The 72,089-nt window shown below is 43.1% G+C and overlaps 2 protein-coding genes and 1 pseudogene across 2 annotated transcripts; 2 read left to right on the forward strand and 1 right to left on the reverse strand.

Moving 5' to 3' along the window:
- Nucleotides 1-2,215: 2,215 nt before the first annotated feature.
- LOC115692666 (uncharacterized) lies at nucleotides 2,216-2,563 on the reverse strand. Its single transcript, XM_030619599.1, has one exon. The coding sequence runs from the start codon at nucleotides 2,561-2,563 to the stop codon at nucleotides 2,216-2,218; it is 348 nt and encodes a 115-aa protein (XP_030475459.1).
- Nucleotides 2,564-23,958: 21,395 nt separating this feature from the next.
- Nucleotides 23,959-25,719, forward strand: LOC115663041 (uncharacterized). The gene has a single exon (XM_030585094.2). The coding sequence runs from the start codon at nucleotides 24,389-24,391 to the stop codon at nucleotides 25,712-25,714; it is 1,326 nt and encodes a 441-aa protein (XP_030440954.1). The 5' UTR covers nucleotides 23,959-24,388; the 3' UTR covers nucleotides 25,715-25,719.
- A 3,018-nt stretch (nucleotides 25,720-28,737) lies between these two features.
- Nucleotides 28,738-44,438, forward strand: LOC115663043 (uncharacterized; annotated as a pseudogene).
- Nucleotides 44,439-72,089: the final 27,651 nt, after the last annotated feature.

Below are 72,089 nucleotides of genomic sequence, written 5' to 3' on the forward strand. Positions count from 1 at the left end.
TCACCCTGCTACTACAATCCATTACGGCCCTCTGTTTAACCAACCAATCAATGCCCACAATCACATCAAAGTCAAACATAGCTAGAATTGCCAGGTCTATCCTTTCTTCCCTATCACCAATCATAATTTGACAATCCGGGCATCCTAACGAGACTAACCCTTATCATTCAGTGGGGTAACAACATGCAGTACAACATCAAGCAGTCACGGTTCTATTCCAGTTAGTCTAACAAATTGTTCAGACACAATTAAATGTGACACCCCCGGATCAAACAACGCACATGCAGCATGATCACAAAGAGAGACCGTACCTGTGACCACGCCTGGTGCGTCTTCAGCGTCCCTTCTCGCCATTGCATATACTCTTCCTTGGGCTGGCGGCCTATTCTGATTAACCGGCGGGGCAGCTCCAACTTGGTTTCCATTCTGGGGCGGTGGCGATAGCGTAGGCGACCTAACCTGTCTGTTGTTGGGGCAATTCCTTACCTGATGGCCTACTCCGCCACATCTGGAACATGCTCCGCCCCTATTCGGGCAGAGTCCACTTCCATGCCTTTCCCCACACAATTGACATGGCCATTATGAAAGCGGTTTGGCTTCCCGATATTTCTCTTAATGGGAGGGACAAAGCGCTGATTTCTCACCATCGGTTTCTTCCTGAAGTAGCGGTTGTCCCTAGCCGGGGCATACCTTGATCCAGAAGCAGCAGCCCTATCCGCTAGATCACACTCAATAGCTTGGGCTCGCTCATAAATGTCATTATAGTCCCTCAGATTCAGCGATATCATCTGGCTACGGAGGTCCGGCTTCAATCTATCTCGGAACCTCCAGGCTTTATCCAACGGTCCTCCACCATCCTCGGGGCAAACTTGGACAATCTTGCAAATTCTTCCTCATACTGGTCTACTGTCATATGTCCCTGACGAAGCCTCATGAACTCAGCCAACTTCTGCTCCCGTTCATTCTCAAAAAGGTACTTGCGATTGAAGACTTCAACGAACACAACCCAAGTCTGAGCAGTACTAGCAGGGAACACTCTTCCTCTGGTGGCCTTCCACCAATCACTCACATTTCCTTGGAGCTGGTACACCGCCAAGGTTACTTTCTCTTCCTCGGTACACCCTAGTACCTCAAAAGCCTTTTCCAAATCCTCTACCCACAGTGATGCAGCCTCAGGGTCGCCTTTACCATCAAACTTAGGGGGCTTTAACTTCAAGAACTGCTCAACTAACTAATGCATTTGCCTATTCGTATTCACTTGCCCTTGACCATAATTTCCATTATTACTGTTAGTAGTAGCAGCTGTAGCAGCCTCAGTAGCCTGGGCTATAGTGGCATCATGTTCCTGAGCCTGTCTCCCCATGAGATTCCCAACTTCTTCCAGCGCCCTTATGACCCCATCAACTCTTAGATCCATCGCTACTTGGCCCTGAGAACTCGATTGATCTCTTGACTGCCCACCTCTCAAGCTCATCCTCTCGGGTTTCTATCACTCACCTACCTCCTATAATTCCACTCAGGTTTTATAGACCTAGGCCAACTACACCAGTCTGTGGTCCTAGGCAGTGAATTATCTTGATAATTCACTTAACAAGCAATCAATCACAATCAACACAAGCTCACAATCAGCAGGGTTCGTGTACTTACCTCAGGTCCAGACGCACCTGCAACTCAATTGTTAGGACATTTAATTCACCCAACAATCACAACAAACAATCTAGAGGCACGCGTAGCGCTTTCACACCTATGACTCGCTAAGGTCTCCCTAGTCAACTACCCCAAAGGTCATCGTTCCTTATCACTCTAGGTTTCGACCAACTTGGATCGAGCTGACCTTGCTCTGATACCAAATCAACAGGGGATATCACGACCCAAACCCCAACGAGCGGGCGACACCCCTAAGTAGGTCGAATTGAATGCGACGTCCTAGGCTCGTCGCCGACCCAACCCCAAATCATCAGAGATCAAACACAAGCGTAAACAAGTATAACACCCGGACAAGAATTAGAAGAGGGGTAACAGGGAGAACAACCACATAACCAAACGAACAACTTTCAATAACACGAAACATACATATGATATCCATTCTTACAAAACAGACTAGGCTTACAAGGTTAGCAACCACTATCATTAAAAAGGGGTAAGTGGTTTGGGTAGGTTAACTTCTATACCAAAAAGGGAGCATTCTCAAAATGGTTCTAACAACTAGCCCTTACTAACCCCTACGAGACGTAGAAGGTGTCCACTCGAGGTCAGTCCCCCTAGAATCGGTGTCAGGCTCCCCCGGATCCATCCATTCATCAACTGACTCGGAGTCAGCCTCAATCTCAATTGGGTTATCCTCGGATCCCGACTCTGATGGGACCTCAATCGACGGTTCTTCTTCGGGTTCTTCTTCTTCAGGCTCCTCTTCAAACTCTTCTTTAGGTTCCTCGTACTCTCCTTCAGGGTCTTCAAACTCTTCAGTCAGCTCATGCTCAACCTCCGGCGCCATAAGGACTGCCCCCTGGTGTGACTCCTCGAGCTCCAGGTCGGGCTCGACCTCCATAGGCTCAGGGTCCATAGGTGCAAGTGCAGGGCCTGACTTCACAGGACCCGTCTCAGCACTAGTCAGCTCACCGTCAAGAGGAGGAACGGCCGACGAATCCTAATCACCGACTCCATCATGCGGGACATCTAAACTCCGAACGGGTCCAAACTCATTAAAACCATCTCGGAAACACCATGCTGCAAACTTATTGGGTTGCAACTGAGGTTCATCTACATCTACCCAAACCAACATAGTACGCTTAATCCAAGCCTGATTCTCACCTACCGGGTGTTCGATTACCGAGTGCTCAGAGTGCACTAGTATCCCAAAACGTTACGAGGAAGTGTTCATGGTCCAGGTCGGGAGTCTGAAATGGTTTGGTTAAACAACCATGAGAATACTTCTCAATAAGCGAACACCCTAAACCCCACCTAAGCTAACACGTACCTCCAGACTAATTCAAGCACTAAAATCATTCAATCAACAAGCTATAACAACTATGGCATACTTACCTTGCCTCGACTCATGCACAAACCCTGCACGTTAGTCCAATCATAACAATATGCCAATCATCACAAGCATACAATCAATCCCAAGACATAGTCAATACATGCTCATGCACTTATGATAATCCGAACATTTTCAATCTCAAGCTCAACACCTCGCATTTAATAATGCACTCAAGCACACGTGTCCAGATTATTCACAACCCGCGTAAACATGCCTCAGGTCCAACTTTCATTCCACGGCTCGCGTCAAAACGCCTCAAGCTCAACAACACTTCTACAGCCCGCGTAACACGCCTCAGGCTTCATGTCTCTTGCTTGTGTAAAATGCCTCAGGCTCAACATCTCCTCCTACGGCACAACCCACGTAAAATGCATCAGGTTGGCGGTCTTCCGGAATAACCGAGAAACATCCCACGTAACACGCCTCAAGACAGGATCAACTCCCCACGTGAAATACCTCAGGGATTAAGTGATCACACGAGCACACTAGGACACCATATTTTATCTTGACCCCGCGTAAAATGCCTCAGGGCTTTTTAGTGATCATGCGCACATCGTGTACACATCAATTCCTCATGCATATCACATGTTCAAACGTCATACAACATGCTCAATCTCCAGCTAATTCAAATCAGCTCATGCTCACGCTAATGGGATCCAAATGTCAACCATTCATATCACATTTCACCAAGCATACTAAGCTACAACTAAGCCAACGATCACAGCCCACAACTCAACATATTACACTCATTTTTCAAGAAATAAAGTCAGCCACGAAGGTAGCATAAAACAACCACGACACCGGCACAATATTCCAACACGTGTAGTTCACAAATCAAAATATAAACTCTCTATATTCAACCACATTTTCCAGCATACAAATCCACCATAATCAACCCTTATTTGGTCTCTAAATAACCACCAAGTCGTCCATAAATCCATCCATAATCCATCTAATAAGTTAGCACTCGAACAACCCATAATCTCTACAAAATTGCACCTAAACTAGTTCGTTAATACCCGTTATCCTAAGCATGGTTTAGAATGTCACTTACTCAAGGTCCTAAGCAAGATCAAGCAAGAATAAGGGGCAGTAAGCCAGTGGTCGCACGGCGGCCTCGGGCGAACGGCGGACGGACGGCGATGGCAGTAGCTCCGGTTGGCCAATCACGGCCGCTTACGTGCACGGCAAGGAGAAGAGGAGGGGCTGGCCGAGAGAGAGAGAGAGAGAGAGAGAGAGAGAGAGAGAGAGAGAGAGAGAGAGAGAGAGAGAGAGATGGGGTGGAGGTGGTGACGATGCCGCGGCGGGGAGAACGACTAGACGAGCGGCGACGGGCAACGGTTTCCGGCGCCGGCGTGGCGCGATGGCCGAGTGCGCTAAAAGAGGAGGAGGAGAAGAGAAGGTCAGCCAAAGGGGGGGAGAGGAGAAATGGCGTGAGAGAGAGAGAGAGGGAGAAAGAAAAGAAAAGAAAAGAATAAACTAGGGGGAGTAGGTTAGATAAGTCATGATGGCTAAAAATGCCCATCATAGCCTAAAAAGCTCATCATTACCTAGAAAGGAGCCATTATAACCTAAAAAAGCGGCAAAAGGACACTATAAGTGCCATAACTTGTGTACGGCGCTCACTTTGGTGCCATAACTTTTTTTTGGATCACTTTGGTGCCAAGTCGAAGGAAAAACGATCACTTAAGTGTCATAACTTTTTTTTGGATCACTTCAGTGCTAAAATTTTTGAAAAACGATCACTTAAGTACTAAAATTTTTGAAAAACGATCATTTAAGTGCTAAAATTTTTGAAAAACGATCACTTAAGTGCCAATCTCCGGCGAGACTATGGCGAGCCATGTCAGCTTCAGAAATTAATAAAAAAAATGCTACGTCAGATTTCCGACGAAAAATTATGTACGGCACCGGAGTTGGCACTTAAGTGATCGTTTTTCAAAAATTTTAGCACTAAAGTGAACCAAAAAAAAGTTATGGCACTAAAGTGAGCGCCGTACACAAGTTATGGCACTTGTAGTGTTCTTTTGCCCTAAAAAAGCTATGTGGGTCAACTTTTCAAGGAAAGACCATCTTGCCCTTTCCACTATCTCACCAAATCTAAAGGCCCACATTCAAACACACATCACATCCATCTCATCCAACGACTAAGATTAAACCATCCACAAAATATCTAGGGGAAAAGAAGGAAATGAGCAAGGAGGATGGGGGCATTTTTGTCCATGAAATTCGTCCATCAAGGGGGCAGCCAAAAGACCAAACTACCCTTCCACTTTTCTTAAGAGCCTTCACACAATCCCAGGGGCAAAATGGTAATTTTCCACTCCCTGTCCAATTTCAATCTTTCCCGATAAATCCAACAAATTCTAAGATTAATTACGCTAATGAAGATGTCGTCCAATTAATTGTCATGACGTTTGAGGAATTCAAAACCCAAACTTGGATTCTAATTATGGCTAAATCGAATCAACGCGACTTAAGCATATCTCTTACTAACGGACGGCTCTTAGGCGTTACGCGAATTTGACCCGTCATCGACACTAAGTCGAGCCATGTTTAAGTTCACTCGAACCATGGCAACCTCGGTTGTCATGTAATTGTGAGGATCAATCACTAGTTCTGAAGGGCACGAATGTTCAGAATAGGTTTAAGGTCGTTCGCAAATTCATTTCGTGGTCGAGTGGAATCACCCGCGATCCATTTGTATGACATTGGTGAATCGATCCGTGACCATATTTGGATCCGCCTACATTGGCCCAAAATATAACCTCGACAATCCTTATGGTCGAAAGTCAGCCTACGATTGAGTTTCTTTGGTCGCGTGAACTTAAATCCCTAATTAGCCATTCCCTAATGGTTAGTATCCCAGGAGTGATCAGTTCCAAGCGAGATCTAACTACAAGCGCATTAATAAAATTATTCATTTCATAAATCCCAAGTGGGTCGAATTTCAGAATGTCACACAAGTGAGAGCTAGAAAATTTCTATTCATTTTTCTCACTTCGCGATGCCAACTTACCTCGAGTTGCCCCAATATGGGGTGGTTCTTGACAGGGGTAATTTGAAAGGAGCTTCCAAGTATATGAGCTCAAAATGGTTAAGCAAAGGATCACCAGCAGTATATGGGGCAGAGAAATGAACCGCCTCTCGTCATTTTGGCTACCGTACCTTATGCAAGAAATCCCTTTACCTTGCAAACATGGAACCTTTTCACTCGTCTCGCTAGGGATTAGTACGTGAGAATGTGTATAGACTAAGGATTGCCTTTCATCATCCTGACACATCTCGTTCAGTATATCGGAGCAATTCGACACCATTCGTTGAATTGTCAAAATTTTCACATGGAATTGGTGAATTAAACAGGTAAAATTACCATGCAAAGTTCCTTTCCAAAAGACATGCGATGCACTTGGGGGAGGATTAAGCATCCATTTGCTTTAACATGTTTTATCTTTATTTGTTTCTTTCTACTCTTATGAGAAGAGTTTTTAGGGAAAGAGATACTTACCTATGTTGCAATGGTGAGGCAAACCTACAAGATAATAAGAAAGACCGTGTTAATGAACGGCTCTTTGAGGGACAAGAATTGGGAACGATACAATATTACCCTTCGTGACTCCCTTCATTTGAGTTTAAGCTAATGACTCCTTTAGCTTTTCTCGGATGTTGACAATTCCTGTTGATAATAACATGAGTTCATGTTAGGAATGGAATGATAAAGGGTAAATTGGGAACGATACCAAATTATCCTTCTTCCATTTTGCCTTCAAAGCTAGCATGGTCTTTTCTTTTGCGACTCCTTCCTGGTTTGTCTTAAGGCTCGAATGAAATTCTCTATAATTAAGGGTGTTCCCAACTAGGCGGTCTTCTTCTCGGCGCATGCTGTGTCAATGTGGTATCAGCATGTTGAGGAGATTCTTAGGAATCCTCTGATTCCTGACTGCGCAAGGTATGCGCAATTGCTTGCATGAGGATCTTCGCAACAAAGCTAATCTTGACTTTAAATGTCTTTGATTGATATGGGCATCGTAATCTTTTTCGATGACTACCGTCGAGACTTCCATGATTGTCAGGATCAGCATCGGCACTATCTTGTCATATGCAAAGTACTTTCCGGCTGCTGGTGTTAAACCTTTATTCAAATTCATCCTGTATAAAAGGAAAGGATATGTTATTTCTATTCTGAAGTGGATGAACTTTAGGAACAAAATACACCCTTTTTGATGGACTGGGGGGGAATTTCATGCCCCATAGTCTACTCTTCCAATTAAGCGCTTCCTACATTTTAAGGGAAAAACATGTTAGCTGTTTGTACAAACTTGGGCTAAGACAAGGAACGAGATACATCCTTTTAGTATTTCGTTATGTTTTGTTCGAGAGGTCCCAACATTTACGCTCTATCCGGCTCCCTAGCACGTCAGAGTCTAGCATGCTCCTCAGTTCGTCACTTTCTTGTACGAGATGATGTTCCGCTCATCGTGGAGTCAAGGAATGCTCAGCACTTCCTCTGACTCTCTGGGACTGATATCTCACACCAATAGTAATGAGATTTGCCCCACATTTCATCTTGAAGGTTGGATGATCTTCGTCTGGCTTGCCCCAATCGGATTAGCCGGTCTGCAATCACCACCAGGGTCTAATGCGCTCTTCAGTTTGTCATTTCCAAATGCCCCTTTGTAATAACAAATCAAAAGGGGATATGCTCTGACACACGAAGTGAGCGAATTAGAAAAATAAATCATGACTATGAGCATATATATCTTTCTAACATGATTCTTTCTTCGGTCCTTTTGAAAAATGATAAAACGTTCATTTTATTTTCAAAAGTTTAGAAACGAGGAAGCATAAGGAAGCTCGGGCCTCAGAACACTTTCCTTTACATGGCTGGATATCGTCAACGGGCCAGTTTGGGATACTTCCTTAAGCCCTCAAAACAAAACTTTTGTAATTCTTTTGAATAATTCATGCGAATTACATTTGTTTGAATGGAAATTGCAATAATAAAATTCCAAGCATAATTGAAAATTCTAAAAACTAGGAATCCTAGAAAACAAATGAGACTTTAGAAAGTAAAAAAAGTTTCCACACAGGGGAGGATTCAAACTATTAAATATGCCTTTATTCTAAGGGAGGAAAATTGAGTCTTCAGTTTACTCAATGACAACGTCCGCGCCTCTTGCTTGATTGGGTGGTATGTTGCGGAAAGAAAGCATATTTGCATCCAACAATTTCTAGACCTTATTCTTCAAAACAACATAGTCATTGACGGAATGTCCCATTTCACCCAAATGATAGTCGCATGCCTTGGAGGGATCGTAGTTGGGGAAATGCTCAGGATTTTCACGCTTTGGCTCTTTAGCAAGCAACTTCTTCTCCAGAAGAATGGGCAGGATCTGAGACATAGACAAAGGGAGTGGCGTGAACTGCCTTTTGTTATTTCGCCTTTGGGGCAGCTGGTGGCTTGAGGTCGGCTGCTACCCACCGCTTATTTGAACTGTTAGGGGAGGATGAGCAATCTAGGTGTATATGAAATCCACATTTGCAAGGAGCTCATTCTCATTTTTCGTGCCAAGTCCAGTGCTTATGGAGGCGAGGTCAGTAGTAAACCACCCTTCGCGCAATCCCATCTCGATGCATTCACCTACTAGAACAAGCTGGTTAAGTGACTCAGCAGTGGCACCAACTAGGTGGTGTCTGTATTCATATGGAAGAGACTTAATGAACAGCTTTATTTGTTCATGGTCAGGAAGTTCTGGGGTGACCTGGGCAGCCAAATTCCTCCATCTGGCGGCATATTCTTTGAACGATTCACTCTTCATTTTCTCCGTGCGTTCGAGGTTGTCACAAGAAAATGTGACGTCGAGGTTGAATTGATACTGCTTGAGGAATGCATCCGCAACATCATCCCAATATTTGAAAGCATCTATATCTTTTGACATATACCATGTCAAAGCTGGCCCTATCAAGCTTGCTTGAAAGGTCTGGATCATGAGAAGCTCATTGTCGACATACTAGTTCATTCGCACATGATACATGTGCAAGTGGTGCCTGGGGCATGAAGTGCAATTATATTTTTTGAATTCTGGCATTTTGAATTTGTCTAGCACCTTGACCCTTTTGTGCACGGATAGGTCAAGAGGGATAGAATGCTGCGGGCCCTGTAATTGTTTCAACATTTCCTCAACCTTCATAAAGCGTTTGTCATGTTCCGTCATTGGCGCACTCTTGAGTTTGGCCTCCTCGATCGCAAGTGGGAATAGATCCTCTTCTAGCATAGGCATCTTGCCGTTACTGGCTATGGCTTGATCGTTGCCAGCGGACGAATGTGGTAGCACCACCTCAATTGATGCAGGCGTGAGAGTGAGTTTGCCATGAATGGACTCCACCTACTTCGTGAGATTTTCGATTGCGTTGAGGACCAGCTTTATCTCGTTTTCCACGTTAGTGAGACGGATCGATACGTCTTCCTCGGCCATTCTTGCTTAGCGAACTGGTATAATTCGTAACTACCTGTTCAAAATAAATGGCAACGAATGAGTATAAAACCTCATAAGGGATCAGCCCATGACTTAGTCTAGTATTGTATTTAGCTATCACGTATTTTTTATTTACAAAAATAAGACAAGCAAAAAGTTTTTTTATTTATATATTCATTACAATAGCAACCTTGGGGTTCGAACCCTGGTCACCTCGGACCACTTCATTCCCGGGTACTACCAGGCTGAGGCACTGGTAGTGTCAATGGGGTGCGTTTTTTTTTATTTATGCACAATTTTCTTCTCTTTTTGAAAACGACAAGAAATCGCATGGGAGAACAATGATTTGTAATGTACTTATAAAAATAAGGGCATGAGTTGGAAGTAAATATTTTGAAAAAATTTTAGTAACTATTTTTTCCAAAATGGCTACGGTATTGAATCCACAACTAAACTAGACTAATAATGGATCAACCGGGATATACAAAAAATAAGTAAATTGCAAGGTGCAGGAATAGAAAACTTACTTTATCAGGAACCATGGCAATCACAGAAACATGCACATGAGGAGTGAGGTTCGATTTCTGTCTAGACTGGTGTAGCAAAGTGAAGCTAAAAAGAATGCCTGACCGTCGTAGTCTCGCGTTGGTGTCAGGTCCTTCTAACCTCGAGTCAGTAGAAAGGAATACCTTATAGTCATGCGAATAGCGGCTAAAGATAGACACTTTATGACATTCAGAAAGAAATTTCGGGGAAAAGAAAGGCAACCTCTACATCGCAGACTCGCGTTCGAGGTTGTATCTTTCTTAACACCATCCTAAAATGCCCTATCACGACCCAGGTCCGGCGGCATGGTTATGTGTGTAGCAGTGTAGTGCTAAATCATGAAAGCATGCACAACAATTCATAACAATCATCACTTCAAATGTTTATAAATGAACCCTCACTTCTAAACTCCGAACCTGCAAAACAAGGAGTTAATAAAAACTATGCCCCTTATAACTCCCAACTGCAAGATCATTTAACACCTCAAACATCAGAGACGTACCTGGAATCCTCGCTGCTAAACAAAAATGTTTTTGAACAGGATAAAGTTTCTGGCTTAAGTCCACTTTTTTAAAAAAAAATGCAAATCCCCAGCAGAGTCGCCAGCCTATCGTGACCGACCTCTAATTTTTATCAATAAAAGGGGGTCTCGCTTGGTACGCGCTAAGTCTAAGTTCGGGACTTAACTCGAGCTCTCTCAAGCCCATTCCATATCGTGACTTAGGGTTTAGGTTTTTAACCTACAAGTTATTTTTATTTAGGAGTCGCCACTAATCGATTTATGGTGGGTAGATTAGACACCCAACCAAAACAATGGGAGAATTGCTTACTCCTGCGAACCAGAGATTAAATGAGTTCGGGGACTTGATTACACTAGTTAAATAACTAATGCCCTTTCGGTACCTTTTTACCCTGTTCATTTTAGAAAATATTTGTCAGGCAATTTGAATTGATTTTAGGACCTTTCTCCTAACATGTGAGGTGATCAAGCGAGTGCACAATCATTAGTGATTAGCAGTCAAGATAAATATGCAGTCTAGGATTCTAACCCTAACTAAGGCGACAACATTCAAAACATAATAATTGATGTGATTATATTCTAATTAAATAATACAATATGCATAATAATACAACAACGGTAAATATAACATACAAAGTCCTACTGCATAGTTTATAGGTCTATTCGATTTAAAACGTGACAATTTATGCAATTATATTAAAAAAACATATATAATAATAATATAACAACAATTTTAAAACATTCAGACATGTCACATAATTTAGAAAAATATTAGATAATACTTATATCTGAATTATACCCTAATTTTAAAAATAACATAAAAAAATTCGAATTTTTTTTTAAAATAATAATATAATATTAAAATCAGGTCAGGTCGGTGGATCCAGGTCAATCAGAATCGACTTGGGTCAACAAACTCGGATCCAAACTGGGTCCTGAACCGGATCGAGCTCTTCGCCGGACTCGGATCCGACCTGACTTTCCCCTTTTACAGACCCGGTTTCTTCCCCTGTTTTCCCCTGCACCGCAGCCGGCCCTAATTCCGGCGAATCGACTCTCTCTGCTCCACGGCCACTCCTTTGCATGAGTCGCGCCTGCCGTGGCCATCGCCATCACCCCCGATGCCGCGACGCCTCGGCTATCCGCAGTTTCCCAGCTGGAAAACAAATGGTGGTCGGACCCTCCACCTCCGGCTACATCCGCTACTCGCCAAGGCCTCAAACATCGATCATGACCTCCTGCGAATGCCATCTCCTTGGCGACCGACGTCACGACCGACGAACATAAAAGAAACGGCCCAAGCTCGAAGGAAAATTTCCAGATCTAGCTCAAGTATATTGTCAAACAGTGGGAGTACGCTATGAAAACTAAGGATTTCTGGCTAGATGGGGACTTAAACGGGACTGTAACTCACGACACAAGACATACGGAAGAGTGGGAACAAAGACGAGGATGCCCTAGGCCGGAACTCGCACGAACCGGACGGCTGCAAGCTCCGGCCGGCGTGCTCGAAACAGGGGAACAAAAATAGGGGAGGACCTTGATGTCGACGACGACCCTACCCGGCTCGGCGGTGAGGATTGATGGCTGAGGTTGAGGGCAGCGACTCCCAAAAGCTCCCTCTCTCGGTCTCTCTCTCGACTTTCTCTCGGCTCTCACCATAACCGACTTGCCTCCTCCTCTGCTCTCTATGTGTTTTTTTTTTACCAAAATCGAAACCCCTTAAGGCTTGGCATGGGGGAGGGGCGACGACCGCGAGTTATTGGTTGCGGCGCGAGCATGGCAGTCACCGGAAAAGCTCTCCGGCTCTCTATCCCGCTCAATCTCTCTCTATATCTCTCACTCCTCTCTCGGTCTCTTTCCTGAACTGACCCACCTTCTCCTCTCTCTTCACTGGCCTTTATTGGGGCCGCCGGCCACTTGCTCCTGCCCTGGAGGTCGCTGCATTTAAAGCTCTCAACTGATCAAGACTTTAATGGCCAAACTGCGTGGTGGAGCGGCTTCCCCGCGTTGTCCTAGGCGGCGGTCAACACAGGAGAGAACAAGGGAGAGAGGAGGAACGACTGAGTAGGTTAGGGAGGAGAAGAAGAAGCGGGCTGGGCCAGGGTGGGCTGGGCCAGCCCTGCACGGAAGAAAGGAGAGAATCGGGTCAGGACGGCCTTGGCCCGGCCCGATCTGATTTTTTTTAATTAAAAATTTTTTAAAATTTTTAAAATTTAATTTTTTTTAAAAAGGAAAAAATACATTCTAATAGTGCAAAGTGCACCTATGTCTATATGCAAAGCAATTAGAACTAAATAATTTTTTTTGGTTTAGGAATTAAGGACATTAACGCCTAAATTTTGTGTAATTAATTTTGGGCAATTAAAAAATTGGTGTCAACATCAGAGAAAACGAAAGAATAGACTAAAAAAGCTCTGAATGGTAAAGCTCTTTACCTTTTTCTTGTTTCTTTTTTATGCTTTGAGTTGCATAAAGAAAAGGTAATATGAAATCCACATCTTAGTATTTTTTTTTATCTGCACTCCTAATTCATCTTGCATTGTTATCTTCCCCAGAAGAAGGAGGGAATACCCCCGAATGAAATTTAAAATGAAGCCTTTTAACATCATGGTTAGTATGAACTCTTTCGTCTTTTTAGCTATTTCTATAAAGCATCTTTATTAAAGATGGAGTTGAGAGGGAGTAAGGACACCCCATTATCTAATGTCTACTAAAATCATTGCATCTTCTAGGCATGAGGAACGTGCATAGCTTTTTTCCACTTACAGGGCTCTATCAGGCAAAAGAATACATGTGGATCCCATTACTGCATGAATGGTTCAATCATGGGATTCTGGTAATAATGCATAACTGCTTTCTTGGAAATAATAACTTTAATAGAGATGTCAGAAAAAACGAAAGAATAGACTAAAAGAGCTATGAATGGTAAAGCTCTTGTTACGCCCTAAACCCTATCGAGCTCGCGATATCCCACTCCGATCGAATAGTTGCGACGTCCTAGGAACATCGCCGACCCAACACAAACATCAGAGACACATGCGGAAGCGAATATACAAACACCCGTACTAATAAGACGACGACAAAGTAGGTCATCACGACAGTCAAAGAACAATAACATTTTTATACAATACCATTCCACCGAGCATACAAACGTCATATTAAAAACAAACTTAGCAACGAGCATTCTTAGTCACCGACATAACAAAAGGATTAGGTGGTTTGGTTAACTTATCTTCACTATAGGTCGACCTAACTATCAAAAGGTGACTGGTCAGACCTATCTATACAACCCCTAAAATACCCTAGGGAAACTTAATGGTCGCCGTCCTCCACTCTGCTTCAGCGTCCTCTGGCTCGAGCCCCCGGAATATTACTTGGACTACGATACGGGGACATCGCTTGCGATGGTTGCAAGGCCTGCGGCTCCACTGGGGCACCATGGGCGGTTCCTCATACTCCAAAAAGAGGAGGCGGGCATCCTGGGTTTAGGGCTGGGGGTCTGAAATTGTGGTTATATAACTATGAGACGAATTTCAATAAGTGCACAACCCCAAACCCCACATAGGCTCTCACGTATCGCCAGACGAAACACGCATAACCCACAATGATCAACTATGCTAACAAACACATACGATCCTACCTAGAATCCATCATGCACATCCCTGCACGTTAGATAATAATACAGCCAACATGCCACAGTAATGCATTACAGTCGCGCGCGTGCCTCGATTATAAGGTAAAACCTACTTAGGCACGTCCCATACCATGCCTAGTAGTTTTTACTCCATAATCGAGCACTACATTACGCGATACAAACAGCACTCGCACACTAACTCACGCCATGCGTTAACTTTCTCAATCCTCACATGACAAGCCAAATCCAGATCATTCCCAAGTTTTCCACCACTACCGCGCCCGCGTAAACGCCTCAGGCCAACGGTCTTCTGACCTCATCAGGCATCGTCACCCCGTCGAGCCGGGCATCGTCACCTCGTCAGGGACGGCATCATCCCACGTAAACGAACACGCCTCAGGACGGAACCTACCCCGCGTAAACGAATACCCCTCAGGGTATCACTTTTCCAACCAATCCTACATTCCCGTACCTTCGTTCCACACATACCACATGTACCACACAGTCACACATACATACGGCCACATACAATCTCACACGTCACATACACTTCACAATTACACATTCTCGTCACACGAACACCACACGATCACCCATGCTTGGCACACGAACTCATTACGCGATCACACCACTACATCTCACGGCCACACACACGAGGCACACGGCCACACCATATTCAGTACAAAACACATTTCAGAACCAGCCAACAACCACAATTCATTCAATCATCCAATGGCTCATTCAAGTCATAAAACTACCAATCAATCGAACAATTTAGCCGCGATCATTCCGCATCACCTCAGCCCTATCCGAGCCTACCAAACCACACATATTCCATCACCAAATCAGTCCATAACAGTCTAAAATCCAACATTGGTCTACACTCCAAAACAGCCACATAAACCACCTAAACCGAGTCCTAAACGTGTCCAACAATACCCGAGGTCCTAGGTAACATTTGGGGAAGTCACTTACCCTAGAAAGGATGACAAACAAGGCTGGATGGTGGCCGGAACAGCCGGATCAGAAGCAGCAGCGGATCAGCAGTGCCGGTGGCCAAGCGGGCGAACGGCGGCACCACCGTGGACGGGCGACTGGCGGGCGGCGAGCGGGCAGCTGGGGGTGGCGATCTGGTCGTACAGGGCAGGGGAGGATGGCCAGGGGTGGCTCGGTGGCAGCTGAGCCGAGCAGAACAGGCGAGACGGAGAGAGAGAGTGAACGGCGGGCGGTGAGGCACGGCCGGGAAGGAAGAAGCACCGGCGGCGGACGGCTGGGCTGGGCGGCGACCGGCGGCAGTGAGCTGGTGGCCGACCTAGCTGGTTCACATGCAAGGGAGAGGAGAGAGAGAGGGTGCCGATCGGTGGGGATGAGGAGAAAGAGAGAAAAAGAGGATTATGAGAGAGAGAGAGAGAGAGAGAGAGAGAGAGAGAGAGAGAGAGAGAGAAAGAATATTTATATTCTACCCCCAATAATTGACTCTAAAACTCCATCGGAAATTACTAAAATACCCCTCTAACTACCCCTCCAATCCAATGGCCAAGATTTGATCTTATCTTAATCCAACGGCCCACAATTGATATTATCCAATAATTCCAGGGGCAAAAGAGTAATTGACCATGGAAGGAGAGGGACATTTTTGTCCTCTTATTTTTTGCCATACAGGGTAATTCTCAGTCCCCCATCTTAATCCAGTCCTTAAAAATTCGTTCGCGGTCCCTGGGGCAAAATGGTCATTTTTCCGGTCCCGAACCGAAATCTATTTTTTTACAGAAATGGGTGGCCCCAAGGTTGGCCACGCCAAAAACGCCATCGGCCGCTAAAAATTGTCACTTTCAAAATTCTCGATTCCTGGGCCCAAATTCCAAGAAATGACTAGAATCGAACAATTGCAACTTTAGCTTATCTCTTGCTAACGGGTGGCTTATTGGGATTGCACGCTCTCGACCCGTGACTGACATTAAGTGAATTCACGTTTAAGTTTGCTCGAACCAAGGCGACCTCGATTGTCATGTAATTACGAGGGTCTGTCGCTAATTCCCTGTGGACACGATCAATCAGATAGATCGGTCTCTGTTGGCTCAAAACATTTCCTCGTCAAACCTTATGGTCGAAGGTCGAACCAAGGTCGAGTTCTTTGGTCGTGCGAACTCAATCCCGTAATGGCCTTACCCCTAAGGTTAGCATCCCGAGAATGCGCGGTTCCGGGTGAGATCTCACTATAAGTGCATTGGCCAAAATATTCATTTCATAAATCCCGGGAAAAGGATCAAAAATTCATAATGTTACAGCTCTTTACCTTTTTCTTGTTTCTCTTTTATGCTTTGAGTTGCATAAAGAAAAGGTAATATGAAATCCAAATCGGCAAAAGGATACTATAAGTACCATAACTTGTGTACGGAGATCACTTTGGTGCCATAACTTTTTTCGGATCACTTTGGTGCCAAGTCGGAGGAAAAACGATCACTTAAGTGTCATAAGTTTTTTTTGGATCACTTCAGTGCTAAAATTTTTGAAAAACGATTACTTAAGTGCTAAAATTTTTGAAAAACGATCATTTAAGTGCTAAAATTTTTGAAAAACGATCACTTAAGTGCCAATCTCCGGCGAGCCTCGTCAGCTTCAGAAATTAATAAAAAAAATGCCACGTCGGATTTCCGGCGAAAAATTGTGTACGGCACCGGAGTTGGCACTTAAGTGATCGTTTTTCAAAAATTTTAGCACTAAAGTGATCCAAAAAAAACTTATGGCACCAAAGTGAGCGCCGTACACAAGTTATGGCACTTGTAGTGTTGTTTTGCCAATCCAAATCTTAGTATTTTTTTTTTATCTTTCCTACTCTAACTCTCGTCTCTTCCTCAGATTTTTGCTTTGCCTCTTTGAAGAGCGTGAGAGTTAAATCCCACACCTGAAACCAAATATCCCCACCTCACCCAATCCCTTACCAGTGGGTCGTGTAATCTTGGTATTCACTTGTGCGCTTTTTTACTGGCCTGCCTTTTGATTCATTGCTTAGCCTGTGTGTTTCTGTATTTACCATAATGAGACTTCATTCATGTCCTCTGTTAGACATTGTTTGATATTCTTCTTCTAATGTCATAATCATTTGGAAACTTCCTTTTTTTTTACTTTAAATTTCAGAATAACATAACACTCTAAATTGAAAATAAAGAAAACACTCAACAAAATTTAAAATGGCCGTGAATAGAAATTTTTGACAATGTTCCGTTTATTGACATATTAGAGTTGGGCTAACTTAGACCCTTACATCTACGTAATATTGACATTTAGTTGAAAGTACGTCTTGACTTTTCATGTATTTGTTTTTTTCAAATTTTCAGAGATTTCTTGATAGAAAGCCCCCTAAATCATCCCTTTAAGTACAAAAAAAAAACTCATTTCATAAGAAAAATTTGAAATTGTTTAATTTTTTTACCAACCACAATAGTTAGATTAGATTGTCAAATTACTGCTAAACATGTATATATTATGACTACTTGTAAAGGTTATGACTAAACAAAAAGTCAAAACTGAATAGTCTCGCGTTCTCATTCTTAAACCGCATTCTTTCACATTTAAGAATTAGGGACATTTTTTTATATGAGCAAGGAATTTTGTGAACCAGATCGATATACGAGCCGGCTCAAAATTTCATGCAAGAAGCCATCCTGGTTTGGGTTAATGTGGTTATTTTAGTAAGGCCCTAGCATGCACCCAAAGCCTTGGCCCATTTCGGTTCTGAAGATTAGGTCCGAAAGCCCTTTTGAAGCCTGGCCCCTCTCTCTCTCGCTCTCTCATAACAGCATGGAATCATATCATGCTTGGGCATGATTCCTTGCCACCTTGGACAACCTTAAGCAAAGTAAGAATCAACGCATTTGTGGAAGGTGGGGACACCGAAATTGACAAAGGAAAAGGGTATGTTTCGCGCAAATTTTAAGGGAAAGAATGAATAATGGGTTTGACTGAAATTGGAGGGAGAGAGCTTGAGGTCGCGGGCAACAAGTCAAATAGGGATGAGGCCTTCATGTTTTCTCGAAGCAAGAAAAACGAATCCTGTGTTTAGCGGACTCCACCGAATCCTGATTTTCCATCAAATGTTCATTATACCTGGGACTTTTTCTTTGGCAATCGTAAGAAGCACCGTTCGGATTCGTGTCCAAGGGACGCACATGGATTCTCGTCCATGAGGAAATAGAGAGGTAGATACCAAGCTAGCAGACGCCAAAAAAGAAACCAGAAGGACATAAATAGACCAATCAGGCTCTTCACTCAGGGAGACGCACGACAAGCGTTACGCACACAACGGAATCTCAGAAAAGCCGAGGGGGAAGAGAGACCTCGTGAGGAAAAAGAGACCAGCGCAATCCATTTGAGGAGGATTCAGAGCCTTCTCGTGTCTATTCCAGAGCATCAATAAACTTTCAAGACGATATCTTCAGACCAGTTGCTTGTTCTAGTTAAAGTATCGTTTCAATCCTTTGAATCATTAATTTGAAGTCTTAACTCATTCCCTTGAATTCTTTGTAGATCAAACCCTTGTCCCTTATCCATGAGTTTTCATGCACGGAGATTGAGAACTTCCTCCATATCCGACCATCACTAGATCAAGCCAATGGAGTAATGCTTCGTGAGTCCCTGCCACCCTTTCCACAACGAAACCATGTCATTGTTACGGATTTTTAGTTCTGTAGTCCAGGTTGAACCGCCCAAAATCTTGAGAAGCATCGAGTTTTGCAAAGCCTTTCCACATTTTCTCAAGAAGCTTTTGGAAGTAATTCTCTATTATAAAAAAAATTAAAGCTACAAGTCCTTGACAATAACTCATTATTGACACATAAATTTTGATGACCCATTTAGTTATTCATTGCATAGAAAATTACCCCTAAGCAAAAATATTAATTAAATTACATATAGTGTTTGGAGCATTTTTTTAGGCCTATATAATTACATTTGCATTGGATTGACGGCGGATGGACTTAATCAAATTATCCAAAGCTTAATTATTTACTTGGACTAAGGCCGCAAGGTTAAGAGCGTTTGGCCAAGCCCATGGGCAAGAATCACGATGCACTTTGCACCTGATGGTTGAAGCTCGCATGTATAAGAGAGTCAATTTAAATTTCAAATTATCCTCCATAATTTTAGTCTTCTTATTGTTGTAAATAGCTACCAATTAGTTGAGATTTTCTCATTATTTTTAGTTGTTGTTATCCTTGTATATGTACTATAAATTATTGTTGAAATACAGCAATGAAAATTATCCTGAAAAATATTCTCTCAATCTTTTTTTTATGGTATCAAAGCGTGTTTGCTCCTAAGAGCCTCTCTCATCACGTGTCTGCTCCTAGCCATGGCTGCCACAAAATTTGCTTCTCAAACAATCCTCCCCGAAATTCCTCTAGCCACTTCAACCGGAGTTATTGCAATCTCTGCTAGTGCGTAGCTTCCCATGAAGCTGACTTCCACCAACTATGCTTCTTGGCAGGCTCAATTCATGTCCTTGCTAGTCGGATATGACCTTAAAGGATTCATCAACGGAACGCATCCTTGCCCACAGAAAGAGATCAACCGCGGCAATCAAACAGTCCTGAATATCGCCTCCTTTCTTTGGATTAGACAAGACCAACTCTTGCTCAATGGGATTTTTGCTTCCACTTCTGAAGCCATCATTCCCCTTATTGCCTCTTGTGCAACATCTCAAAGTGCATGGAACAAACTTGCAACACTTTACGCAAGCAAATCTCGATCCAGAACCAATTATCAACGGTTAAACGCAACTCTTGTTCTATTTCTGATTTTTTACGGCAACTAAAATCTATTGCAGATGAGTTGGCAATGATTGATTCACCTCTCCATGACGATGACCTTGTCATCCACGCTCTCCGGGGATTAGGATAGGAATACTGTGAAATCGTAGCGGCAATTCATGCTCGTGAACACATAATCACTTTCGAGGAACTTTACAACAAATTAATCGCCCATGAAATGTTCCTTCAACATGAAGAAATGGCAGATGAAGTCTTGCTGGTAATAGCCAATTTTAGCACTCGAAACACTCGAGGTCCGAGAGCCCTCTAGAAATTCCCTTGACACCCGCAATTCAGATCGCTAGAGAGATCATAGAAGCAGTGACTCACGGTTTCCACAGCACAATAGCTCCCCGCCCGTTTGTCAATACTATGATCGCGTGGGACACTCCGCCAAAAATTATTTCCGTATTCGAGAAGCAATACGTGCTCCGGTTGCAAATGTTGCAGCCGGTCCAAGTTCAACCCGAGAAGCGGGTTGGTTGATTGATTCAGGAGCCTCACATCAAGTTACAAATGATTTCACTAATTTATCTTTGCATAGCGAGTATGAAGGCCCGGATGAGATAGTCATTGGTGATGGCTTAGGTTTGAGTATCACTTACATTGGTTCTACTACATTAAATTACCCGCATACTTCCTTTCAATTGTCTGATGTGTACGCACTTCTCACATAACCAAAAATTTAATTTCGGTTTTACAATTTTGTCGTACTAACCGAGCCTCAATTGAATTCTTTGCCTGTTGACACTTAAATTTTTGACTAACCATTTAGTGATTAGTTGCATAGAAAATTAGGGATTAAATTTTAGTCCCTAACAAAAATATTAAAGTTAAATTACATAGCATTTTGTTTGAAGAACATTTATTAAGTAGTTGCATTTGCATCGGACTGGTGGCGGATGGGCTTAACAAAATTTAATTGAACTGGAGTTAATGGACTCAAGTACAGAGGTTCTGAACCCAATGGAATTAATTGGATCAAGCCCGTGTGAATTAAAGATTTGGCCCAACTCGTTATGCCCTCAAGTGGTCAAGATTGACATGTGCGTTGCGCGTATGGCACAGTGGATTAGGAAATATTGAGAAAATATCATGAAAATCTTTGGGCGCAAGATAACAATATTCACGTGAAAAAGTGAACAAAGCTGGAATTTGGACAGGATGGGGTGGAAATATTCGGTAAGGGACAAGGTTGCACGTGGTGATATATACTTGATCTTAATATATCTTCAATGAGGGCACGTGGATTTGCAAGGAAGAGGGAGGAGGATCAGTAGATTTGGTTTCGTTCGTGCAAAGGGGAAACAATATAAAGAAAATAACAAAAGAGAAAAAAAAGCAAAGGGAATTTGGTCAGCATGGGGCATATATTCTGAGCAATATATTAGACACTATCAAGAGGCCCTTACGTCTTCGGTGGCGTGAACAGAAAGAAAAAGGTCACAACAAAGGGAAAGAATTGAAATGTAATATATTCTAAATAATCATAAGAGGAAAGCAGATTTATTCTCTTTCCTTGAAAACCTAGGACCTCCCTACCTATAAAAGGGTCACACATAGACAAGAGAAGGGGGAAGCTCGAGAATTCTCAGAATAATCTTCGGAAAGATGCGAGTGATACACGTGGGTGAGAGTGAGAGAAGGTCGGTCGTGCCACTCCTTGCCGCACCAATCGGCGCCACCGCATCGCCACCCGAGCCAGCTCATCGCTCAAGAACGCTGAGCGCAGAAGCCAATTGATCGCCAAGCTGCCGCTGCTGCCCTGTGAAGCTCGAAGGCCGCTCGTCGCTGCTGCCCGACGTTTCACCAACCGCTCACAGCCATACTGTGGTCGTGAGTCATTGCGGACCGCTCTTGCTGTTGTTCCGCGACGCCGCCACCCCACCGCTTGCTCTTCTCCGAGCGTCGGTTGCTTGTTGTTACTACCCCCGCCTTGGCGCTGCTGCCCGGCCGATGACGACGTGCTGGTCACTACCGCTATTCCCGCTCGTGTAGTCGCCGCCTCTGCTGTTCTGCTGACCAACACTTCCGCGACCTTCATCAACTCTGCTGCTTCCTGACGAGTTCGTGGCCAAAAATCTTGATGCCATTCAGCCGCATTGACGAAGCACCAAACCTTGCCGCCTCAACTCAAACAAATTCTGTGCCGCGAGTCTTGAAGTCTGGTCTCCAGAGCACCAGTGAAGTTCGTCAGCGACAATTGGAGGCCTTGAAGTTCCTTTGGTGTGTCGTCCAAAGAACTAGCCCATGCAAGATTATTTTTTGCAGGTTATCCACGTTCCACCACCTTCTTGCTTTGTTGACCAGTAAAGTCAGCGAACCAAATTCCGAGTCACACCGTGAGCCACCGTCCCCGATCCCGAGACGTTCAAACTTGGAAAGCAAATATTCGAATTAGGTAAAAAGCTCATATAATTTGACTTTTGAGTATATTGTTTCCTTATTTGAAACATTGCAATCTTTGAATGATATCACCGTATCTATTACGTCCCTGAGTAAACTTTAAATTAGGAATTATTTCCTAATTTCACAACGTGCATATGATTGACAGTCCGATTTCATGCCCGAAATATGACTTGCGATCGCACGGAAAATCGTCAATCCGATCTCCCGCCCGAGATATGATTCGCGTTTGTGTGAAAAATTGGTCAATCCGATCCTCATGCCTGGGATACGATTCGTCAATCTATTGTTTTTAAATTTAAACGGATATCGGTAATATTTCTTGTGCGAGATGGTGTCGTGTTGATTCGATTTCTATCTTTGAATTGATCTTGTTTTTCTCAAAAAAAAAAATTTCCCAAAAAGAATGAGTTGCTTTAGGATAGAATAGGATAGATTGCATTCTTAATTTGAGTAATTTTTAATTTCGAATTTTAATATCAAAAAGAAGACACTTTAGGATAGATTAAATTATTATTTTTTTTAGAATAGGTTGCATGTTAATTTAGGCATTTTTTTTATTCCGAATTTCATTGAAAAAATACCAAAAAATAAATTATTTGTCCGTCATTAGAATTAGGTCACGTCGTCGCATGACATATAGTTTGCATGCTAGGTTGCATTAATCGCATGTCATTTTTGCACGTCATTGCATATAGGTTAGTTTGCATTTTAATAAAGCGCAAACCCTAATGAACATCTTGAGTGCCTTGCTTTGTTGATTAGAAATCATATTAGGATTGTCTGTGTGATTTTCTACTAACAATGCAGATGCTTGCGTGGCTTTAAGGTATGTTATCCTGCTATTTATTTACTGCTTTCTTGGGTGTTAAATTGGTGGTTTGCGCACTCGCATGAACACCTCACATGTTAGTGATTAGGTAATAAAATGGATCCAGACTGCCTGCATAAATATTTTTGAAAAGAAAAGGTACCGAAAGGGCATTAGACTAGATCTAGCGTAACCAAGTCCCCGAGCTTAGAATCTCTGGTTCGTAGGAATAAAACATATCTCCCTATGTTTTATTTAGGTTTCTAATCGACCTACCACAAATAGATTAGTGGCGACTCCAAGTATGAAAACTTTTGCATGTTAAAAAACTTAAACCCTAAGTTGCGAATTGGTAGGGCTTGGGAGGGCTCGAGTTAGGCTTAGTCTTAATAATCCATTAGCCTGAGAGAAATTTTAGGTCGCGACAGCTTGGCGACTCCACTGGGGACTGTGAGTTAAAACTCTTAGTGGACTTAGGCCAGTTTTTCTTTTCAAAAAAAAAATATTTTTGTTTGGCAGCGAGGATCCCAGGTACGTCCCTAATATTTTAAGGTGTTAAATGTTTTTTGCAGAATGGGAGTTATAAGGGGTGGAGTGTTTGTTAACCATTTTCTTGCAGGGAGGTGTTGAGATTGGATGTTTCAATTTTGATATGGAAGCGCTGTTTGCATATGAACTGTTGTGCATGCCTATGCATCTTCACTACACTCTAGCACACACAACCTGTCGCCGGACCTGGGCCGCATAGGATCACCTAGGATGGTATTGAGATGGATACCACTCCGACCGTCCGCCCGCGGTACGAGTTGCCCATCTCAATCCCGATATTTCTTTCTTGATGTCAAAGAGATTACCACCCCGGTCCGCATGCCCGCGACATGGGTCGGCTCTTTGATGATGCCGGAGTTACGAGGACCCGACTTAGTCCGCATGCCCGCGGCTAGTCCGAGCATCTTCGTGGCTCCACTTTGTTAAGCCTTCTAGAGTAGAAATCGAGCCACGTAGCATGCGTATGTCTATGTGATTGCCACCCGGTTATTGGTAAAGTAAGTCCTTTAAACTTTTTCTTCGCAATTTATTTACTTTATCGTATTATTTTGTCGGTCCATGACATTAGGTTGATCGCAAGTCTTGGTCAATATACAATGGGAAATTCCGACATTCGACTTATTCTCCCTCCCAAGAAGGAACTCAACGCGTGGTGGGACAAGCTAGACCGAGCTGGTCGTGAGTTCGTGGAATTAACAATTGGCCGACTCCTCCCTCTGTTGCGTATCAACATTCATGGCGGCCTCATTCAAGCACTTGCCCATTGTTGGTGTCCAGAGACGACTACTTTCATCTTCGGTAAGCATGAGCTCACTCCGACCTTAGAAGAATATAGCATTGCCATTGGAAAACCTTTGGAATTAGAATTAATTAGTCCACCTATTGGAATAAATCTTGTCTCGATTTTATCTGATTTTCTGAGAATCAAGGAAGAAAAGATAAGAAAAATTTTAAAAGGTCACCGCAATACTTGCCCATTTTCATTTCTTGATGAATGTTTCCAAAATGGCACTTCATTTCAAATGAGAAGGATTTTCCTACTAGCTTTCTTTGGGTTTATACTTTTCCCTCACTGCAAGAATGCTATTAATCCTTTGATTGCTAAGTTAGTGGGACAAGTGTGTGGGGGAATGAACTTTGTTAATGCCCTCCTGGCAGAAACTTTTCTTTCCCTTTCTCGATTTAAAGAAAATGGTGACAAAATCTTTCGTGCTTCTCCTGAACTTTTGCAAATTTGGTTCTTATCCCACTTAAAAGGGTTTGGTGTTCTAATGATTATACGTGAAGTTAGCAACTCTGATCACCCTATCATGAGATTTGAGAATAAACAAAAACATGCACCGGATTATCATTATTCCAATTGGCTGGCTTTCTTTAAAAATCCAAAGTCCAAATGTTTCCTATGGCATGCTAAATGGTTCCAAGTTCGTGAGGCCAGACTCACATGTGGACGTGTTGGCCCAATCCCTTTACTGGGATTCACTGGGGCAATGGAATATTACCCAACTAGGGTGACTCGCCAGTATCAAGTGGTGCAAGAGCTTCCCCCAGCTTTGAAGCAAGCTGATTCAATTCGAGTCGACTTCACCGACGGAGACCTCGACCATGAGGATAGCATTTCTTTAATCAAGTCGTTGTGGGATATGTGCCATCCACAAATGCTCATATGGCCCGAAAAAGAATTAGAGGGTAAAGAAAGAAAGTATTATGCTACGGCTGAATACATTCGACGACACAAGATTCCAGATAATTTACTCCCAAAGATACCAATGGTGCCTGAGAAGATCACCAACCGTGCTGAGAAAAGATGTCTCAAGAGAAAAGCTGAGAAGTTACAAGAGCAAGTTACACACTTGGCCAAGGAGAATAAGCGATTACGTTTGGAAATCACATCCCAGTTGTATATTGATCAAGCCAAATGAAATGGCTCGTGTCTTTTAAGATATTTTTCTTTCTAGATTCGTTGTTTAGGAATTGAGTCATTTGTTTTTGCATTTTTCTTTAAGTGATTTCAAGTTACAGTCGTTGTACAAATTTCGTCATTTCAATAAAGAGGTCATTTTTAATCAAAGCGGTTAGACCAATGTCATGGATCGGCGTGTGATTCTTCTTGACACTTATGTATGCCTGTTTTATCCGTGAAATCAGGTAATTACGGACCGATCACGATCGCCTATTCGTACACGGTCAAGAACTAGAATGGCCGATCAAACTGACTTACGAGATCGTATCGTTGGCATTAAGGACCAAATGAAGCAAGTCCTCACTGCAATGCAACTGATGTCTGCCGAGATTAAAGCCTTTCGACTGACTCCCATTCCTGCATCCCCTGAGGCATCAGCCCCAAAGCAGAAAGGTGGAAAGAATGCCGATAGTGAGGAAGATGACGATCTTCCCGATTTAGTAGATGACCCCGTCCAGATTATCGTCAATAAGGACAAACCTAATGAACGGGTCAACAAGCTTGAAGAGAGAGTGAAGCAACTGGAAGGCTCACATGATTCAACCTCAATTGACTTATCTCTTTACTCACAGATCAAAATCCCGAAGAAGTTCAAGATGCCAGATTTTGACAAGTACAATGGCACCTCCTGCCCAAAGGCCCACCTGCAGCTATTTCACGTACAAATGACCCCGTACGTTGATAATGAACTCCTGATGATTCATGCATTTCAAGCAAGTCTGATGGGTCCGGCCTTGAATTGGTATCTCATGAAGAAGATAAATGGCTTCAAAACCTGGAAGGAAGTTAGTGAAGCATTTCTAAAGCAGTACAGGTTCATAACGGACATCATTCCCACCCGCGATGACCTCGAGCGTGCTCAGATGAAAAAGACTGAGTCGTTTAAAGATTATGCTATCAGATGGAGAAATATAGCCGCTCAGGTTGTCCCGGAACCTATAGACAGTGAATTGAAGAGGATGTTCATTAAAACTCTCCCATTCGAGTACCGTAATCGGATGGTAGCCACTCCAGCTGACAACTTCAATCAACTCATCCCCATAGGCGAACAGATTGAGATAGGGCTGAAAGATGGGTGGTTTGTGGAGCCATCTTCCTCGACCAAAAGATTTGGTGCAAGGAAGGAGAAGGAACCGGCACTTGAAGTGAATGCGACTTATACCCAAACGGGCCGACGGAATGCTAACCTTGTCCCAAAGAATCCAAGTAGCGAAACTCAACAACATAGCACGGGTCGTCAACCTCTCGGAGGAGGAACAACAAGAGGCAATTCACCCCCTCCCGGGTCGTTGTCTCAAGTGCTGGTGGTCCTCCGGAAGAAAGGTTTGCTTACCACTGAGCCAAAGCGGCCCAACCCCGAGCAGTTCTATAACTACGATCCGTTCAAGAAATGTGATTATCATATGGGTGAAGTGGGGCATTCAACTAATGACTGTATCACTCTCAAGCATCGGATCCAGAACTTGCTTGACACAAAGGCATTTTCCTTTCAACCCGCTAAGCCGAATGTTCAGAGCAACCCGCTCCCTGATCATGCGGGCAATGTGAATGCCATATTTAGTTTTGATGCTAGTCGAATCAAGAATGTCAAGGTGTACATCGCCGACGTCTACGGTGAGTTGGTGAAAGCCGGTTATTACCCGAGTAATGAAGTCCTTCCCGGGCTATCATGAAGAAAAGAATCTCTGAAATGGTAGAAGCCGGAATGATTGTCTATGCCAATCACACTGGCATCGTCTCCACAATCTCCGAAGTGGTTATTAATTGGGACGAGGAGTTTGCTACATTGAACACGGAAGGACAAGCTCGACCTCTGCCACCAAGACATGCCTCCGCTTGAAGACGCGTCACGGTGATGAAGAGATCGTAGTAAGCATGCCTACAACCGATGAAGGGATAGTGATCGAGATACCTCAACCGTATGATTACAGTGATAATAAGGCAGTCCCTTGGTCTTACAATCTCAATGTCGACTTGGTTACCAGATCTAGGCGTACCTATGGCCAAGCTAATGCCCAACCCGCAAAACCCGTTATTGATGAAGAAGCCAAGGAGTTTCTAGGCGTGATTAAGGCTAGCGAATACAACATAGTTGAACAATTGTGCAAGATGCCCGCACAAATCTCTCGCTTAAACTACTCCGGCATATCCGTCAAGCATCGAAGGCCTTAATGAAGGTGTTAAGTGAAGTCCACGTGCCAGAGACGATCGATCATGACAAATTGGAGGAATTTGTAGGTTCTATACTCCTCAAGGACCTCATAGCCTTTTCAGATGAAGAGTTCCCTCTGGAAGGGAGGGGGCATACCAAGGCACTTTACATTTCTGTCAAATACAAGGCCTCGTATGTAGCCCGGGTACTCATTGACAACGGATCAGCCTTGAACATTTGTCCTTTGGCGACTTTACACCGCCTTAAGATAGATCCTTCTAGGATAAATTCTGCGAAGACCTCCGTGCGAGCCTTTGACGGAACAAAGAAAGAAGTGATGGGAGAAATCCACCTTGATATACAAATAGGACCAACAATGTTCAACATCCTATTTCAAGTTATGGACATTCCCACTGCATTCAATTTTTTGCTGGGTCGTCCATGGATTCATACTGCCGGAGCTGTGCCATCCAGTTTACATCAGAAGGTGAAGTTCGTTGTGGAGAGAAAGTTAGTCACAGTCCACGGTGAAGAAGAGCATCCAATTTACCATGCAACGGCTATCCCCTATGTTGAGCCGGATTGCAAAATAGAATCGAGCTATCAGTCGCTCGAGCTCGTATCAACCATACATGCGTCTAGAGGATCATCACCGCCCATACCTGAGGTGTCAAATGCTGCAGTCATGGTTGGCAGAGTAATGGTGTCCCATGGCTTTACTCCAGGTGAAGGCCTTGGTAGGAATGGTCAAGGTATCCGCCAACCGGTGAAAGTCTCTCGGAGGCCCCACACTACTGGGTTGGGGTACCAGGGGTCAAGCAAGCCAAATAATGGGGGATGTGGACGTGGACGTGGACGTGGTCGAGGTTGAGGTCGAGGCCGAGGAGATGGGCAGAATAGACAGCGGTCCGAAGAAAAGCCGAATGGTGAAGAACGTGGGCGTGGAATTACCCAAAATAACGGAGAGCTTGGGCGTGGTAGGTTGCTTCCACACATCCGCGCCACATTCCCAGGCCCTGCAAGAATGATGCATGAAGAGAAGGAGGTGATCGACACTTTGGGGCAACCGAGCGGCAAGTTCGATTATTATGTGAAATACTCGGCGCCCCCGAGCTTCTATGTTGACCCCTGTGACATAGTCCCGGATGGATGGGGAGGTATGGATGATCCAACACCTCTAATGACAGAAGATCCTGATGATTCAATGGATGGAATCACTGCCTTGTTCGATGATTTCTTCATTGGAGCTATCGAGGAAGGACCATTGGAGAGAATGGGCACTGGCCCGCAAGAGTAACACCTTTACTTTTTTCGCACACTCCCCTGCGTGGGAATTTTTACTGCTTTTTAGGACTTGCCCCGTCTCGGGAGCTGCTTTTCAGGACTTTTCATTTCTAGGACTTGATTGTTGCAATTTCCATTCCAATAAATGTAATTCATTTGGTGATAATCAATGAAATTACAAGTTATTTTCATTTTTGAGGGCATGTTGAGGTACATCAAACCAGCCTGGTGATGATATCCAACCGATAAAAAAATATAGTCCAAGGAGAATTCTGAGGCCTGGGCTTCTTCATGCTTCCTCGTGTTAAAACTTTTTTGAAAAGAATTTCGAAAACAAGTCACAAAAAAAAATCAAAAGAAATAAAAAAATACACTGTTTAGCCCTGTTTTGTCCTTCTGAACCCCCTACTTTATGTTTCAGGGGCAATCTTGTGACACGTGAGGGTATGAAAACGGTCCAATCTGATGAATTATGTGCCACCGAGCCTGATCTCGATGACGCCAATGAACTCGAAGATTCCTCGGACCTTCAGCGCGATCTAGAGCATCATGAAAGACCTAAAGTCCTAACGGTAGACCAAACTATCACTGTCAACTTGAGTGATTCCGGAGAACCCAAAGAGGTGAAGATAGGGGCAACCCTTCCCGAAGGTGAAGCGAAACGCTTGGTCCAACTGCTGAAGGATTACCAGGATATCTTTGCCTGGTCGTATACCGATATGCCGGGTTTAGACCCTTCTATTGTGGAGCATAGTCTACCTACTAATCCGGACATGCCGCCCAAGAAACAGAAGCTGCGAAGAACCAAACCTGAACTTTCGAAGAAGATAGAGGAGGAGGTCATGAAACTTTTGAAAGTAGGGTTTATTGAAGTCACCCGATACCCCAGTTGGGTGGCCAACATCGTGCCAGTCATGAAGAAAGATGGCCGAGTTTGGGTTTGCATCGACTATCGTGATCTAAACAAGGCCAGCCCTAAAGACGATTTCCCATTGCCACATATAGACGTTTTGGTGGACAGTACTGCTAGGTTCGAGCTGTTTTCCTTCATGGATGGTTTCTCGGGTTATAATCAGATAAAAATGAAGGACGATGATAAGGAGAAAACAGCGTTCATCACTCCATGGGGAACATTCCACTATAAGGTCATGCCCTTCGGCCTTAAAAATGCCAGGGCAACATACCAACGGGCAATGGTGACGCTTTTCCATGATATGATGCATAAGGAAATCGAGGTCTATGTCGATGACATGATCGCCAAGTCTCAGTCTGGGAAGAGTCACGTCGATACCTTGAAGAAATTATTCGAGAGATTTCGTGAGTTTAAGCTTCGTCTCAACCCAACGAAGTGCATGTTTGGAGCAACCTCGGGCAAATTACTCGGGTTCATAGTAAGCAGTAAGGGTATTGAAGTTGACCCTTCCAAAGTGAAGGCTATATGTGAGTTACAACCTCCATCGACCGTGAAAGAAGTGCGAAGCCTCCTGGGTAGATTGAACTACATAGCCCGTTTTATTTCTCAACTCTCTGAAACTGCTAAGCCATTCTTCAAACTTCTAAGGAAGAATGCTCAAGTGGAATGGGACGATGATTGTCGGGAAGCGTTTAACGAACTAAAGCAGTACCTGATGAAACCACCAGTGCTAGTCCCACCAATGTCGGGCCAGCCTTTGATCCTTTACCTCACGATTCATAGCGAGTCTCTAGGTGCGATGCTAGCCCAGAAAAATCCTGAAGATGGAAAAGAGCGAGCCATTTATTACCTAAGTAAGAAGTTCACCGTGTCAGAGTTGAATTATCCTGAAGCCGAGAAGACTTGCGTTGCACTAGTATGGGTGCTCCATAGGCTGCGACAATATACACTGCATCATCAGACTTTGCTTGTGACTGAGAACGATCCCATCAAGTATTTACTTGATCAACCGGCTTTGGTAGGGAAGTTAGCCAAATGGCAGATTTTAATTTCAGAGTTTGACGTCCAGATGATGCCACAGAAGTCAGTTAAAGGCCGAGTAATTGCTGATGTGTTAGCCGAAAATCCTGGAATCCCTGATGATGATAGATATTCTCCAGAAGATCGCATTCTGGTAATAAAAGAAGACGCATGGACCATGTTTTTCGATGGAGCTGTAAACTTGACTGGTTCCGGCACTGGGGCAGTTTTAATATCCCCAGATGGGCAACATTATCCAGTAGCAGCAAAGTTGGTGTTCCCCTGTACCAACAACATAGCCGAGTACGAAGCTTGCATTCTCGGACTCCAAGCCGCAGTGGAAATGGGGATAACTAAGTTGAAAGTGTTTGGTGATTCTGCTCTGATTATTCTCCAAACTGTAGGAGAGTGGAAGACGAGAGACACCAAACTAGTGCCGTACCATGAATACCTCGAAGAAATCATGGAGGAATTCGAGAATATCTCCTTTGAGTACTTGTCAAGGTCCCATAATCAGTTCGCTGATGCGCTAGCTACATTATCATCCATGCTGTAAGTGACTGGTGGATTAGAGGTAGAACCCTTGAAGATCGAAGTCCCGACAAAACCGGCCTCTTTGTATGATTGTAGGTGAAGAACCGGACGAAAAGCCATGGTATTACAATATCATGAGTTATATCCAGAGACAAGAATTTCCTGAGGGAAGCACCCCTGCCGATAGGAAGTACATAATGAAAATGGCTTCAAAATTCTTTGTCAGTGGTGAAAAGCTATACAAAAGATCCTACAATTCAATCCTGCTGAGGTGTGTGGATGCGGCTGAAGCTACCAGAATCATGCAAGAAATACACGAGGGGATATGTGGTCCACACATGAATGGCCACATGCTAGCTAAGAAGATCATGAGGTTGGGTTATTATTGGCTCAGTCTTGAAAGTGACTGCATCCAACATGTTCGAAGATGTCATCGCTGTCAGGTTCACGGGAATAAAATAAATGTTCCCCCGACAGAACTACATCAGTTGTCTGAGCCATGGCCCTTTTCAATGTGGGGCATTGATGTGATTGGCCCAATTAATCCCAAGGCATCAAATGGACACCGATTTATTTTGGTCGCGATTGATTATTTCTCCAAGTGGATTGAGGCGGCATCTTATGTGAACGTCACTGCAAGGAATGTTGTAAGATTCATCAGGCGAGACATAGTCGCTCGTTATGGTGTCCCCGAGGCTATTGTCACCGACAATGGGACAAATTTGAACAACAAGTTCATAGATCAGTTGTTCAACGAGTTCAAGATCCGGCACTTGAATTCATCTCCTTATCGTCCACAGATGAATGGAGCAGTTGAAGCCGCTAACAAGAACATCAAGAAGATCCTGGCCAAAACGGCTGAAAGCTATCGTGACTGGCATGAAAGGTTGCCATTTGCACTAATGGCGTATCGGACTTCCATCCGAACCTCTGTCGGGGCAACCCCTTTTTCCTTAGTATATGGTATGGAAGCAGTCCTGCCCGTCGAAGTAGAGATCCCTTCCCTGCGAGTCTTGTCTCAGGTGGAGTTGTCTGAGGCAGAATGGATGCAACAAAGGCATGAGCAGTTGAACCTGATTGATGAGAAACGATTGAAAGCCATTTGCCACGGTCAAACCTATCAGCAGAGGATAGCTAGATCCTTCAACCAAAAGGTGCGTCCAAGACACTTCGAGGTAAATGATCTAGTCCTAAGGAAGGTACTACCAGTTTTTCCTGTTCCTGGGTGTAAATTTGCCCCAAACTACATTGGTCCATATGTGGTTAAAAAGGTGCTTCCCGGAGGTGCCCTGATTCTCGTAGAAATGGATGGTCGTGAGTTCTCCACTCCTGTTAATTCTGATGCTGTAAAGATGTATTATCCTCGATATACGAGCCGGCTCAAAATTTCATGCAAGAAGCCATCCTGGTTTGGGTTAATGTGGTTATTTTAGTAAGGCCCTAGCATGCACCCAAAGCCTTGGCCCATTTCGGTTCTGAAGATTAGGTCCGAAAGCCCTTTTGAAGCCTGGCCCCTCTCTCTCTCGCTCTCTCATAACAGCATGGAATCATATCATGCTTGGGCATGATTCCTTGCCACCTTGGACAACCTTAAGCAAAGTAAGAATCAACGCATTTGTGGAAGGTGGGGACACCGAAATTGACAAAGGAAAAGGGTATGTTTCGCGCAAATTTTAAGGGAAAGAATGAATAATGGGTTTGACTGAAATTGGAGGGAGAGAGCTTGAGGTCGCGGGCAACAAGTCAAATAGGGATGAGGCCTTCATGTTTTCTCGAAGCAAGAAAAACGAATCCTGTGTTTAGCGGACTCCACCGAATCCTGATTTTCCATCAAATGTTCATTATACCTGGGACTTTTTCTTTGGCAATCGTAAGAAGCACCGTTCGGATTCGTGTCCAAGGGACGCACATGGATTCTCGTCCATGAGGAAATAGAGAGGTAGATACCAAGCTAGCAGACGCCAAAAAAGAAACCAGAAGGACATAAATAGACCAATCAGGCTCTTCACTCAGGGAGACGCACGACAAGCGTTACGCACACAACGGAATCTCAGAAAAGCCGAGGGGGAAGAGAGACCTCGTGAGGAAAAAGAGACCAGCGCAATCCATTTGAGGAGGATTCAGAGCCTTCTCGTGTCTATTCCAGAGCATCAATAAACTTTCAAGACGATATCTTCAGACCAGTTGCTTGTTCTAGTTAAAGTATCGTTTCAATCCTTTGAATCATTAATTTGAAGTCTTAACTCATTCCCTTGAATTCTTTGTAGATCAAACCCTTGTCCCTTATCCATGAGTTTTCATGCACGGAGATTGAGAACTTCCTCCATATCCGACCATCACTAGATCAAGCCAATGGAGTAATGCTTCGTGAGTCCCTGCCACCCTTTCCACAACGAAACCATGTCATTGTTACGGATTTTTAGTTCTGTAGTCCAGGTTGAACCGCCCAAAATCTTGAGAAGCATCGAGTTTTGCAAAGCCTTTCCACATTTTCTCAAGAAGCTTTTGGAAGTAATTCTCTATTATAAAAAAAATTAAAGCTACAAGTCCTTGACAATAACTCATTATTGACACATAAATTTTGATGACCCATTTAGTTATTCATTGCATAGAAAATTACCCCTAAGCAAAAATATTAATTAAATTACATATAGTGTTTGGAGCATTTTTTTAGGCCTATATAATTACATTTGCATTGGATTGACGGCGGATGGACTTAATCAAATTATCCAAAGCTTAATTATTTACTTGGACTAAGGCCGCAAGGTTAAGAGCGTTTGGCCAAGCCCATGGGCAAGAATCACGATGCACTTTGCACCTGATGGTTGAAGCTCGCATGTATAAGAGAGTCAATTTAAATTTCAAATTATCCTCCATAATTTTAGTCTTCTTATTGTTGTAAATAGCTACCAATTAGTTGAGATTTTCTCATTATTTTTAGTTGTTGTTATCCTTGTATATGTACTATAAATTATTGTTGAAATACAGCAATGAAAATTATCCTGAAAAATATTCTCTCAATCTTTTTTTTATGGTATCAAAGCGTGTTTGCTCCTAAGAGCCTCTCTCATCACGTGTCTGCTCCTAGCCATGGCTGCCACAAAATTTGCTTCTCAAACAATCCTCCCCGAAATTCCTCTAGCCACTTCAACCGGAGTTATTGCAATCTCTGCTAGTGCGTAGCTTCCCATGAAGCTGACTTCCACCAACTATGCTTCTTGGCAGGCTCAATTCATGTCCTTGCTAGTCGGATATGACCTTAAAGGATTCATCAACGGAACGCATCCTTGCCCACAGAAAGAGATCAACCGCGGCAATCAAACAGTCCTGAATATCGCCTCCTTTCTTTGGATTAGACAAGACCAACTCTTGCTCAATGGGATTTTTGCTTCCACTTCTGAAGCCATCATTCCCCTTATTGCCTCTTGTGCAACATCTCAAAGTGCATGGAACAAAATTGCAACACTTTACGCAAGCAAATCTCGATCCAGAACCAATTATCAACGGTTAAACGCAACTCTTGTTCTATTTCTGATTTTTTACGGCAACTAAAATCTATTGCAGATGAGTTGGCAATGATTGATTCACCTCTCCATGACGATGACCTTGTCATCCACGCTCTCCGGGGATTAGGATAGGAATACTGTGAAATCGTAGCGGCAATTCATGCTCGTGAACACATAATCACTTTCGAGGAACTTTACAACAAATTAATCGCCCATGAAATGTTCCTTCAACATGAAGAAATGGCAGATGAAGTCTTGCTGGTAATAGCCAATTTTAGCACTCGAAACACTCGAGGTCCGAGAGCCCTCTAGAAATTCCCTTGACACCCGCAATTCAGATCGCTAGAGAGATCATAGAAGCAGTGACTCACGGTTTCCACAGCACAATAGCTCCCCGCCCGTTTGTCAATACTATGATCGCGTGGGACACTCCGCCAAAAATTATTTCCGTATTCGAGAAGCAATACGTGCTCCGGTTGCAAATGTTGCAGCCGGTCCAAGTTCAACCCGAGAAGCGGGTTGGTTGATTGATTCAGGAGCCTCACATCAAGTTACAAATGATTTCACTAATTTATCTTTGCATAGCGAGTATGAAGGCCCGGATGAGATAGTCATTGGTGATGGCTTAGGTTTGAGTATCACTTACATTGGTTCTACTACATTAAATTACCCGCATACTTCCTTTCAATTGTCTGATGTGTACGCACTTCTCACATAACCAAAAATTTAATTTCGGTTTTACAATTTTGTCGTACTAACCGAGCCTCAATTGAATTCTTTGCCTGTTGACACTTAAATTTTTGACTAACCATTTAGTGATTAGTTGCATAGAAAATTAGGGATTAAATTTTAGTCCCTAACAAAAATATTAAAGTTAAATTACATAGCATTTTGTTTGAAGAACATTTATTAAGTAGTTGCATTTGCATCGGACTGGTGGCGGATGGGCTTAACAAAATTTAATTGAACTGGAGTTAATGGACTCAAGTACAGAGGTTCTGAACCCAATGGAATTAATTGGATCAAGCCCGTGTGAATTAAAGATTTGGCCCAACTCGTTATGCCCTCAAGTGGTCAAGATTGACATGTGCGTTGCGCGTATGGCACAGTGGATTAGGAAATATTGAGAAAATATCATGAAAATCTTTGGGCGCAAGATAACAATATTCACGTGAAAAAGTGAACAAAGCTGGAATTTGGACAGGATGGGGTGGAAATATTCGGTAAGGGACAAGGTTGCACGTGGTGATATATACTTGATCTTAATATATCTTCAATGAGGGCACGTGGATTTGCAAGGAAGAGGGAGGAGGATCAGTAGATTTGGTTTCGTTCGTGCAAAGGGGAAACAATATAAAGAAAATAACAAAAGAGAAAAAAAAGCAAAGGGAATTTGGTCAGCATGGGGCATATATTCTGAGCAATATATTAGACACTATCAAGAGGCCCTTACGTCTTCGGTGGCGTGAACAGAAAGAAAAAGGTCACAACAAAGGGAAAGAATTGAAATGTAATATATTCTAAATAATCATAAGAGGAAAGCAGATTTATTCTCTTTCCTTGAAAACCTAGGACCTCCCTACCTATAAAAGGGTCACACATAGACAAGAGAAGGGGGAAGCTCGAGAATTCTCAGAATAATCTTCGGAAAGATGCGAGTGATACACGTGGGTGAGAGTGAGAGAAGGTCGGTCGTGCCACTCCTTGCCGCACCAATCGGCGCCACCGCATCGCCACCCGAGCCAGCTCATCGCTCAAGAACGCTGAGCGCAGAAGCCAATTGATCGCCAAGCTGCCGCTGCTGCCCTGTGAAGCTCGAAGGCCGCTCGTCGCTGCTGCCCGACGTTTCACCAACCGCTCACAGCCATACCTGTGGTCGTGAGTCATTGCGGACCGCTACTGCTGTTGTTCCGCGACGCTGCCACCCCACGGCTGCTCTTCTCCGACGTCGGTTGCTGTTGTTACTACCCCTGCACTGGCGCCTGCTGCCCCGACCGATGACGACGTGCTGGTCACTACCGCTATTCCCGCTCGTGTAGTCGCCGCCTCTGCTGTTCTACTGACCAACACTTCCGCGACCTTCATCAACTCTGCTGCTTCCTGACGAGTTCGTGGCCAAAAATCTTGATGCCATTCAGCCGCATTGACGAAGCACCAAACCTTGCCGCCTCAACTCAAACAAATTCTGTGCCGCGAGTCTTGAAGTCTGGTCTCCAGAGCACCAGTGAAGTTCGTCAGCGACAATTGGAGGCCTTGAAGTTCCTTTGGTGTGTCGTCCAGCAACTAGCCCATGCAAGATTATTTTTTGCAGGTTATCCACGTTCCACCACCTTCTTGCTTTGTTGACCAGTAAAGTCAGCGAACCAAATTCCGAGTCACACCGTGAGCCACCGTCCCCGATCCCGAGACGTTCAAACTTGGAAAGCAAATATTCGAATTAGGTAAAAAGCTCATATAATTTGACTTTTGAGTATATTGTTTCCTTATTTGAAACATTGCAATCTTTGAATGATATCACCGTATCTATTACGTCCCCGAGTAAACTTTAAATTAGGAATTATTTCCTAATTTCACAACGATGCATATGATTGACAGTCCGATTTCATGCCCGAAATATGACTTGCGATCGCACGGAAAATCGTCAATCCGATCTCCCGCCCGAGATATGATTCGCGTTTGTGTGAAAAATTGGTCAATCCGATCCTCATGCCTGGGATACGATTCGTCAATCTATTGTTTTTAAATTTAAACGGATATCGGTAATATTTCTTGTGCGAGATGGTGTCGTGTTGATTCGATTTCTATCTTTGAATTGATCTTGTTTTTCTCAAAAAAAAAAAATTTCCCAAAAAGAATGAGTTGCTTTAGGATAGAATAGGATAGATTGCATTCTTAATTTGAGTAATTTTTAATTTCGAATTTTAATACCAAAAAGAAGACACTTTAGGATAGATTAAATTATTATTTTTTTTAGAATAGGTTGCATGTTAATTTAGGCATTTTTTTATTCCGAATTTCATTGAAAAAATACCAAAAAATAAATTATTTGTCCGTCATTAGAATTAGGTCACGTCGTCGCATGACATATAGTTTGCATGCTAGGTTGCATTAATCGCATGTCATTTTTGCACGTCATTGCATATAGGTTAGTTTGCATTTTAATAAAGCGCAAACCCTAATGAACATCTTGAGTGCCTTGCTTTGTTGATTAGAAATCATATTAGGATTGTCAGTGTGATTTTCTACTAACAATGCAGATGCTTTGCGTGGCTTTAAGGTATGTTATCCTGCTATTTATTTACTGCTTTCTTGGGTGTTAAATTGGTGGTTTACGCACTCGCATGAACATCTCACATGTTAGTGATTAGGTAATAAAATGGATACAGACTGCCCGCATAAATATTTTTGAAAAGAAAAGGTACCGAAAGGGCGTTAGACTAGATCTAGCGTAACCAAGTCCCCGAGCTTAGAATCTCTGGTTCGTAGGAATAAAACATATCTCCCTATGTTTTATTTAGGTTTCTAATCGACCTACCACAAATAGATTAGTGGCGACTCCAAGTATGAAAACTTTTGCATGTTAAAAAACTTAAACCCTAAGTTGCGAATTGGTAGGGCTTGGGAGGGCTCGAGTTAGGCTTAGTCTTAATAATCCATTAGCCTGAGAGAAATTTTAGGTCGCGACATTGCCTTTCATTTTTTGGTGAAGGAACTTCGCACGGGGGCGACGCTACTTCGAGGAGAACTTAGAGACGGCGTTTATCGGTGGCTGCCATCCTCTTGGCAGCCACATGTCTCACCCATGGCTTTGGTTGGTGAGCGGACGCGAGCAACTACTTGGCATGATCGATTAGGTCATCCATCCATCAATATTTTACGTCATACCATTAAGCATTTTTCACTTCCGCATTCAAATGAGTCTAGTCTAGGAAATAAGTTACCATGTGCTTCTTATCGTTGCAATAAAAGTCATAAACTACCATTTCATTCTTCAACTTTAGAAGGTAGACATCCACTTGACTTATTGTACACGGACGTTTAGGGTCCGGCATCTACTTTATCTATTGATGGTTTTTGTTATTATATTATTTTTGTTGACCATTTCACTCGTTATATTTGGTTTTATCCCATCCACCACAAATCCGATGTTACACCTATTTTTGAATAGTTCAAAACACTTGTTGAAAAACAATTTCAACAAAAAATACGAACTCTTTATTCCGATGGGGGCGAGGAATTCATTAAACTCAAACCATTTTTAGCAAAACACGAAATTTCACACCTGACCACACCTCCATACACCCCACAGCATAGCGGCACCGCTGAAAGACGTCACTGGCACATCGTCGACACCAGAATAACCTTACTACACAAAGCCGGCCTACCTCCCACTTTTTGGATCTACGCCTTCCAAACCGCCACATACCTCATAAATCGCCTACCCACAAATATCCTTATTCTTAAGTGTCCATATCACCGCCTCTTCGACAAACCCCCGAACTACCTAAAACTCTGAATTTTCGGATGCCTCTACTACCCATGGCTTCGGCCAAACACAAAAAACAAGCTTTTACCGCGCTCCCGCCCATGTATTTTTCTTGGTTATTCTTTAACTCAAAGTGCCTACAAGTGTTTTGATCCTACTACCAAAAAAATATTCCTCTCATGTCACGTTGTCTTTGATGAAACCGTCTTTCTATACCCTCTTTGAACCTACCCGAGTCCTCCCCCTCATTCTCGGCCAAAACACCTCTTCTTCAGTCACCCACTGTGCCATATATTGCTCCTGCTACGAACACGCCATCAGCCGTGACAAGCACTCTTCCTAGTAGCCCCGCTGACACGCAAGTTCTGCCAGCCAATCCACTCGATAACTCAGTAAGTGTTCTCTCCTCTAACACCGCACACACACCTCGATCTGATGCACATACCACCAGCATCACACCTCAAACCTCACCAAGTAACAACCACCATCCAACTAGCAGCATCTCCACCGGAACCAATGTCCGACCAACCAGCTCCACACTCTTTCCACTCTTAACCGAACCGCCCCCAAACCTGCTAAACCCAAATCACCCTACCTGTACCCATATCATGATCACACACTCTCAAAACAACATTTTCAAGCCTAAACAAATCCATACACTCACCACAAAACATCCCATACCTCTAACCTATGAACCAAGTGGACTTACTCAAGCTTTGAGTGATCCCCAATGGCGCTCTGCTATGTCCGAGGAAATCAATTCTTAATTCGAAATGGAACTTGGGAACTAACCCCAAAGAATTCTTCCATGAATATTGTTGGTTGTAGGTGGGTCTACAGGATCAAGCGTCGATCTGACGGTAGCATCAAGAGATACAAGGCGCATCTTGTCGCCAAAGGATTTCACCAAAGACCGGAAATTGACTTTAAAGAAACCTTCAGCCCACATCATCCTCACTCTGGCACTCACTCGAAATTGGCCACTATGCCAAATGGATGTAAACAATGCGTTTTTGCAAGGAACGCTACAAGCTGAAGCGTTTATGAAACAACCTCCTAGTTTCAAAGACCCTGAAAAACCCGATCATGTGTGCAAACTTACGAAAGCTATCTATGGGCTCAAACAAGCTCCTCATGCCTAGTACAATAAGTTAAGTGCATTTCTAATTCCAAGGCCGATAGCTCCCTTTTTATCTACTCACACAATGGCAGAGGCATATTTCCTGGTATATGTTGATGATCTTATCATTACGGGCAACAACACTCGGTTTCTCAATGGTTTCATTGCAACATTATCCAAGCGTTTTTCGATCAAAGATTTGGGGACCTTAGGCCGCTTCCTTGGAATTGAAGTACTTCCCACCAAGAAAGGTCTCTTGCTCTTGCAACATAAATACATACGGGATCTACTCGAAAAGCATAAAATGGCCGAAGCAAAGGATGTTGGGTCACCAATGGCAACCGGTAATACGCTTACACTTCATGACAATTCAGGGTACACATCCGCAATTGAATTTCGGAGTCTCGTCGGTGCCCTTCAATACCTCTTAATAACTCAACCGGGTATTTCGTTTGCTGTCAACAAATTATCTCAGTTCATGCACAAGCCGACATTACATCATTGGTCTGTTGCCAAACGCCTTCTTCGATATCTTAAAGGTACCCTATTCCATGGGCTTCACTTCCGGCGAGATACAAATCCCACTTTACATGCTTATTCCAATGTAAATTGGGCTGGTGATTCAGATGACAGGACTTCCACAACCGGCTTTATTGTTTATCTTAGCGCTAATCCTATCTCTTAGAGCTCCCGCAAACAGCGGTCTGTTGCCCGATCATCAACAGAAGCCGAATATAGAGCAATTGCCTCTACCTCGTCGGAATTACTTTGGATTTAAAACTTACTCACTGAACTGGGCATACACTCATTTGAAACACCCACGACATATTGTGACAATTTTGAGGCCACTTATGTGTGTGCCAATCCAGTCTTCCACTCTCGCATGAAACACATTGCAATTGATTACCACTTCGTTCATGAGCTCATAAAAGATAGACAATTTAGAGTCACTCACATTTCCACACATGACCAACTAGTGGACATCCTTACCAAGCCACTGTCAAAACAGTGCGTGCAAACACTTCGAGTCAAGATTGGCATTTCCGATGGAAACTCCATATTGAGGGGGCGTATAAGAGAATCAGTTTAAAATTCAAATTATCCTCCATAATTTCAGCCTTCTCATTGTTGTAAATAGCTGTCAATTAGTTGAGATTTTCTCCATTTTTTTTGTTGTTATCATCCTTGTACATGTATTATAAATATCATTGAAATACAACAATGAAAATTATCCGGGAAAATATTCTCTCAATCTCCTTTTTAATATGTAATCAATGGGGTATTGCATTATTAAACTTGGAAATAATAGGGACATTCGTCGAAAGGAGGAAATAAAATTAAAGATACATGTTCACGGCCTGAAGGATTTGTCACACGGAGGCTATGTAGCTGACCAAGCAAGGGGGTAACATTCATTGAAAATTATATCTTTATTAGCAGAAAGCAATCTCGGTCAAAGTTGAAAAAGGAAAGTACGATATTCTTGAAAGAGGCCCCACAATCTCTGCAATGTGGGCAGATACGAGAGAAAAGAGAGGATAAATAGAGGGGCTCTTTCACGAGAAAGGGAGGCTACACAATTCGATACACGGCCACACAAGGGCGAGAGAGAAAGAGATTGACGGCCGCAAGGAAAAAGTTTCGTGGAGGGTGGGGAAGAGGCAATTCCCGAGGAAAGGAAGTTCTTCCCAGGCGGTTGTGGGCCACTCGTTGCTGCGCCTCCATCCCTTCAACGCACACATACAGAAGGAGGGGCACCCATAAAAAGTCAAGCACACTGGGTCGTCTTGGGAGACAATAAAAACTATTACATCTCAAGGACGACCTCTCTGGATGACTAATATGTACTCTTTCAAAATTGCGTTTGATTTCACAATCGCTATTCAATCTTTTTTATAGTCACTGTGCTTTGCTTTTGCATCGATCTAATTTTGTTCAATCATTGTCGAGCACGAACCTGCACACCACACAGCCATATCGCAATTCACTGCTCCTGCCACAGAGATCTCAGATTATCCAGCAAAGTGCTGCATTCCTAGCCGTAGTGATCGCGAGTTTGTGGCTTTATTAACGCAAACCCTTGCCTAGCTGCGTTACTTGACTTGCTGGTCACCGAGAGTCCCCCATCGTGAAATCAAGGCTTGAAGAGATGACTGACAATTTTGGGGACGTCCATTGTGACATCCTCAATCCGACGACGCTTAATTACGCATCATTGGGCCGTTAATCTTGGACAAAGTAGACACAAGCCAAGCATTGGCAGCCCAACGAAAGCCCACGCCAAGACAAGCGCAATGAACTTATTTGGCCTTGTTAGGCACCAATTAAGAGGGTAAAGCCCATTCTAGCCCACATTTGACCCTTTGTTAATTTTAAGAAAATTGCACATTAATGTGTCATGTGTATGATTAGTGTTCTATGATTAATAACCTATGGTCTAGCATTTAATGCACCTTCTAGAAGTTTGAGACCAAAATTTGGTCTTGCTTGGAAGGGGTTGAGTGCCACTTTGGGAAAGGAGGGAAAGAGATCAACTTAGTTGGTTTCTAGTTTGGTTCCCTTAGTTAGTCTCCAACTAAATGCTTGAGCCTATTTTGGTAGCCATAATAGCCTAAGAGTAAGACTTGTTGAAGAAGATTTGCAAGATGGCCTCTTGGCCATGAAGTTACTTAGATGGGAGCAAATTAAGGAGGCATAGGCTAGGGTCATAAATGCAATCGCATTGTTGCTCTCTCTCAAACTCAAGGAAGTCTTCTCACTTCTCTCACTTCTCTCATTTCACTCACTCTCACTCACTCTCATTTCTCTCTTTCTCTCCCTCACGCCCTCTTCTCACCACCGCCACTCGCCGCCGTGCCGTCCACCGCCGTTCGCCCACCACCGCACCGTGCCAACCACTCGTCGCCATCGTTCCCAGGCTACGCCATCCGCTCGTCGCCACCGTCGCCACGCCGCGTCGTCCGCTCGTCGCCATCACAGTACCACCTTGACGCCACCGCGCCGTCTCACCGCCGACCGCACGTCTTTGCCATAGCCGTTTGTTCGTCGTCATCCATAGTTCACTCGGTTTAGTAAATAGTTCTTCTAATCCGTGGATAGGATGTTATTTTATGCGCGTCGGGCCTAGGTTGAATCTATTTGAGCTTGTTTTACCATGATATTGCTTGTTCTAGGAAGAGGAAGCCGTACAGCAATCTTGTATGGTTTGCTCATGTTATGTTTGAGGTATGAGGTTCGGGAATTAGAATGTCGGTCGTGTGCCTAGTTGATTGAAAGGTAGGATTAATCTTGCCACGTGATTGCCGGAATAGGAGAAATCGTCGCTATGAGGTTATGTTCTATCATGTGTATGGCTATCCTTAGCTAGGAATGGTTATGGATGGATTATGTGGTTATGGAAGGTTAATTGGAATCATCGTTGGGTGATGCTAATGCTTGTCTTGCTTTATTTTGCTTGTTCTAGGAAGAGGAAGCCCATGTATTAATTTTGTATGGTTTGCTCACGAAATGCTTCTGCTATTCTTATTCTCGTTATTGATTGTAGTGTGAACTTATATGTTTCCTTGATGCACGTATATGTTATGAGGATCAAGGTAAAGTGTATGTGCTCATGTGATTATTTTGTGCATTTTTATGCAGGCGGGATTTTAGATGTTCTAACCGTGTGAGCATTAAACACTCTTGCATTGGCTTAAGTGAAAGACAATAATTGGCTTGAGTGCTTGATATGCTTGTGTGATCACATAAATGGTTCCGTACCTGTATGATTGCGGGGGACGAAGCCCGATGGATTTCGGATGCCATTCGTAGATAGATTTCAGAAAGATACTCTTAACTGAATGCCGTCTTCGAGTGAGGTCAAGATGTTGCCGTGCCTGATAGGCCTGGATGATGCCCGGTTACGCTGGAAGACCACCGACGCGAGTGTCAGTCGTGGCTGTGAGCGGTCGTAATAATCAGAACACGTGTGGATGCATTGTGTATGAATATGTGATATGAAGTGTTCTTGATTACTATGTGTATTTGTTGTATACCAATTGGAAGCGAGGCTTTACGTGTGATTATTTGTGTGAATTGTATGTGCCGACGGGAGGTAAGAATTCATGTGTGATTATTTGATTGTGTTTTCGGTATACCGAGAGGATGAGGTTACCTTTCATGTATATAATTGAAGCAAAACAAAGGCTTTGCTATTGATCTGACATTGTTTTGTTAATGTTGGGAATAACTATGCAACCTAAAGGAGGGGTGAATAGTTTGCTTTGGAAGAATTTAAATTTTTTACGGAAAACAGCGTGTAACAAAAAGATGTTAGAAAACACTATATGTGTGAGAAACAATGTATCACTTGTATACTAGAGATGATAAATAGAAGTATAACCAGCTAAACACAAGGATATATAGTGGTTCAACTTTGATTCCAAGCCTCCATCCTCTCTCACCACTAACAGCCACAAGTTAGACTAGATTGCACTAGTAATTTGCTGATCAAGTTACACTCAGCAAGTACCACTCCTATCAATTTGCAGATTACACTACTAGGAGGTGGATGCTTCTATCACTTGGTACACTTGAAACTTCAACACAATTACAATGTAGCAAGTGCTATCGACAAACATGAGCTTTTTGCTCAGTACACGGCAAGTAAGAGATTTCAGAAATATTGTAAGCACATACACACTCTCTCTAACTTGTTGGCTTCAAAAACTTTCTCTTTTATAGGCATCTTCAAATTAGTCGTTGCTGATGTGCTGGAGGGGCAAAGTAGCCGATAGAGTTGTTGGAGTTGCTGTCCTTGGAACTAACTGCCCATACAGCCTATTCCTGAACTTCTGCAGACTTTCCTGAAATAGCTTATGCTATTGTACTGTAGCTGCGATTCTGACTGCCTATCAGACTGACTGTTCTCCTTTCTGTCGTGTCTTTTACTGTACCTATCCAGTCCCAATGGCTATAATAGTGACATAACGGTCATATTAAGTGAACCGTTACCCAAACATTACCAATTACTAGATCTCTTCAGCTTGAATAAGACATCGGCATTTAGCTGATCTTTGAGATTGATGATGCTGTTTATATGATCCTTTAAGGATAGTATTGTGATCTTCTCTTCAATGAATAACATTATAAGTATCACTCAGTCCTTTGAATATATATGCACTTAGACAATGTAGATATTATACCAAGGATAGTTGGGTATCATCAAAATTCATTTGGAGATGTTTCTCTAACAATCTCTCCCTTTTTGATAATAACAAAACTATCCTGAGGATGTGAAACAAATATAATGAGTTTAATGTGCTGTTAACAAAAATCTGCAGAGTGAAGATTTTTCAGAGAGAATATACTTTGCAGAATGTCTTTTAAAAATTTGCAAGAAATATTAGAGACAATATCTAGATGATCTTTCAAAAGTATACTAGTTTAAAGAACAGATCTTCTAGATTCTATGAAGTGAGCGATTATCATCAGAAACAGGTTGCAAGAGATTAGAGTCTATCTACCCAATTCATTGTTCTTTCTATTTCGATGTAGGTCTCCCTATTTTGATGCAATACACTATTTCTCCATATCTCACATATGTTTGCAATTCAGTATGTTGCTCCCCTGTTTCAATGTAATTCATTTCGCCTTCGTTCACATCCAGGTTCTCTCCCCCTTTTTGTTATCAGCAAAAAGAGAGCGTATAATAGAAAGCATATAGAAAAGAGAGGACTTGCATTGATAAGGAATTCATACATGAGTGGATAGTAACAGCAGGTCCAACATCAAACAAAAGCATCAGAAAAACATGAGCAAATAATAGAGATTATGTGCGTGGTCGTTTTCTTTGCTTGGTAGTGGAGGATTGAATGGCTAGTTCCTCAGGGTCAGGTCGGGCAGGGTTATAGCAGTCTAAGGTAAGCAATGTTCATTCGATTTTCACCAAATACTTGGTGAGAGAAGTGATGGAGCTCTTAATATCCTGAACATCAGCTTGTAGCTTCGAGATTTCAGCAACAGGAGTAGCCGATTATTCGGCAGGAGAAGAGGACCTCTCTAGTTTTGGTGGATGAGTAGACGTCTGCTGTGTGGTTGCCTTGCCTTTCTCTTTACTGGATGATGCAGCCTATGCTGTCAGCTTTTCTTGAAGAACCTTCTTCGCTTTTTCATCATCTCCTTGACCTACGAGAACAACTTCATTCTTCTAATTGGCCCATCCTTTAGGCATCATTCTCAGTATCATTTTGTCTAGAGTCTTTTTCCCGATCTCCACATGAGACATGCTACAAGGGGCAATATCATAGAAGTCGATGTGCTCGTGCCTGAAAAATACGAGTAATAAGGGTACCGCAGGGTAGCTTGCCTATCTTGCATTAGGCAGTTCGGTACATGTGGATGAAAATCATGTGTGCTAGGGAAAAGTCTTCATATTTGGTGAGAATGGCCCAGATGACCCGCGCGTCATAACAAGATACATCATTGGTGGAGGATGATTTTGGTCGCAGGTAGAGAGTCAATATTTTCTGAATGAAGTTTGCTTTGAGGGGCAGTAGGTACAAGGAAATAATTTCTCTAGAGCCTCGAGTAAAATCAGGAGTTTCCAAAAGGAAGTTATATGCAGTATCTGGCTCAACAAGAATCTTTTTTAAAACATCGAACTCGGTGTTGATGATTTTGGCTAATTCATCCAAAGTGACAGTGTAGTTTTTCTTGGCAAAAGAGAAGATGAAGGTGTCCATGTTTGAAAAATGTAGATTTGAATAGAACAGGGCCACGAGAGTGGGGTGCACTTTATCTTACATTGTGCTGAAAAATTTTAGACAGAGATCTTCAAACAGCTTAGAGAGAAAGATACCATGTGCATCAAGATAGTCGAAATTTACAAAACAATGTGGAATAAGACCTCGATTATCAAAGAATTCAAAGGTGTCCTTATGTTCTTGATTGTAGAAGAGTTTAGAACCGAATGAGGGGTCGAGAAAGAAACCTTCAGTAGGTTCAAAGTTTTGAAAAGCCCGGTCATCGTCGTCTTCTCGCGTTTTATCTCCAGCGATTTCTTCTGTCTCAGTCCTTGGATCGCTTTGTGCAGTAGGAGTAGGAGTTTGAACGGGAGATGATGGCTCTTTTTCTACTTCTAGCTTCTTTGAGGGTTCAGTTTCTTCCTCTTTCTCAGTGGAAGATTTTGTGGATGGTAATGTTGGCAGTGGTTGAGAGGATTCGCCAGTAGGTAGTGCCAGGGTTGAGTTTCAAGAACCTTGCTTGCTACAGGGACAAGCACATACCCTTTTTCTTTGACGAATGCCTGTATTATTTGTTCAAGAGAGGTGCTAGGCAAAATGGTTGGCTATGAGGGGACTTCCAGTTGTAATAGTGGAAGATCAGATGGGATGGCCTTTCCCTTTCCAGAGCGCATTTGAGATTCTGCAGTTTTGGCACTTGGAACAATTCCTTCTGTGGAAGATGGAGGGGCCATGCTTGCAGTGGCTGATTCACCATGTTCTTTGATATGTGGAGAACCAAGAGGACTCCGACTTTGAGGTACTTTAGTCGATCCTTCTAGTTGACCAGTAAGATCAATGTGTGATGATCCTTCCTTGGAGACTCTGGCTAGCATCGTACTGGTGTGAGTGGATTTGTGCATGCCGATGGCTTTGCGAGACTTGGGAACCATTTGAGAGACAGATTATGTGAATGAAGAAGTTGAGAACGGCTTGGTAAGTTATAGAAGGTGAAGAGCGATTTATCCAGGCAGTTTATGAGATAAAGGATATCATGTGCACTATCTCCTTATAAATAGGAGCAATTTGGCCACATTCAAAAGGTTAGCCATTACTTAATAATGGTAACTTTCTTATTTATTTCAATAGTTTTTCAAGAAAAATTGAGATAATAACAGATGAGAGGAGATCGGGTATACCGACGGTAAATCAGCATGGCAAAATGATCAGGAAATTCCCAGGGGCAGTTACTATAACAGTAATAAATTTTTGAATTTGGCGATTGCGTACCTGGAGTCCGTTGTTTCTTGCTGAGTGGATGTTTTCGATGAGTTGACAAACCATACCTGATTTATTCAAGTGGATTGCATATTCCTAGCTCTCCTCTGATGAATTCGAAAGCTTGTTTGTCCAGTGGCTTAGTGAACATGTCAGCCAGCTGATGTTTCGAATCAATGAACTGAATGGAGATGTCACCATTATTTACTAAATCTCTGATAAAGTGATGTCTCACTTCAACATGCTTGGCACGGGAGTGTAATATGGGATTCTTTGATAGATTGATCGCACTTGTGTTGTCACACAATACAGGGATGATTGCATTTATTTCTCCAAAATCGTGAAGTTGCTGTTTCATCCACATTAGTTGAGCACAATAGCTTCCTAATGATATATATTCAGCTTCCGTTGTTGAGAGAGCAACTGTATGTTGCTTCTTTGAGAACCAAGAGATTAGCATATTTCATAATAATTGACACGTACTAGATGTACTTTTTCGATCAACTTTGCATCTTGCATAGTCAATATCTGAGAATCCAAGTAGCATAAAATTTGAATTCTTGGGATACGAGATACCTAAACTTCGGATATGAGCTAATGTATCGAATGATACGTTTAATAGCCAATAATTGAGATTCTTTTGGGTCAGACTGAAAACGTGCGCATAGACAAGTTCCAAACAATATATCTGGTCTAGATGTTGTTAGATATAATAAGGAAACCAATCATACTTCTATATAGCTCGGAATCAACAGATTTACCCTTCTCATCCTTGTCTAGCTTGATAGTAGTAGACACTGGTGTTTCCACCATTTTGCTTTCTTCTGGACCAAATTTCTTTACAATTTCTACGCCGTACTTCTCTTGATGGATAAAATTGCCATCTTTTGTTTGCTTTATTTGGAGACCGAGAAAATAATTGAGTGATCCAATCAGACTCATTTCGAACTCGCTTTTCATAATGTTTGCAAACTTCTTGCATAGATCTTCATTAGTGGATCCGAAAATGATATCATCAACATATATTTGTATGATAAGAAGATCTTTATCTTCCTTTTTGATGAATAGTGCAGTATCCACATTACCTTTCTCAAAATTATGTTCTTCCATAAATGTACTTAATCTTTCATAACAGGCTCTTGGTGCTTGCTTAAGTCTGTACACGGCCTTTTCAAGCGGTAGACATCCTTTGGTCTGCTTGGATCTTCAAATCCTGGAGGTTGCTCAACAAAGACTTTTTCTCTAATGTAACCATTAAGAAAAGCACTCTTGACATCCATTTGATATAAATGAATATTGTAGAAACATGCATAGGCAGTTAATAGTCGTATAGCTTCCAGTGTAGCAATAGGAGCATAAGTTTCATCAAAGTCAATACCTTCGTCTTGTGAGTAACCTTTCGTGACTAATCTTGCTTTGTTGCGAGTGACTTTACCTTTGTCATCAAGTTTGTTTCGGAATACCTACTTTGTTATGAGGGTATTTGCACTAATTCCCAAACTTTATTATGTTTCAATTGATGCAATTCTTCTTGCATGGCCTCTATCTAGCTTTCATCAAACATAGCTTCTTATATCCTTTTGGGTTCTTGTTGAGATATGAGGGCCAAAGAATTCATCAGATTTTTCAGTGAAGATCTGGTCTTGATTCCTTCATTTATGCTTCCAATGATTTGTTCTTTGGGATGCTCGGTTTTATATCTCCAATCTTTAGGCAATGCTTTTTGTTCAAAAATAGTAGCATTTTTTTGGGTCGAAAAATAGTAGCATTTTGATGTTGTTATTGTTGCTTATTGATGGGAGAAGGCAAGAGCATGATTTCATCACAATCATTTGCTTGTATCCTCTTATGCTGATCCTTGAACTTCACATTTATGGATTCTTCAACTATCTGTGAGTCTTTATTGAACACACGATAAGCTTTACTAGTAGTTGAGTATCCTAGAAAAATACCTTCACTCGCACGAGCATCAAATTTCTCAATGTTTTCATTCTTATTTTTAAGAATGAAACATTTGCAACCAAATACATAGAAATATGATATATTAGGCTTTTTGCCTTTGAAAACTTCGTAGGGAGTATTTTCCATCAATGGTCTCAGTAGTACCCTATTCAATGTGTAATAGGCGGTAGCAACTACTTCAGCCAAGAAATATGTAGGCGCACTACTTTTAATCATCATGGTTCTGGCCATTTCTTGTAGAGAGCGATTTCTCCTTTCAGCAACTCCATTTTGTTGAGGGGTGTATGCTGTGGAGAAATTGTGTTCTATTCCATTATCATCGCAAATAATCAGCAAGCATTTGATTTTCGAATTCTCCTCCATGGTCTGTTCTGATTGTTGAGATACTGTATCCTTTTTCATTCTGGATCTTTCGAGCAAATTTCTCAAATGAATGAAATGCTTCATTCTTGTGAGATAGAAATATTACCCAGGTAAATCTTGAATAATCATCAATAATCACCAAATAGTATCTTCTTCCCCCTAGACTCATGGTCCTTATAGGACCAAATAGATCCATGTGCATAAGCTACAAAGATCGGTTAGTAGCAATTGTATTTATTGACTTGAAAGATGATCTGACTTGCTTTCCTAGAGTATAGGTATTGCATGAATCACTTTTACTGAAGTTGATTTTTGGGAAACCACGCACTAGATCCTTTGATGAGATCTTAGAGATTTGCTTTGCATTGATGTGTCCCAATTTTTTGTGCCATAGATCACATTCATCCTTACTAGACATTAGACATTGATCATCATCAAAATTCACATTTGGTAGATAGATGTTGCTATACCTTTTACCTGTGAATGATTGGGATCTGCCTTGACTTATACCGATACATTTACCTTCTTAAAAGCTAACTTTATATCTATTGTCACAAAGTTGGCTCATACTTACAAGATTGTGACCAAATCCTTTGACTAGTGAAACTGTCACGCCCCGAACCCCAGCTGAGCCCGTGACATCCCGCCTCCGGTCGAATAGTTGCGACGTCCCAGGTTATTGCTGATCTCAACTAAACATCAGAGATTTAATCACGCAAACGGAAAACCATAAAACACCTGGACAAACTTAAACTGGGGAGAATTGGGAGGATATACATTTCCATTTCTTGTTCAACTTGTTCCACCATATATACAATAAAACAAACCTCTGACTACCAGTGCACACTTTACTGAAACAAACAAAATAAAAAAGGAGTCGATGACCTAACGTTCAACCTCAAAATGGTTCTTATCCAAGGCAAGCTTTCCCACTTCTACAAACATGGTCGTCGTGTGTCTTATCCAGGTCATCCCGAGTCACCCATCGGAAACTCGGCTACCTCATACTCCGTATGCCTTTGGTACTCCAAAACGCATCTTGGTGGCGGTGGTGGAGGGTTCATCGCTCGAGTCGGGGTTCGAAAATTGTTGGTTTACACAACCACGAGATTATATCTCGGCAAGTACACCCATAAACCCAACCTAGGCTATCACGTACCTCCAGACAATTACGCAATCACACACATTCACGTACATCAAGTAATCACAAAGCAGGCACATCAATTAATATGGTCAGGCTCAATCATGCACACGCCCGCACTCAATCACAATTACATCAGATGCAAACACGCGCATGTACCATTCTCATCCCACTATTCCTTCCATCCTCATTCCCCTTTCATAATCCTCGCCAGTGACCCGCGTTGAAGTACACGCCTCAGGCACACTGCGATTATTCACCACATCCGGCCCGCGTACCCGTTCATGCCTCAGGCCCCAATCGCGACCTGAGCATCACACGCCCCAGGCCCGATCCCAACTCAGCCCGCGCCAAATGCGACAGGCCTACATGATTGGAACCCGAGCTTATGATGCCTCGGTCCAATCCCGGTCTCACCCGAGCTGATCATGCCTCAGATCTATTCTCATACTTGCTTTTTCAAGCCTCAGCCTATGCCAAATGCAACAGACCTACATGATCGCTGCCCGAGTTTACGATACTCGGCTCGATCCCATTCTCGTACTATCACACCTTCACATATTCTCCCACAATCACTTGTCACACCACAACTTCTCCTTACTCATGCACATACTTGATATGCATTTACCACACGCAACTGGCCCAACATACGCGATCCGTGTACGCGTCGAGTCACACGCAGATAGAGTTCACTCAACAATTCACATGGCCAATATCAACAATTAATTCAATCTGGCCCACGCATGCACCAAACAGACATATGTCCACTATATAAACACACAAATAAGCACTCAATTAAATCAACCCCATCCAGAATAATTCAAACATGCCTAAAACACGTAAATTGCCAATTTTCTTCAACCAAATGGCGTCGGATTAATTCCGATCTTTCACGACACTTTCTCGCCATTAAATAATGGTTCTAAAAATCCAACTTGCGTCCCGAACAAATCATCACAGCCCCGTGAACAGTAAATCATAGCTCATGAACAGTAATTCGCAGCTTGTGAACAGTAATTCACAGCTTGTAATTCACCTCAAATTGTCCTCCAAAAATTCCAAAAATAATCCTCAAGGCCCGCCAAACATTTCCAACCATAAACCCCAATATTTCGCACCCGCATATTGTCAATTTCACCCCAAATCAAATTATCCGTCGGTACCCATTATCCTAAATCGGGATTAGAGTATGACTTACTAAGTTCTAGACTTAATCGGCTAGAACGGGAAGCAGCGGCAGTCTACGGCGACGGCGTATGGCTCACGACGGCGTCCCGGCTTGAGCCGGCGGCGGCATGGGGCTTGCTTGGCCGTGGGTCTTGCCTCCACGGTGAGAAAGAGAGGGAGAGAGAGAAACGGGTGGCTGGTGGTGGTGCCTTGGGGCTGAGCACGGTGGCTAGCGGCAGCTTGAGGGCGGTCTCGGCTTGCGGCGATTTAGGTGCCGGTTTGGTGGAGGAAGAATGGCCGATTGGAAGCTCACGGCAAAGGGGGAAGGTGGTCTCGGCAAAGTGGGGCTGAACGTGAAGAAGAAAGGAGAATGGGGAGAGAGAAATGAGTGTTCTTGACCTAAATAGTGTCCAATTGACCAAGGTGGAAAAGACCAAAATGCCCTTGACTCACAATTTTAATCCGACGGTCTCTATTCGATCTTATCTTGATCCGACGGCCAAGATCGATTCTTGCACAAAAATATCCATGGCATACTTGTAATTTCCCAAAAATCCAAGGGTAAAATTGTCCAATCAAAATTTGAGGGCAAAATTACCAAAATGCCCTTTACCCTTAAAAGCTTGTCCTTTAATAAATCCTAGGGGTATTTTGGTCACTTTCTCCGTTTCTTGTCCAAATTGAATTTTTCCGAAGGATTTGAGCGCACCAAAAATTCGCACGTATCACGTGCAACGTCGTCCTAACGTTCCGGTGTGACTTCCTAATTTTCCGGTGTCTAATTTGGGCAAAAATTCAATAATTAAATTCTATTAAACGCAACTCGAGCGTATCTCGAGCTAACGGGCTGCTTGTTGGGGAAATTCGCGAAATCGACTCATGACTGATACTAAATCGAGTCACGTGCAAGTCCGTTCGGTGCGTGACGACCTCGGTTGTCATTAAAATCGCGAAGATCAATCACTTGATCCGAGGGGTACGATCGTTCGGTATAATTTCAGAATCATTCGTCAAGTCGTTTCGTGGTCCAACGGAATCACCCGTGATCCACTACTAGGACAGTGGCGAACTGACCCCTAACTATCATTGGATCGGCCAACAGTGGCTCAAAATATCGCTTCCGCGATTTAATGATCGAAATCCATTCACGATCGAATTTTCTTTAGTCGCGCGAATTTAATTCCCCTATTAGCCTTTCCCTAATGGTTAGCATTCCCAGGAATGATCAGTTCCGGGCGAGAAATTTACTACAAGCACATTTCATAAAACTCAGTTATTTCATAATTTCCAATTGGCGGAAATTTCGAAATGTCACAATCTTCCCCTCTTATAAAATTTTGTCCTCGAAATTTACAATCTTACCACTACTAAGAATTTACAATTCCTTACTATTGCTCAAACAATTGGGGGTACTGACGTTGCATCATTTCTTCGCTTTCCCAAGTTGCGCCTTCAGTCCCGTGGTGCTCCCAAATAACCTTGACCATCGGGATTGTCTTGTTCCTCAGAACCCGTTCCTTCCGATCTTCAATGCTGATCGGTCTCTCGACGTACGATACCTTATCATCCACCTCTATCTCTTCGTAATTCAACACATGCGTCGGGTCAGGTTCGTACTTCCTCAACATCGATACGTGGAACACATTATGCACCTGTGGCATGTTTGGCGGTAACGCAAGGCGATACGCTAAATCTCCAATCCTTTCTAGCACTTCGAAGGGTCCCATATACCTCGGATTCAACTTCCTCTTCTTACCAAACTGAGACAATCCTTGCATGGGCGACACTTTTAGAAATACGTGATCCCCTACTTGGAATTCCAGAGGTCTTCGCCTTCTGTTTGCGTAACTCTTTTGACGGCTCTGCACTGTCTTCAGCCTTTCACGAATGATCTTAACTGCCTCGATCGATTGCTCAACCAACTTCGGCCCTGTTATAGCTCGTTCTCCCACTTCGTCCCAACACACAAGTGTTCTACAAGCACGACCATAAAGCGCTTCGAAAGGCGCCATTCCTATGCTCTGCTGGAAGCTGTTATTGTAAGCAAACTCCACTAAGGGCAGTTGCTCTTCCCATTTACCTTGAAAATCAAGCACACATGCCCTGAGCATATCCTCTAGCATTTGAATCGTCCTCTCAGACTGGCCATCCGTCTGAGGATGGTAAGCTGTACTGAACTGTAACTTAGATCCTAACGCCATCTGCAGACTTTTCCAGAAATTGGCGGTAAACCTAGGATCACGATCTGATGTTATAGACACGGGTACCCCATGCAGGCGAACTATCTGCTGCACGTACAACTCTGCATACCGTTCTAACGCGAAATCCTTTCGCACTGCCAAAAAGTGTGCCGACTTAGTTAATCTGTCGACAATCACCCAAATAGTGTCATGGCCTCTTTGGCTCCTTGGCAATCCCGTCACAAAATCCATAGTTACGTGCTCCCACTTCCACTCTGGAATTTCTAAAGGTCGCAACAATCCCCCGAGCTTACAGTGTTGCGCTTTCACTTGCTGACATGTTAGGCACTTAGCCACGTGCTTAGCAATATCTGCCTTCATACCGTTCCACCAATAGTATTGTCTCAAATTCCGATACATTTTAGTACTGCCGGGGTGAATACTGTACTGACTACGATGCGCTTCAGACAAAATTTCTTCCTTAACTCCCGCATCGTCTGGCACACATAACCTTCCACGAAATTTCAACACACCGTCCTCAGATACCTGAAAATCCGGCTTCCTCTTAGTAACGTCCATCTCAATAACCTTCTGTATCTCTAGGTCCGTAAACTGCAAGACTTTAACTTTAGCCTGGATTTTTGGCTCAATCCTTAACGTCGCTAACAGGCTCGAGACTCGACTTACTTCCAACTTGAACTCGGAATCTCGCACATTCTCCAACAGGATCCACTCCTTGACCATTAAATGCGCGATGCTTGATTTCTAGCTCAACGCATCCTCTACTCGGTTTGCTTTTCCAGGGTGATATAGAATATCACATTCATAATCTTTTAACAATTCTATCCAACGTCGCTGCCTCATATTCAACTCTTTCTGCGAAAATAAATACTTGAGGCTCTGATGGTCAGTATAGATCTGAAATCTCTCTCTGCATAAATAATGTCACCAAATCATCAGGGCGAACACTATTGCGGCTAACTCCAAGTCATGCGTCGGATAATTCAATTCATGTGGCCTCAATTGCCTGGATGCATAGGCTACCACTCGCCCATGTTGCATCAACACACACCCTAATCCCTTCAACGACGCATCACTGTATATCTCATACCCTCCAAGTCCTTATGGAATCGTCAACACTGGTGCCGTTGTCAACCTCCGCTTCAACTCCTGAAAACTTCCTTCACACTGATCTGTCCATTCAAATCTATTCTCCTTCTTCAATAATTGAGTCAACGGCATTGCTATTGCCGAAAATCCTTCCACAAAGCGACGGTAATATCCAGCCAGACCCAGAAAACTCCGAACTTCTGTTACCATTGTCGGTCTAGGCCACTTTGTCACAGCCTCAATTTTCGACGGATCCATAGAAATTTCTTCTCCGGAAATTACATGACCGAGAAACTCTACTCGACTAAGCCAAAATTTGCACTTGCTAAACTTAGCGTACAGTGCGTTCTTCCTCAAAGTCTGCAACACTTTATGCAGATGAAATTCGTGCTCCTCCCGGCTTTTCGAGTACACCAGTATATCATCGATAAAGACAATCACAAACTGATCTAAGAATTCCTTAAACACCCGATTAATTAAATCCATAAAGGCAGTAGGGGCGTTCGTTAATCCGAACAGCATCACCGTAAATTCATAATGTTCGTATCTCGTCCTAAATGCCGTCTTCGGTACATCCTCCTTCCTAATTCTCAAGCGATGATACCCCGTTCTCAAATCAATTTTTGAGAATACAAAGCCCCTTGTAATCGATCAAACAAATCATCAATCCTCTAAGAAGGATACTTATTTTTTATTGTCACCTGATTCAGCTGCCTATAATCAATACACAATCTCAATGATCCATCTTTCTTCCTTACAAATAGAACTGGCGCTCCCCACCGAGACGCACTGGGACGGATAAACCCCTTATCTAACAACTCTTGCATCTGCACCTTTAATTCCTTTAACTCCGATAGCGACATTCTATAAGGTGCCTTCGAGATTGGCTCAGTTCCAAGTGCCAACTCGATTACAAACTCTACTTCCCTTTCAGGCGGTAATCCCGGTAATTCTTGAGGAAACACATTGGGATATTCACACACTACCGCTATATCCTCAAGTTTCGGCTCTTGGCCGTTGAATCCCTTCTTTGACTAAAAATCCTTGACATCCTCATTCAAGCAATTTTGTCATTTCTATTGAGGATATCAACGGAATAGAGGGTCCTCCTCGACTTCCCACAAATTTAAATTCCGGATGTCTAACAGGATTAAATCAGATCACCCTGCTATTGCAATCCATTACGGCCCTCTGCCTAGATAACCAATCCATCCCTACTATCACGTCAAAATCATACATATCTAGAACTACCAAATCAATCAATTCCTCCCTATTCTCAATCACAATCTTACAGTTTGGACAACCCAGAGATATCAACATCTTATCGTTTAAAGGAGTCGTCACACGTAGCACAATATCAAGCAATTGCGGTTCTATTCCTACTAACTCCACAAACTGTTTCGATATAAAGGAATGCGACGCTCCAGGATCAAATAAAGCATACGCAGCATGATTGCACAGAGAAATCGTACCTGTGACAACCCCTGGTGCGTTCTCAGCCTCTCGTCTGGCCATCGCATACACTCGTCCTTGCGCTGGAGGCCTATTTTGATTCAGATTCGCTGTCTGGGCCACTCCCGTCTAATTCTCATTCCGAGGTGGCGGCAAAGCAAGCGGTCTATTCTGCCTAGAATTGGGGCAATTCTTTATATGATGCCCAAATCCTCCACATCCAAAACAAGCTCCACCCCTGGTTGGACAAGGCCCGTTTCCATGTCGACTTCCACAAATCCTACACAGACCATTTCCAATCCGGATTGGCTTTCCAATATTCCTTTTAACTGGTGGAGTAAAACGCCTATTATCCACCATCGGCCTCTTTCCCGGATTACGGTTATTCCAACCCTGGACAAACTTCGATCCAGATGCGGCGGCTCTATCCATCTGATCCCGCTCAAGAATCTGGGCCCTATCAAATATCTGTTCATACGTTCCCAGATTTACTAGTAACAACCGGCTACGGATGTCAGCTCTCAATCCATCCAAAAATCTCCGCGCGTTATCCTCAGGATGTTCCACCATTCTCGGCGCGAACTTAGATAATCTCGCGAATTTCGCCTCATACTGATCTACTGTCATCTGGCCCTGGCGGAGTCTCATAAATTCCGCGAGTTTTCTTTCTCTAGCACTAGCTGAAAAGTATTTCTCATAAAAACTCTCGGTAAAAACAACCCAAGTTTTGGCAGTACCTTCAGGAAAAATCCTATCCCTGGTGGCTTTCCACCAATCGTTCCCATTATCCTGTAGCTGATAGACTGCTAAAGTCACCCTCTCGTGATCATTATACTCCAGCACCTCAAAAGCCTTCTCCAGTTCCTCTGCCCACCGAGGTGCAACCTTAGGATCTCCTTTCCCAGAAAACTTAGGTGGTTTCAACTTAATAAACTGCTCTACCAACTGGTGCATAGGTCTATTAGCAACCACTTGCCCCTGACCTTGGTTCTCGCTATTATCGCATCAATGAACGAACCTCTAAGCGGCTTGGGCAATCGAGCATGCTTGCTCCCTGAGTCTGCCGTTCTATTATATCACCAATCCGTTCCAACGTTCTCATTACAGCTTCCATTCTCGGGTCCACAACAGGTCTAACTTCTATTCCGGGGTTTGCTGCTACTCCAGCATCAACTCTCAAATTTTCCATCGCTCCAGCACCCATTCCAAGATCCTCTACGGCTCTAGCTCGAGCGCGTCCTCTACCCCTGGATCCTCTACTAGCGTCCTTTCTTGGGACTCTTCCTACTCCTCTTCCTTCGCTGCTCATCGTCACGATTCTACCGCTCTACTACCTGCCGTAATTCCATTCAAGAATTAGCAGTCTAAACCAACTAGCTCAATCCAATTCTAAGCAGCGAATTAACACATCCGTTTACTCAACAAGCAATTCCCCACTACAAATCACGAAATCACCATCATCAGAGTCTGAACACTTACCTCAAGTTTAGACGCGCCTGCAATTCAATTACCACACATAATTGACTTACACAAACAATCACAATAAACAATCTGGAGGCACGTGTAGCTCACTCTACCCTACACCCCACTAAGATCTCCCCAATTACTACCCCAAGGTTTCCGCTCCATATCACTCCAAGTTTCGACCAATTCTAGATCGAGCTGACCTTGCTCTGATACCAATTCAAACTGGGATGTCACGCCCCGAAACCCCGTCAAGCCCGCGACATCCCACCTCCGGTCGAACAGTTGCGACGTCCCAGGTTATTGCCGACCTCAACTAAACATCAGAGATTTAATCGCGCAAACGGAAACCATAAAACACCCGGACAAACTTAAACTGGGGAGAATTGGGAGAATATAAATTTCCATTTCTTGTTCAACTTGTTCCACCATATATACAATAAAACAAACCTCTAACTACCAGTGCACACTTTACTTAAACTACCAAAATCAAAACGGAGTCGATGACCTGACGTTCAACCTAAAAAATGGTTCTCATCTAAGGCAAGCTTTCCCACTTCTACAAACACGGTCGTCGTGTGTCTTATCCAGGTCATCCCGTCACCCATCGGAAGCTCAGCTACCTCATACTCCGTATGCACTAACACTCCAAAACGTACTGGTGGCGGTGGTGGAGGGTTCATCGCTCAGGTCGGGGTTCTGAAAATTGTTGGTTTACATAACCATGAGATTATAGCTCAGCAAGTACACCCCTAAACCCAACCTAGGCTATCACGTACCTCCAGACAATTACGCAATCACACACATTCACGTACATCAAGTAATCACAAAGCAGGCACATCAATTAATATGGTCAGGCTCAATCATGCGCACACCCGCACTCAATCACAATTACATCAGATGCAAACACGCGCATGTACCATTCTCATCCCACTATTCCTTCCATCCTCATTCCTCTTTCATATTCCTCGCCAGTGACCCGCGTTGAAGTACACGCCTCAGGCACACTGCGATCATTCACCACATCCGGCCCGCGTACCCGTTCACGCCTCAGGCCCCAATCGCGACCTGAGCATCACACGCCCCAGGCCCGATCCCAACTCAGCCCGCGTTTACGATACTCGGCTCGATCCCATTCTCGTGCTATCACACCTTCGCATATTCTCCCACAATCACTTGTCACACCACAACTTCTCCTTACTCATGCACATACTTGATATGCATTTACCACACGCAACTGGCTCAACACACGCGATCCGTGTACGTGTCGAGTCACACGCAGATAGAGTTCACTCAACAATTCACATGGCCAATATCAACAATTAATTCAATCTGGCCCACGCGTGCACCAAACAGACATATGTCCACTATATAAACACACAAATAAGCACTCAATTAAATCAACCCCATCCAGAATAATTCAAACATGTCTAAAACACGTAAATTGACAATTTTCTCCAACCAAATGGCGTCGGATTAATTCCGATCCTTCACGACACTTTCTCGCCATTAAATAATGGTTCTAAAAATCCAACTTGCGTCCCGAACAAATCATCACATCCCCATGAACAGTAAATCACAGCTCGTGAACAGTAATTCGCAGCTTGTAATTCACCTCAAATTGTCCTCCAAAAATTCTAAAAATAATCCTCAAGGCCCGCCAAACATTTCCAATCATAAACCCCAATATTTCGCACCCGCATATTGTCAATTTCACCCCAAATCAAATTATCCGTCGGTACCCAATATCCTAAATCGGGATTAGAGTATGACTTACTAAGTTCTAGACTTAATCGGCTAGAACGGGAAGCAAAGCAGATCTACGATGACGGCGTATGGCTCACGACAGGCGTCGGCTTGAGCGGCGGCGGCGTGGGGCTTGCTTGGCCGTGGGTCTTGCCTCCACGGTGAGAAAGAGAGGGAGAGAGAGAGAAACGGTGGCTGGTGGTGGTGGCTTGGGGCTGATATGGTGGCTAGGCAGTAGCTTGAGGGCAGTCCGGCTTGCGGCGACGAGCGGCGGTGCCGGTGGTGGAGGAAGAATGGCCGGTGGAAGCTCACGGCAAAGGGGGAAGGTGGTCTCGGCAAAGTGGGGCTGAACGTTAAGAAGAAAGGAGAATGGGGAGAGAGAAATGAGTGTTCTTGACCTAAATAGTGTCCAATTGACCAAGGTGGAAAAGACCAAAATGCCCTTGACTCACAATTTTAATCCGACGGTCCCTATTCGATCTTATCTTGATCCGACGGCCGAGATCGATTCTTGCACAAAAATATCCATGGGCATACTTGTAATTTCCCAAAAATCCAGGGTAAAATTGTCTAATCAAAATTTTGAGGGCAAAATTACCAAAATGCCCTTTACCCTTAAAGCTTGTCCTTTAATAAATCCTAGGGGTATTTTGGTCACTTTCTCCGTTTCTTGTCCAAATCGAATTTTTCCGAAGGATTTGAGCACACCAAAAATTCACACGTATCACGTGCAACGTCGTCCTAACGTTCCGGCGTGACTTCCTAATTTTCTGGTGTCCAATTTGGGAAAAAATTCAATAATTAAATTCTATTAAACGCAACTCGAGCGTATCTCGAGCTAACGAGCGGCTTGCTGGGGAAATTCGCGAAATCGACTCATGACTGATACTAAATCGAGTCACGTGCAAGTCCGTTCGGTGCGTGACGACCTCGGTTGTCATTGAAATCACGAAGATCAATCACTTGATCCAAGGGGTACGATCGTTCGGTATAATTTCAAAATCATTCGTCAAGTCGTTTCGTGGTCCAACAGAATCACCCGCGATCCACTACTAGGACAGTGGCGAACTGACCCCTAACTATCCTTGGATCGGCCAGCAGTGGCTCAAAATATCACTTCCGCGATTTAATGGTCGAAATCCATTCACGATCGAATTTTCTTTGGTCGCGCGAATTTAATTCCCCTATTAGCCTTTCCCTAATGGTTATCATTCCCAGGAATGATCAGTTCCGGGCGAGAAATTTACTACAAGCACATTTCATAAAACTCAGTTATTTCATAATTTCCAGTTGGCGGAAATTTCGGAATGTCGCAGAAACATCTTCAATGATCAGATTTCCTAACCTAATGTTTCCTTTACCAATGATCATTTCTTTGTCTTTTCCTCTGAATGTGACAGTGCCTTCGTCTAAGGTGATGAGACTGAAAAACTTGGAACTATCTCCTGTCATGTGCCTTGAGCATCCATTATCTAGGTACCACTTGTTTTTCTTCAAAATTGCCTGCAGAGAGAGAAAGATGCTCATCTTTTCTTTGGTACCCACTTAAACTTGGGTCCTTTAGTGTTAGATTTAAAAACATGATCAAATCTTCTATGAACCTTTTGGGCCTCATATGCTTGTTTAGACATTTTAATTTAAAATGGCCATATTTATTGCAAATTAAGCAATTAGGAAATTGCTTGCTAGAGGCTATAGTAAAGTGTCTTGCATAATGACTCTTATGAAGACGTGCAGGAGGTCGTTTAGCCAATCTTTATTTGAATTTGGGAAAGGATTCTTCTCATCTTCATTTTCCTCATGTCCTAAACCATATTTATTGTAATGAGGAATCTGAATTGAGAGAATGTGCTTCAAGGTTCGTATTACAAAAGTCTCCACAAAAATAATAAAACGAAGGGGTACAAAGGATCCGAAACTAGGTTTTCCATAACAAGAGTAAAATTAGTTCCAATTGAAAAATTCCCAGGGACTGAAATTGAGGATGTTACAATTGTCCCCTTCTAAAAGAATTTTGTCCCCAAAATTTAAAATGTACCTGGTTCCTCGAACAAGTGGAGATATTAATGCTTCATTAATTCTCCACTTTCCTAGGTAGCTTCTTCTATTTCATGGTGACATCACAAGACCTTTACTAAAGGAATGGCCTTACTTCTCAACACTTGCTCCTTACGATCCACGATCCGCACCGGCTCTTCAACGTAGGACATTCTGCTATCCAATTCGATCTCGTTGAAATTCAGCACGCATGCCGGATCGGCTCATACTTTCTCACATCAATACATGGAACACAACATGTATCTGAGCAAGTTTCGATGGTAGCGCCAACTAATAGGCCAAATTCCCTATTCTTTCTAGAATTTCAAAAGGTCCTACGTACCTGGGACTTAGCTTTCCTAATTACCTGTGTGGCATTCGCTGTAAATTGGACTAGCTCTGGACTAATGACCTTTCTTTCCCCGACCTCGATCCAACATACTGGAGGTGCTGCAAGCTTGACCACGCTTCCGCTGCGCTACTCTGATAAAATCTTACTCAAACATAATTTACTTTTATATTGATATCAATATCTTACAGGGCCAACATCACTAGATCTATTATGCCCTTATAATAATTCTATCATTATGAAGATCACACTTATCATTCCAAGTAATAGTTCCCGTCTTACTTTCAGAACCGTTCTCCCTAGTTCGATTTATTTCTTTTCTTACCCACCATCCTAGAAGCCTGCCAGGAGCTCCTCCTTGTTCAGGTCTTTGACCCCGGCGACCACTCTTGCTAGAAGCCGTATCTTGATCAGGCTCTGCCCCGGCGACCACTCCCCGCCCTTATCGGACCGGGTTATTTCAGGATTCAACAGCCTTTTCTTGGTTCAATACCGAACTACCACTTACTGGAGAGAACCTGCTTGGACTTCTCTTTCAAGGTCGTGGCGTACTGATGCAACTTTCTTTTTTTCCTTAGCGGTTGCAACCTGGTCCTGAACACTTATTTTATTATCGGTATTCTAATGAGACTTCTACAACACAAGAATAGGTCAGTGGTCACAAACAAATATTAGCACACAACCTATTCAACCACAATCGATCATTCACATGCGCAGGGGTGTTTCCTAGCTAACTACCCCAACTTCAGCGCACCTTATCACTCCAGGTCTTTATTCTCGCTTGGATTTCGGAATCGTTTTTCCCAATTCGGTGCACAGTTCGATCCTTCCTGTTCTTAGCCATCCTATAAACCTGCCAGGAGCCGCTCAATGATCAGGCCCTTCACCCCGGCGCCACTCCCCGTCCTCGTTGGATCGACCAATTACAAGCTGCCCCGAACTGCACCTACTGAAGGGAAAACCTCCTCCGATACCAAATTAGACTGTAATGCTCCCACCTCGGGGTCATTAACGTGACGTCCCATTCATTGTTATCTTTTTTTACACACAAGCGGAAGCATAATTTCGGGATAATCACATTCAGAACAACAGCAGAATTTAGACAAGCCGCATCATGAGAAAACCTTATATTTACAGTACATGCAAACATATTTTAACAAGCCCTTCAGGCCATGGCAAACATCACATATTTCACATGCATATGCTAGAGGCTCATCCATTCCTAGCCGAATATGAATAGCAAAACTCGGCTTGGGTGATCTATCCCCTCTACTTCATCTTCTCGCTTTTAACTCCATCCACATCTCCTCCGCACTTCCCGTCCGCATGGCCAATCTACACCCCACCCATGGCATGGCCCGGAGCCGGCCCGCCTACACCGCCAAAAGGTCCATTACCCATTTCGTCAGTGTAGCCATGTCGTGCTACGTACGGGTGAGGCACCAAGTCCGTTAGGCCCTCATTGACCATTACATACGTTGTGATCCGGCAGTAGGCTCGGCCTTCTCGAGCATCTATAACGTTGAGCACTTCGGCTCTCATTTCCACGGGGTTGCCGAACCAAGTCGGGGGAGACGCCATTCTTTGGACCTCAAAAGGAAATAACGGGGGATGAGTCGGGGAGACTCAGTAAATAAACCTACTAATATCAAACGAGGATGAGGGGATCGCCGTTAACATAAGTCGGCTCTTACCGCACCCGCATCAATGGTAGATCAATAGCAAATTTCATACAAGAGAACACCACGCATGGCTATAACGTGTGCACTTTACTAGCCAAATCTCGGTTCTAGCTAAAGACAAACATCAAACATGAAACATGGTCAAATCAAAGGAATGAACCAACTACGACCAACCAAACAACCGAGAAACGGTCCAAGCAAACCATGTCACAACGCATCACAACTTCCTTTCCCGATATTAGGAAGTTTACTTACCCTACGAAATAGAACTAGAACAAAAAAGGAACACGGGAGTCTCGGCGGTTCTCGGGCTTGAACACGAACACCTTGGATGTGGCTTCCTATTGACCGAACAACAAGAAGGGACACAAGCTAGTCGGTGAGCTCTCTCTCTCTTTCTCTCTTTCTCAGCGTGAACAAGAAGCAAAGAAACAAGAAGCGAGATGGTGATGGCTTGAGAATGAAGAGGAAATGGCATGAGGGAGGAGGGCTTCACGTGAGGCTCTCTCTCTCTCTCTCTCTCTCTCTCTCTCTCTCTCTCTCTCTCTCCCTATTTATAGAAGTCTTTCTTGCTCCCTACTCAAGGCCATTAATGCATGTCATGATGATGGTGCGTCCAAAGTTCAACTAATTAAGGCTTGTCATCATGAATGGGGCTTCTAAGTCAAGGGCCATTTAATGGCATTAATGAACCTTAAAAATGGAAGCTTGAAGGAGAAACTTTGACCATGTCAAAGCCTGATCTTCTAGCCTCTTCTAAACTTTTCAGGATCGTGGAAACCATGGACTTCCTAGAGCCTTCTGGATTTGCTGGTTTCTTGCGTAATTGATTCGAGCCAATCAGGTCACACGAAATAGACTGATTGGCACTAAAATCACAACCCGCATCATACTTAGTTCTCAAGATTTTTCGAGGGTTTTCCGCGACAAAACATGTATAACAATCTCCAAAAATTTCTAGATTTATATATGTTATAGAAAAAGAAGTTCTCAACAATTTTTATGAAGGAAACTTTTCCAAAATCGGCCCAGAAAAGCTTGTAGAAAATGAAGAAAGGGTGAACATCATCGAAATACCCATTCTGGGCAGTTTTACACGATCCGGAAATTAGGCTATCGTACTACTCATATCAAGTCCAAAAATTCTGAAATTAAAGTATGTAAAACTTCAAGATGTTTGGAGAAACTTTCAAGAAGGAAGTGTTTGGAAATTTGGATTACAAAAGTCTCCACAAAAATAACAAAATGAAGGGGTACAAAGGATCCGAAACTGGGTTTTCCATAACAAGAGTAAAATTAATTCCAATTGAAAAATTCCCAGCGACTGAAATTGAGGATGCTGCATTTTGAGTTACCTTCCTCAATTTGCTGTTCTACTTCATAGGATGTGAATGTTCTGATCAGTTCTTCTAATTTGATTGGTTGAATCCTCGTTGTTTCTCGAACTAAGGTTTTCACATTGATCCATTCTTTTGGTAAGGCTCTTAGTAGTTTGTTCACCTTTTCTCCATTGGTGAATATTTTTCCTTGATATGCAAGGCCATTCACTATGTCCGTGAACCTGTTGAACATTTGAGCTACTATTTCATCTAATTTCATCTTGAAGAGCTCATACTGTCCAAGAAGGATGTTTAGCTTTGTCTCCTTTAGTCGGTCAGTTCCTTCGTATGTGAGTTCCAGTAGATCCCAGATTTCTTTAGCTGTGACACATATGTAAATTTTGTTATACTCAGTCATAGATAAGGAATAGTATAGAAGATGTTTAGCTTGAGCATTATGTGCTGCTCTTCTTCTTTGTGTTTCCTTTGCATTATGTGCCGCGGGAACATTGGCAGCAGCATTCTCTGCTGGAACTTCTTGATCGGTTCTTTGAGCAGCAGTAGATGTAGGTACTTCCACGCCATGTTGGATCACATCCATATTTCAAGATCAATTGCCTCAAGATAGGCTTGCATTTTGTTCTTGTAGTAGCTGTAATTGCTTCCATCAAAGTAAGACAGCATGTTAGGAGCAAGAGCATTACTAGTGATAAAACCACCAAAATTAGCCATAAGAGAAGATCTTTATACTCAGAAGAAATACTCTTCACAAGACAAGTAACTAGGCTCTAATACCAATTGTTGGGACTAACTATGCAACCTAAAGGGGGGTGAATAGGTTGCTTTGGAAGAATTTAAAATTTTTGTGGAAAATAGCATGTAACAAAGAAATGTTGGAAAACACCATATGTATGAGAGACAATGTATCACTTGTATGCTAGGGATGATAAACAGAAGTATAAGTAGCTGCACACAAGGATATATAGTGGTTCGGCTTTGATTCCAAGCCTACGTCCACTTTCACCACTAACAGCTACAAATTGGGCTGGATTGCACTAGTAATTTGCTTATCAAGTTACACTCAGCAAGCACTACTCCTATTAGTTTGTAGATCACACTACCAGGAGGTGGATGCTTCTATCACTTGGTACACTTGAAACTTCAACACAATTATAATGTAGCAAGTGCTATCGAAAAGCATGAGCTTTTTGCTCAATGACGGCAAGCAAGAGATTTCAGAAATATTGTAAGCACACACATACTCTCTCTAACTTGTTGGCTTCAAAGACCTTCTCTTTTATAGGTGTCTTCAAACTAGTCGTTGCTGATGTCCTGGAGGGGCAAAGTAGCCGTCAGAGTCGTTGGAGCTACTGTTCTCGCAACTGATTGCCCATACAACTTATTCCTGAACTTCTGCAGACTTTCTTGAAATAGCTTCTACTGCTATATTGTAGCTGCGATTCTGACTACCTGTCAGACTGACTGTTCTCCTTTCTGCCGGGTCTTCTGTTGTGCCTGTCGAGTCCCAACAGCTACAATAGTGACATAACAGTCATATTAAATGAACCGTTACCTAAACATTATCAATTACTAAATCTCTTCAGCTTGAATAAGACATCGTCATTTAGCTGATCTTTGAGATTGATGGTGCTATTTATACGATCCTTCAAGGACAGTCTTGTGATCTTCTCTTCAATGAATAACATTATGAGTATCATTCAGTCCTTTGAATATATCTGCACTTAGACAATGTAGATATTATACCAAGGATAGTTTTGGTATCATCAAAATTCATTTGGAGATGTTTCTCCAACAGTTAAGCCTTATATTTGGCATGTTTCCGAGGCGAAGTATCCTCCTATACGAGGCTTAGAGGGCTTACTTATTGAGCTTTACTCAGTTGTTGTTGTTCACTTCTTTTCAAGCTCGTAGGTATGATTAGCCGCTTCGTCCATTTTGGGTACCCCGTTACTAGGGATGTGGACATTACCGAGGTTGTGGTAGTAGAGAGCGACATTACCTATAATAAGTACATAACTACGGTATGGGTCAATGAAAGCCTAGAACACTGGGTTCCTCATCGTTTTGTGATGGGGATCTCATCAGTCCTCTTCGTGGGTTCGACGAACCCCTAGGTGACCTTGGCAAAGCCCCAATGGACCCCATGGTGGGGAATCCTCCCGATGGCGCCGTAAGTGACCCCGAGTCCGACCTGGACTATGATCCTGAGCCCAAACCATAGAGAATCGGTCTCCCATGGTAGAACCACTTTTTGGCAGCCACCCTCGTAGATGGAGGAGCTAGGTCTAACCCTGACCCCTTTTGATTGAATCGTAAAAAGGCTCGTAGTAGCGGAGGCAAAAGAACACTACAAGTGCCATAACTTGTGTACGGCGCTCACTTTAGTGCCATAACTTTTTTTTGGATCACTTTAGTGCTAAAATTTTTGAAAAACGATTACTTAAGTGCTAAAATTTTTGAAAAACGATCACTTAAGTGCCAACTCCGGTGCCGTACACAATTTTTCGCCGGAAATCTGACATGGCATTTTTTTATTAATTTCTGAAGGCGACGTGGCTCGCCGGAGTCTCGCCGGAGATTGGCACTTAAGTGATCGTTTTTCAAAAATTTTAGCACTTAAATGTTCGTTTTTCAAAAATTTTAGCACTTAAGTGATCGTTTTTCAAAAATTTTAGCACTAAAATGATCCAAAAAAAAGTTATGACACTTAGGTGATCGTTTTTCCTCCGACTTGGCACCAAAGTGATCCGAAAAAAAGTTATGGCACCAAAGTGAGCGCCGTACACAAGTTATGGCACTCATAGTGTCCTTTTGCCTAGTAGCGGATTTGTATTTAGCTAACATCCGATTGTTAACGATGCATATATATATCAAGTGTGCTTTTGTGTATGTGTTTTCCATGCTATCCCATTTATGTTCTTGGTTGGGAGATATTTAATTCGCTTCTGCATGTGTTAATCGAAAGATAAAATGGATGGGTTGGCGACGCCTCTTGGGACGTCGCAATTCAATGACCTCGCGAGTGTCACACGCCCGAGGCTCAGGGAGATCGGGTACGGAGCGTGACATCCATGATGGAGAGATTGGTCCATAAAAGGAAAAAGGGAGGATATTGACTTCACATGGAGGACTTAGACGCACGGGGGGCTTTCTTCTCTTCAACATAAATCACTCACGAAGAGCCCTCTGAGCATGCATGCCCGATTCTTCATCAAAATCTATTAATATTCACATCCTATTATTATTATTTTTTACAGGATAAATGGACAATGCCATCTCATCCACGTGGAAGCTCACTGGATTTTCACAATTGTTGGAAATTGGTGATCCATTTTCAACAAAATCTAGAAACTATGAATTCAAAAACTAAGGATGCTTAACCATGACGAAAGAAGAATCAAGAAAATGGACGACAACTAGAACCAAGCAACGTACAGCTTGCAAACTAGAAGAATCCTCTATGGCGGTGGCCATTATGACAGAGAAGAAGCAAGTCCAAGTCAAAGAAGACTCTCACGGGAAGAAGATGCAAGGAACTTGGCAACAAGAAGAATAGTCAACAAGTGTGAAGCAATCTAGACTTCTCTAGATGGACGTGAGCAGCAAGCAAAAAGGAGTTGAAGTAAAAAATATCCAACTAGCTTAATAATGAAGAATAGACAGTAGGTTGAAATAGGCTGATTGGCAGAACTTGTGAGGCGGTTGTAATGCTAAGTCGGTTAAGTTGCTCTATAAATAGAGCTTAGTATCATTCTTGCAGAGTGTGGGGAGATGAGCTTAAAACTACATATCCTTGGCTCCTCCACCCATACTCCTCCGTCAACTATATTTGTCCAACTATTGTAATACCATTCTCCACCAAAACTAAATAAACTATAGTCCTTGAAATACCATGTCCCATTGTCCATCCAATACCAAAACACACATACACTTGCACACATCACAAACCACAAACCATCATCAACATGAAACACCATACTTCTGCGCACTCTCTAAAATTTTACATGGTATCATACCTCTAAATTGTACAACAATATATGAAATACTGCAGGAGAGAATACCAAAAAGCACCAGTGAAAGAAGAGCTTTCAAAAGCCAAGTCTTTTCTGCCCGTGATCCTATGCTCAGATTTCTGTAGCTACTGCATGCGTTCAGCAAGTCCAACGTCCGCCAAGTCAAGCCGTGGGGCCTCGGTGCTCCTGCCATTGACGTTCACTGCTTCGGTGATGCCGATCTCCATCGTCATGAGGCTTGCTCACCATTGGTGGCTACCGTGAGGCGTATCATTGCCAAACCGAGCATCTCATCGTTGAGCCCACCGAGGACCATTGCCATACTGAGACACCACCAACCTCACCGCATGAGCACCGCCGCCAGTCAATCTCCATGATCTACAATCCCGATCCATCGTCGAGTTCGAACTTGGAAATTATCCGCAAATTAGGTAAGAATTTTATCTAATATCAATTCGAATAATTTACTGCCTGATTTGTTTGATATTGTTATCTTTTGTGGAACTTTTGCTATCTTTGAGTGTTTACATGATATCCGCAAGATTTAAAAAATCACCCCAAGTTAGGAAAATTTCCTAACTTAACAACGTGCTTGGACGATAATCCAATCTCTAAATATGAGATACAATACTCGGCAGCACTGAAATTCTTCCATTCTATCCATAACTATTTGAATTTGATAGTTGATTATATCCCGTTTCTAAATTTAAACGAAAAACCTTCCATTAATATCCATAACCATTGCTTTCGTTTGCAACTTAAAAAAGATAAGGCAAATCTTGCAGATTGCTAGTGTCACGCCCCCAAGCCTATCGAGCACGCGACACCCACTCTGGTCGATGAGGCGATGTCCCAGGGTATCGCCGACCCAATATTTTTATCAGAGATTTTAAACGATCAGCGGAAACCTCAAATACCCGGACAAATAAAACTGGGGAGAAAAGGGAGAATGCACATATTCATTTCTCATTTTCAACTTATACAATATTCACAATTTACAAAACCACCACATACAAAAACATACCAAACTACAAACCACCAATATACATATGCACACCGTACCATAACTACCGATATACAAAAAGGACCGATGACCTGGATACCCTATCCTCCAAAAATGGTGTACCTCCAAAAAGTCCAATTCCAACCCCTACGCTAACCCCTATGTCCTTTACTCGGAGTCCATTCCAAGTCTGATTCTTCGTCCTCTGAATCTGGGTCCTCCTGGACAGTCTACTCCTCTGAGGACTCTGACTCGGCCTCAATCTCAATTGGCTGATTTATATCACCCGACTCGGCTAGAGCCTCGTCCTGATCCTCCTCGACCGGCTCCT

Source organism: Syzygium oleosum, unplaced genomic scaffold (assembly GCF_021117445.2).
Source record: "Syzygium oleosum isolate NSW1041296 unplaced genomic scaffold, Sole_v2.1 Sole_v2.34, whole genome shotgun sequence".
Classification (NCBI taxonomy): Eukaryota; Viridiplantae; Streptophyta; class Magnoliopsida; order Myrtales; family Myrtaceae; genus Syzygium; species Syzygium oleosum.

What these genes read in the sequence shown, in the direction of transcription:
- LOC115692666 (XM_030619599.1), bottom strand. Translation starts at nt 2,563, where the DNA reads ATGGACCCTGAGCCTATGGAGGTCGAGCCCGACCTGGAGCTCGAGGAG.
- LOC115663041 (XM_030585094.2), top strand. Translation starts at nt 24,389, where the DNA reads ATGGGAAATTCCGACATTCGACTTATTCTCCCTCCCAAGAAGGAACTC.